Source organism: Dermochelys coriacea, chromosome 1 (genome assembly GCF_009764565.3).
Source record: "Dermochelys coriacea isolate rDerCor1 chromosome 1, rDerCor1.pri.v4, whole genome shotgun sequence".
Taxonomy (NCBI): domain Eukaryota; kingdom Metazoa; phylum Chordata; order Testudines; family Dermochelyidae; genus Dermochelys; species Dermochelys coriacea.
This window is the reverse complement of record NC_050068.2, coordinates 161,210,364-161,282,452: the sequence shown is the minus strand read 5'-3', so window position 1 is coordinate 161,282,452 and position 72,089 is coordinate 161,210,364. Positions and strand designations below refer to the sequence as shown.

Here is a 72,089-nt window from a genome sequence, read left to right as displayed (position 1 = left end):
CTTATGATAGTCAAAGAAAATTAACTCCCTGTCAGACACCTAGGGCAATTTGAAGTAATTTGATTAAGAATCATGGTTTGAAAGTAAGTGACATTCTCAGTGTAGCTGTACACGCTTGGTGAATAAAGTAATCAGAAGGATAAGCTGAGTCATAAGAAAAAGCAGTCATAAAAGAAAATTAAAAGCTAACTTTTCCCCAGAGCCTCTGAAAGAAGTTATCAAAATCATTTCTAGATGTCAACAAATCATTTCAGCGCTGTAGTTATTATTGTTACCACTAAACTGTAAAACAGAAAGCTGTAAGTTCTTTTAAAAGATTGGAATACCCAGAAAAATATACAGAAATGAAAGTTCATTAGATTCAAAATAATAGTTGTCTGCTTGATCCAAATTCTGTAAAAGATATCCCAACCAGCCATCTTATTCTCCTTAAAGAGAGAGGGAGACTTGTCCTGTGGTCTTAGCACAGGACCAAGAGCAAGGAATTCCTCAGTTTTAATCCAAACTCTGTCTCAGACTTGCTGTGTTATAAGGAAGGTCACATGAAGTCAGGGGAGTTATATCAGGAGTGAATTTGGCCCACTCTCTTTCAGTATGTTTCTGTTGCCCATCTGTTAAATGTGGATAATATGTACTTAAATACTGAATGTAGGTATTGAGAAGATGAATTACTTGAAGTTTATAAAGTCCATTATATAGTAAATGATTATTATCTAACACATTTATGAACGTGAATATAACTATAGTATCAGACAAAAGTTTTGTAACCTTTTTCCACTGGTCTTATTCCTGAATACACCAGCAGCTATCCTAAAGCAACAGTATTCTGCTTTTTCTTACGAACATTAACAGAGTACTTCGTTTTGGTTTGCCACTCTCCTGTAGAATGTTCCTATAATTCAAACTTGTGCAGCACTCTTCTTCTACAGTCACTTGTTCTCTGGCATCCCTTCTTTTGGTCATCTTTCCTATTTCCCAACCCTCATAACATTTGGCACCATTATTGAATCTGACCTGAAAGGTTAGCTCTGGTTTATCCTCAGACTTGTTCTCTGAACTATAACCTCATCTGGACCTGAACACAGCCTCCTTGGTGAACCTCTAATTTAAAACATTGACTAGATTTTTCTGTGTTACTTTAGAGTTGTACTGTTATGGCTTAATCCTGGGTCAGTTGACTGTATTTTAGACTTGGGTAAAATGCAAGAATTTACAGTTTACTATTCAGACATTAAAATAACATTATAGATAATTTATAGGGTACTGCTTGCCAAAGTGGTGAACATACTGTCCCTTATAGTTTGCAAGTTAACTGCTGTTCACCCATTAGACTCGTTTATTGTTATAGCTTGGTCAGCTGCCAGTAATTCTCATAATGAAGACTGAGCCTAAAGAGTAACCAACATTCAGCAGTTTCAAACACAGGAGTCAGATCAGCAAGGGAACTACACTGGGAGCTTGTTCTCAGGATATGTGTGTAGCCAAGGCAAGCAGCTGAAACCTCAATAGCTAAGGGGCAATAAAACATACTGTTCTCTTACAGCAATGGTTGTGGTGGCAAGGGACCTGTCAGAGGGGCTATTCAGAGCAGTGATGGTGTGAATTGATTCGAAAGTCCACTCGTAGAAAGTCCACTAGTAGGTCATGTTGATTGATGGTGAGGTAGAGGGAAGAAGGGGGCAATCAGGCCACAGAGGGAATGTGTGAGGGAGAGAGAGAGGAGTAGTTTTTACTGAACTTTCTCAAAGGTTTAAAAAAATTAAAAGAAATCGGATTTGATTCAATTTCAGGGATGCTCAAAGAATCAGGTTGGTATTTATTCTTAACAAAACCAACTTTTCTATCCATAGTATGCACTCTATGCCCTCCTGATGCAATTCTGAACTTAGGCCCTGTGATGCGGTGTTCACCCCACACAGGACTAGTTTAAGGTGGCCAGGGAGACCTATTAACTCCATAGGTTGTACCTGGAGAGAGAACCAGGGTACAGGGAATTGATTGCAAGCAGATTCAGCTGTGCAGGAATAGGTGGGGCCTATAAAGCAGGAAGCTGGCAATGAAAGGGACTGCTGCTGAGATACAGCAGTCACTCCCTGGGAAGTGGGAGGAGGGTTTGGAGCTAGGGCACCCAGAGAAGGAGGGGAATCAGGTAAGAAACAATCCAGGGAAGGAGAAGGGAGGGCTGGGAGAGTAAAACCCAGAACTGCTGGGTTGAGGGTCCCTGGACTGGAGCCTGGAGTAAAGGGTGTGCCCAGGTTCCCCTACTAGCCTCTGAAGGAGTGGCACCTGAGGTGGTGAATGGGAAGACTGCCTAGGACAGCTGAAGTAAAGACCTTGATATACCCCAGAAAGGGGGAACACTGAATGACCTGGCTGAAGGGACCATCCCATCACAGGCCCCAATTCAGGAAAACCCATAAGCACATGCTTAACATTAAACATGTATTTGCTATGTTGCTTTGACTTCAATGGGACTTGAGCATGCGCTTAAAGTTCAGAAGTTTAAGTTCACATCCCTATGTTTTCCTGAATTAGGACTTCTCTAGAAACAAAGAGCTCAATCCTGCCAGGCTGACTTCAGTGGGTCCTGACTGGACTCAGCAGTGCCCATCAAAAGCTCTCAGTATCTTGCAGGATCAAAGCCAGAAAGAGAGAGATGCCACAGCAGTTGTGGGTGTGCAGCGAAGGGGTGGAGGAAGTGTGAGTTAATCCAAAGGAGAAGCCTTTTATTTCTTAAACAGCCCTGGGAATAAACAGGTTAGGAACATTCTGTGATGCTGACCCCTCTAGTTTTCTTAAACTTTGGAAAAGTAATTCTGGAGCTTTTTAGAGCAGCATGTTAAAAGCACAATAGGATCTACTTCACAGTCTCTCTTTTGAAGCAATACATTATTCAGCCTTAGATTACAAAGAATTGCACTCTCAGAACAGTCAGTGGCCTGGAGATTTTTGGAACAGGCACCACAGGCAAGGTCACTGCTTTCACATCTTTACAACAAAGTTAGTTCTCAAATATCAGCCACCTTCTGTTGAAATCTTTTATTTTCCTTAACTAGAACTAGGAGAAGTGTCATGGATGCTCATAGAGTTCTCCTAAACTATCACACGTCTGTAAAGTTTGATTATTTTTTTCAGACTGTTAAATCCTGATTCAGCAAAGTGTGTGTTTGTATCCATCTCTGTTCACCAAAGCATTGGAGTTTATGGTTAAATGATATTGACCTTAATGAGAGTTCAGCATGTGCTTAAGGTTTTCCTGAACAGAGAAGGACTTAAGCGCATGTTGACGATCAAGATCATGCTCAAGTATTTTGCTGAAGTGAGATCTTAATCAATTGAACAAGACATATAACTCAGTTGTGCAGCCTTTTCTCATTTTGGAGAGCACTTACTCACCTCATAAGTCCCCATGTGAAGAAAGCTTGCCCAATTGGGCTTTTTGTGATCAGACAATATAAATATTCATCATATTTCTCTCATGTGGCAACTCAGAAGTCGGGAGGCCAGATTTTGCTCTGTTAAGCAAGTAAAAATCCAGAGTAACTCCGTTAAAATCAGGTGAGTTATAACCCTGAATTTACATTAGAGTAAATTGTTACTGAATGTGGTCCAAGCTCGGTGTTTTTGGGTAAGGAAACAACAAATGAAAAGCAAAGGAGAGAGGACCGTGAACATAAGCTGTAGACCACAAAGACAGGAAGAGGACTCATGGGGGATTTTAACCATCGAGAGAGCCGCTGGGTAGGAAATACAGGTAAACAGGCATAATCGGAGAGTTCTAAATTGCATAGAGTAGAGACAACTTCTTTTCCAGAAATTAGAGACTTCAGCCAGAGGAGAAGCCATCTTAGATCTGCTTCCTCCTGTCAGGGAGGCATTGACAGAGGCTAATAGGTGATCTTGGAATCAATGACCTCAAACTACTTGAATTCAACATAGTAAGGAATGGGAATCATAGAATGCAGAAGCACAAGGACATTCAGTTTCAGAAAAGTAAATTTGAGGGAATTAAGTCAGCTACAGATTAAGACGCAATGGGAGTAAAAATAAAAATCTACTAGTGTGGAGGAAGGATTGAGAATTCTGAGAGCTTTATGGCACAATATTTCAATAGTGCCACGAGTATATGTAGCATTGGACAGGTATAGGTCAATGCCAAACAGACAGGTACCTGCCGTCAAAGGCATTGTTTCAACTGGATAATGATATTTTTCACTTCTTGGATTCACCTGTTGTGTAGTGTTGCACTCTGAGGTTAAAAAGTCAGTGTGTTTCATCCTGCACATGGTGTTATTTTAGTGGGCGGTGAAACACTTTGGAATCCTTCTGGAGGAAAAATGCAGTCTAAATCTGTAGTAAGTTATTATGAAAGTCTGTCAGCTGCTATGCTCGGAAAAATGAATTTGACATGGCATAAGTAGAGAATTAGGAAAGAGATGGTGTACACACATGCACACTTGCTGAGAGTACATATCACTAACTTTGAGGAGAAGAAAAAAAAAGTTAGGAATGTTGCAATTACCAAAGAGCATTAGAAACCCATTAAATTCAGAATCAAAGTTAAAAGGATCCCAAACCTCTGAAAGTATGAAAATGCCCTTTTAAGGCATCCAGACAACCTTAACTTTACCCCAGTAGTGGTGCCCTGAGCAAAGAAACCAAAATCCGAGACAACCTTATCTACCCGTTACAAAGACGTTCATCCCACCAGTGACATCAGACTCTGTATAATGACCTTTGTAAAGCATTCCAGAATGTGTGGTCATATTCTTCGAAGGCTTTCTGACACCTGCTCTCAACCTTAACTCCTGCGTTATCTAAGAGGGGGCCGTGGGGTTGTTTGTTTTGTTTTTTGTTTGGAAACTTCCTTGTTTTTGTTTTGTTTTTAATATCATGTTACCAGGGCACTGGCAGGGAGAGTGAGAAGGGCAGAGACTTGCTGTATGGGTGCCGGAGAGCATCGGGATATAGCAAGATAGTTGGTGTAGAAGTGCTTTGTTGTCCAACATTTCCTGCCTGAGGCCAGGGGAGTATCATGATGAGGAGAGGGGAAATGGTTCTTCGCTCCCCAGAGCCCCTCCTCCTTCTTTCAACACAAGGGGCCTTACCTGGCAGTTCAGCCACTCAGCGAGCCTAACTGGCATCTTCAGCCACAGCAAACATAGGTGCTCCTTTCCAGCCCATCCTTTACATTCCACACCCTATGCTCCCCGCCCTGGTCTCCACCTTCTCTCACACCCCTCCAAGTTCCTCTCTCTCCATTTTCCACTTTCTCCCCATCAACCTCTTGGGATTCCATCTCTTTTTCTCCAGAATTGTAGACAATCCTAGCAAACAGGTGAGACACTTCCTGGGACAGTGAAACTAGTTTGTGTACCTTGATGCCTTCCTGTTCGATGAGGCTTCTGTCCATAAGGATCAAGACTCAAAAATACTCCTTTTCTTGGAAAAAATGCTCCATGATTTAAAACTGCCCTAAATAGTCATATTATACTATAACATCTGAGGTTCTGAAAACCTACCATTGATGAGCATATCCTCGAGGCCCCACAAAAAGCATAATGCTAGAGAAGAATTTAAAACCCAGGCAGTTTGTGATGAAACAGCAAAAAAAAAAAAAAAAGAAAAAAAGAAAACCACCTTTAATCAAGTTCATTCCAAATGTTTGGGAGGGATAAAAAAAAGCTTTATGCTTTATTTTTAAGTGTCCCCATTTGGAAACAAATCAACTTTTGCCTAAAGTATTGAAGCGGGGGGCTTGAAAATATAGGGCTTATAATGGGTGTCTAGACTCAACTTTAACTAAGGAATTACTCCCAACACCTGTGTATTGCTGCCCATATCCAGAAACAAGATGGCCATACCCAGCTCCATTCAGCAGCACATTCCACCATGTTTTCTGTTATTTGTTTTACTGCACCCAAAAGTGTGTTAGGCATATTACAGACATATAATTAGACAGTTCTCTGCCCTTGTATGTGTTTTATTGTGAGGCATCTCAAAAGAGCTAGGACTGAGGCATGGCTTTTATAGAAGAAAACACTGACCACAAAGAGTAAATTAAAGTAATAGTTTTAAAAATGAACTGCTAATTCAACCACATCTTCAATGGAAAAATCATATTACAGCAAAAACACAGCATATTTCTCTCTTTTGTGAGTTTAACTTGGAACACCACACAACTTTTATTTTGGACTGAAAGCAGAGAGTTCTGGAGTGAGGATTTCTCGCATCTGCTTTGCTGTGGCAGCTGTACAGTGAAAAAATGGCATTCTTGTTAAAAATTTGTCAGTTAGCTCAGATGTTTGGCTTGAATTTTCTGATCCTTGATCTTCATGTTGCAGCTGAAAAAATCTGATCAAAACTGACTTTTTTTTTTCTTGGAGCAATAATTACATTTACACTTTGTTTACTGCAATACTTGAAAGGTATTTCCAGGGCTCTATTATGATTTTTAGGTTTTTCCTCTTGCAAAAGATTACAAGATGTACTGTTTGAAATGTGATGAATTAAATAAAAAAGCACATCAAAATTTAATATAGCAACCACTTTCTTTTTTCTTACCTCCCAAGCATAATCCTCACACACTGTAAACTAAGGGCCTGATCCAGCAACCATTGCAGTCAATGGGAGCCTTACCAGTGACCTCCATGGCCACTGCATCAGCCACCATAAGAATGGACAGATTTCTAGTTGCTTGACTCATTTGAGTACTCTCATTCGTTTTAATGCGACTGTTCAGGTGAGCGGGATTTGTCCCTGTATTTCACTGTATTTCACATTGGCTAGACCCTCAGTTATTCTCTAGACTTTTAACCACTTGACTGAGGGTTAGTAAAACTAACTGAGCTAAAAGTTCACATCGATCATTTAACAACTTGCCTTGACATGCATTGTCAGAATTATGCTCATCAAGAGCAGTTAAAAAATAGCTAGGACATTGTTAATAAGTAAAAGTAGCCATACTGACAGGTTAAATATTAAAGAGGATGAAGGTGAATATTAAAGTTAAAATATTAAATATTAAGTTAAATATTAAATATTCTTCAGTGAGGGTGCTAATATCTGTTGTTTCCTTTCTGTAGTTCCAGGTAGAGGATTGTTCTTTGAACTCAAGTGTGTTTGAAGAACAAGGGTGAAATCCTGGATCCACTGATGTCAATGGGAGATTAGCCATCAACTGGAATAGAACCAAGATACATTATAGCTACATTTACTTTTCACCCTTATGTTTTATTGTTGGCGCAACCCCTCCCAAATAACATCTAATACAGTGTTTTTGTTACATACAGAATTAACACATCTTTATCAATAAAAGTACTGGAGAACTTCAGTAGATTATTTAAAACTTCTGATTTGTGACTTTCAGAGCTAACAGTGTCATGCTGGTATCATGCTGGGGGTTAATTTACAATAGCCAGTACAATTACTTTGCTAACAGAAGTCTTATTAATTTCAGTTTTAGCTGAAGCCAGTTTTTCAGCCACTACAAGGAGGATGCTAGTAAATAAAGGCCTCAGTGGACAAATAAGTGGAATAGGTAATCAAGTTCACAGTTTAACATATCCATGTGAAAAATGGAGCATGTTGTAATGAAAATGGAGAGTGATGTGCTGCTTTACTCTTGTGATTTGCATTGTGAGCTTCTTTGGGTAGGGAACTGGTTTCCATACTTTGTCAGAAGTGCCCAACAAGAAGGGAGCTAGCTCCTTGTTAAGACCTCACACAGATGGTCAGGGGGAAGTGATGAGATAGGGAGGAGGTAGTAAGTTCCATTTGGATTCTTAGGTTTTCTCAACAGCTATAAAAAACCTGTGGCACAGAGTCTCAGCTGATCAAGGCTTGCGCAATGGGATTAAAAATAGTGGTGTAGATGTTGAGGCTCAGGCTGGAGTCTGGGTTCTGAGACCCTCCCCCATCATGTGGTCTCAGGTTCCATCCCGAGCCCAAATGTCTACACTTCAATTTTATAACCCCCCAGCCCCGTGAGCCCAAGTCAGCTGACCTGGGCCAGTCACAGCTATGCCACAGGTCTTTCATCACAGTGTGAGACATATCCTTGAGCATGGGATACAGGAAACTTTATAAGAACATCTACTTGTGAGACATAATAGAAAGATGTGCTGGAAACTGGGAACTCTGCACACTTGTATTGAACATCTGGTGTGGTAACCTTGGCTGGGGATGTTTCTCTCTCTTTTTTCTAGTTATACATGATTGTTTTATTCCCCTCTCTTCTTATAACAAATACACTCTTAAACCCTCAAGAATAAAACCTTGATGGAGAAAATTCCCTCTGAATCACTTTATAAAAATGTCTAAGACACCTAATCCACACCAATAGCATATAGATGTTGGCACACTTTTGCTGCTATATACAATTATAATGCTCAGTGCTGAGGAGGAAACATTTGAGATTAATCAACAGACTTTCATGCGCCACACACAGGACAGGGCCACAGGAAAGCTGGTTTTAGGTATAATATCCATGATCAATAACAACTACTCTAACAAAACGTGTTCTTGAAATGGACACAGTACAGATAATTCACCTGGGTTCAGCAACAATCTCCAGTGTGCTGGAGTCTTCCAGTGGCTCCACAACCAGTTCCTACTTAGCATCAGTTGGTGTCTAGGGCTCTGGCAATCTCAACACCCAATCTTAGTCCTTGTTAGTAGGAAACCAAGTCTGGAACAGATTCCTGTGCATTGCTACAGCCTCTCTTACACTTCATGAATATGAGATTGTGACTTTAGTGAGCAGGTATAAATCCCATCAAGAAGCTATACTTATGACAATGAGCTGTCCATTTTTAGACATGTTCAAGTTTTGTATATGTCCTTGAGGGCTTATGATCTGTTCACGGTGGGAACAAGTAGCTACAGAAATCACAAATCCAGCCAAAGGCTAAGGCTTTATATTCTCTTCTGTTGCTTTATACTCTGTGATATATCACAGAGTGTGCGGGAGAGTGATGTAAGGACCTCATCCAAACCCACTGAAGTCAATAGCAAGTGTTGCATCAGCATTTTGGCTGTAAATAGAAAAACAGATGACTAAAAATAGTCAAATAAGGAAGAGTGCTTCAAACATGAAGATCCCCTTTTGAAATCATCTGTAAAGGAAAATGATACGGGGTAAGTTCTGCCTTGTCTTGCACTAGGAAGAAGAGAGTTTGGGAGACTCTTCTCTGCTTATCTGTTGCCCAACAGTTAATTTGTATTGCACAGGAAGCAGGTAGAATGGTGACTTAGTATTCTGAGAACTATGCTGGTGATCTAACTAATATGCCAGGGATGGTCATTTTCCCTAAATGTTTGTTGACTGGCATCTTGAGGTGTGGCCAAGACCCTAGCACCCTGAGACTCTGCTGGCACCATAAAGTAAGTGCTTGGAGTAGTGCACTCCTCTCTTTTCTGGACTGGCTGTAGGAAGGACTATCTGAAACCAATTAATTGATTGCACGTTTCCAAGGGAGAAATCACAAGTCTCAAGGGATATGGAGGATGATGGAAGTGTATATAACTATGGTCTGAGTACATAATGATATCTTTTGTGTTTATTTTAACCTTTAGTTCTCCTTGTGTCCCTTTGCAACCTCTCCATTTGCCTTACTCACTCTTGAAGGTGGCTGTATAGTCAAAATATCATTGCTATCTTTTTCATTTTCATTATGTATCATAGATAAACTTCATCACACATTGGCATACGTACTGTATATGCATTCATAAACACATTCTACTAAATTCTACTTAAGAGAAAAAACCTAAAGCTTAACTAAATTCCAAGTCTGTCTGCTTCTGAAATACTCTACTACTCATCAATCCTAAATGAAATTGTGAATTTACCCGGTGTAGAAGAAATTACATTCAGAATACTTTTCTCTCTCCATTTAATTCAACTTCTGAAATGCACCAATATTTTTCATGTGAGATTTCAAGGTTATAGTGCTCAGTACATTTTTTTATTTCCTTAGAACTGTAAACACTGATTAAATGTTTCCACCCCCCAAAAAATCAGTGTTATCTAATATATTGTAAGATCAGCTCGGGACATTGCATTAAAACAAAGGAAAGCAAGCAAGCATATCTAAGTGATAAAGTGTTTTTCTTTGTTCTACTGCTAAGATAGAATATACATATATTTATTGTAGAGCCAATGCGATCTGAGAAGTAGTGTGCTGGAACAAGTTGACTCCAGCACCTAGGTGGAAGAGTTCTCTCTCTCTCTCTCTCTCTCTCATATATATATATATATATATAATACAAGCTATAAAGTAGATAGAAGAAATGTAAATTGAAGAAAAATCTGGAATGTTCTGTATATTCCATTCTAATAAACTGAATGCTGATTTCTCCCTAATTTTTAATGATAAAATAACAGAAACTAACTACTGTGTTCATAACAAATACCAGTGGGATATTTCCCATAATCTAAAATGTTATGCCATACTTGGGATTTAAATATCAGTATATTAAGAGTGAAAACACTACAACATTACCAGAGAATCAAAATGGTACATAACAATCCTTTATCTGTGTAGCTGATTTATCTAGTTAGTGCAGAGGCAGCATGTGTTTTCAGTGAATTGCTGCTTTTTTCCCCCTCATGCAGCAACTGGGATAAATGAAGTCAAAGTCAAAGTCTGAATGAAGGTTCCTAGGGCCACAATTAAACTAAAAGAGGGCATGAAGAGGAGGCTTAGTGACAGTGGCCGGAGGCATTTTACCTGGAGAGATCAGGAGCAGATATACTAGCTCAATCTACTATGTACATCAAGCTCTACTAGTCCTTGTTGCACATTTGGAAAAAATATAGCATGGTTATGTTGCCATAACCAGGGCAGCTGGTTTCTTTGTCCTCTTCCCTCTCTTGTTGCTGCTCAGCAGATTAGGGAAGAAAAATGCAGGGCATTTTAACAAGAGGAACCTGTAGGCCCACAGCACATCACTGGCGCTGACAATTAAGAATTATGGGTTATCATGTTGGATAGGAGGAATAGACCTGTCAAACACTTGAGTTTGGCTGGAGCTTTCTGGCCTCAGGTCCAGTTCCTAGGCCTCTCCCCTGGGTTCTGCTATTTTTTGGCTGTGTTACAGGGTAGGCATGACCAACAGTACAGATTCCATCCCTTCTTCCCCTGCCAGCCATCCAGCTCACTGTGCTGGGCACCTCCACCTTGTCCAGTGAGAGAGAGAAAGGAAGTTGGGGGAATGGCTGAACAGAGGAGGAGGAGTGGGAGAAATTGGCAGGAGAACTGAGGGAGGGAGGATGGAAGTCTCAGTCACTAACCCAGCAGAATCAAGAGCAAGCTGCTCAGCCTGAATATCTGCAGAGGTGCTGCTGAAAAGAAGTGCCCTGGCTATTGAGGATGGCAAGAAGAATGGGTGGGGGTTGGAATTGATAAATTTTAGGGGAATAGTGTCATAAGGTCTTGACCACTTAACCTGTGGTAATTAAAGATGCCACAATATTTCTTCATCAGAATAAGGATGCATTAACCTTGTCGTCCTGGCTGCACTGCAGCTTACTTAACCATCCTGTGCAAACGTAAATTCTTCTTCTCCACCCCTCCCCTGCAGCCTCAATTAGGGTAAGCTCCCTTTGTGCTGCCAGAGAGATGAGAAGAGACCTTAGTGTACATGAGAATAAGGCTCTGAGCATTCTTCGGTTTGTGTTTTGGAACTGCAGTGCAGTGTTGCTGAGCACTTCCTGTGGTTTTTTGCCTCAGTGGGCTACACTTTAGAAATGGCAAATTAACTAGAAGCATGTGGGACAGGGTGGCCAACTCTCTAATGTCTGAAAACTGGACTCCCTTGCCCCTGTCCCGTCTCTTCTCCCAGGGCCCCGTCCCTGCCCCAGCCTCACCTCTTCCCTCAAGGCCGGGCCCCCCACTCACTCCTCCTCTCCACCCCCCTCACCCTGCTGTCACTCTCTGCTCTGCCCCCTCAACTGCAGAGTGAGCAGCCCTAGGAGACTTGAAAACCCCAGCTCCAGCAGTTCACCTAGCAGTGCAGGTGAGAGGAGTGCTGTGGCCGCATGAGAGCAGCCAGGCAGCCCTGCTGGTGCGCTAAAATGTGGCCTTCCTGCTCGGCAGCTCCCCCACCCCCCGCCACCTCTCTCTTCACTGCTTGCCCAGCAGCCCCCTTCCCACCCACTCGAGCCCTCCCCACCCTGGAGTTGCCTGAGAGCATGGCCAGGGGAAGCACTGGCTGGTGGGGCAGCTTGTGTTCCTTCCCTCCCGGGGAACGTTCCATGCCCACTGGGAGCCACTTACCCCTCTCGCCATGGACCCCCACGCTCTGTCCTCCGCTGCAGCCCTGCAAACCATGCTCCTCAAAGGAGCTGTCCACAGCCCAAGCCGGTGCCTGCATCCTGCCGTGGGAGCCGCTGCTTCAGGGCTGGGCAACAGGCTACCACTCCCTCCCTGGCCCCCTGTCTGTGGTAAGTGGACTTTTAGTGTCCAATCAGTAGATCTGACTGGACACTGCCAGTTCCCTTTTTGACCATACTTTCCAGTCGAAAACCAGACTCCTGGCAACCCTAAAGTGGGATGGCACAAGTGGGCTCAGGCTCCGCCCTCCCCCCACTTACTAGCACTCTGTACCACATACAGTGTGAGCTGGTCCCTACAGGGTACAATCTAGTCCATAGTTAGTAGCTCAGTGTGCAAAGCACTTTAGGGTCCTTTGAGATGAGAAGCACTATATCAATGTAAAGTGATACTACTATTATTATGCACCGCCTTGTATTTAGGCATTGCAGGGATCTCAGGCAAGTGAGAGACAATATATGCAGTGATATTTTGGCACAACAAGGCCTCTTAATGATGAATTGGCAGTTAATTCAAAAGAGCTTCAGATTTAATTTAGCTTTCTCCCCCTCTCTTTGATGGAAATAAGACACAACAGGATTAGATACACATTTTAGGTTTTTTAAAAACCAGGATATTTATCTAAAAGATTGTAATGGGTCCAAGATGATAAATACCCCATATTGTGCTTGGCTTGCACATCAATTTAGAAAGTAAATATTATTTACCAGCTATTTTGTAGATGCTCCTCTGGAATCTTCACAAGCTGCTATGGATTTTGTAGCACTATGTGAAAAAGCAAATTGTACTGATGCTTCTTAAAGGGTTTGTTGTATGACTATATCTACACCTATTTGGGGCTGTCAAACAATTTTTAAAAATTGCAATTAATCACGAGATTAAAAAATAGTCACAATTATTTGCAATTTTAATTGCACTATTAAACAATAATAGAATACCAATTTTAATTTATTATAAATATTTTGGATGTTTTTCTACATTTTCAAATATACTAATTTCAATTACAATGCAGAATCCAAACTGTACAGTACTCACTTTGTACTATGCCAGTGCCATGCAAACTCCTGTTCTCACTTTCAGGAGACATTGTAAATAAGAAGTGGGCAGCATTATCTCCTGTAAATGTAAACAAATTTGTTTGTCTGAGCAATTGGCTGAACAAGAAGTAGTACTGAGTGGACTTGAAGACTCTAAAGTTTTACATTGGTTTGTTTTTGAGTGCAGTTATGTAAAAAAAAAGTCTACATTTGTAAGTTGCACTTTCACAATAGAGAGTGCACTACAGTACTTGCCTGAGGTGAATTGAAAAATACTACTTCTTTTGTTTATCTTTTTACAGTGCAAATATTTGTAATACAAATAATAATATAAAGTGAGCACTGTGCACTTTGTATTCTGAGGTTGTAAATGAAACAAACATAGTTGTAACTGTAGAGAAACATCCAAAAATATTTATAATAAATGTAAATTGGTATTCTATCATTGTTTAACAGGGCGATTAAACCTGTGCTTAGGAAATAGCGAGCCTGTAGATGTGTCCAGGCACCCTCTGAAGGCTTAATGATTCACTCTTAATCAGCATGTATATAGTATCATACTTGATTATTTTGATTACTTTATTACTTTGTTTTTTGGCTTCAGAATTGCTGATAGAGAGTGCAATAGCCCTTCAGTCCTTAACAGCTTCCTAACAGTCAGCTGGTCTCTTCTTGGCTAGAGCTGTGTGAAATGTTTTGTTCACAGTGCAGGTGAAAGGCCATGCGAACAGTCACCTGCCTTAGAGAGTGAACCCAAACCCAGAGATAGCAAGGTACCTTGTGAACAAGAATTTGCCAGAATTAGAAGTGAAATGCCTTGCTCTGCCTGGAGTAATGTGAATTTCTAGCTGTTAAGTTTAATGGGTTCATTTCAGGTTGATTGCAAAAGATCCCTGGATGTAAATTATATAGCAGGTTCTCTGGAACTCTGGCTGAACCAACTGAACTTCATATATTCAAAGGGGCCACCATATTGCCGGCTGTGGTTGTGTGTTCATAAAGGGTAAAATTCATCCTTGTGCAGAGGGCTGGCACCATGGCACATAACCAGACTGTAAGTGGGATTTGACTGGTGCTTGCCTTCTGCAAATAGGCAAATTACACCCAAAGAGAAATTGTTTCACTGAGCTTTGCATACCTTTTTCCAGGAATAAAGACACTGTATATATTGCAGCTTTTAAAATAACCTGTCACACATAAAATCACTGTCTTGGTATCATCAATTAGCCAGGGAGGAATGAACACAATATAATTTTTTGCATTTGTAATAATGTATTTTTTATCGTGTAGCTCTGATTTTCTGTTCAGGGACCAGACTTGTGTAAACTTAGACCTAAGCTACTTTCCTTTCTTTGTCCAGCCAATAATTCTAGCTCTAAGGATATGTGTGCACTGCAATCAGGAGGTGTGATTGCTACATGTGTAGACATACATGCACTAGCTTTGATCCAGGTAGCACAAGCTAGCCTTGCTCACCCAGGACCCTGGAGACATACATGAGCAGCCAGCCCATGCTGCCTCAGCTTTGCTGAAATTATTACTCAAGCTCTTTTTGATCTTGCTCAGATATCATGACTACAGTGTTGACATACCCCAAGTGTCTTATAAGTATATTTTGCAGGCCCACATTCCCTGTTTGTTAGACCAAGATAAATATTTGTTTCATACCAACTGCAAAAAGAAACTGAAGATGGTCAGCAGTAGCAGTGCCAGAGCAGAAAAAGCCAGTGAAGCAACAGGCAGGAATCATAGAATCATAGGATATCAGGGTTGGAAGGGACCTCAGGAGGTCATCTAGTCCAACCCACAGCTCAAAGCAGGACCAATCCCCAACTAAATCATCCCAGCTGGGGCTTTGTCAAGCCTGACCTTAAAAACCTCAAAGGAAGGAGATTCCACCACCTCTCTAGGTAACCCAGTCCAGTGCTTTACCACCCTCCAAGTGAAAAAGTTTTTCCTAATATCCAACCTAAACCTCCCCCACTGCAACTTGAGACCATTACTCCTTGAGGCAGCTTTTTCAAGGGGCTGTAGTTGGGCTTTGGGTGATGGCAGTGCTGGGGCCAGGGTGGCATAACTTGATCATGATCAAAGTAGATCATTTAGTTTTACCTCAAAATGGCAGGTGCATTAAAATCTACGATGAAGTAGAAATCCCTGCAGGTACTCTGCCATTGGAGCAGAGCTGGGTGAGAAATCGTTTTCCAATCCTGGGAATTTCTGCAAGAGTTCCAATTTTTTTCCTTTCTCAAATCAAGAGGCAAATTTGAAATCTCAAAAATATTTGTAAACTGACAAACCAAAAATTTGTTTGTTTTGGGTCAATTGAAACATTTTATTTTTCTTTTGATCTTTTTTTCATTTTTCACTCTAATTAGCTGATGTTTTGAAACAACGTCATTTCGAAACTGAAAACCAGAATTTTTTGTTTTAAGATTGCCAAAATGAAACATTTTGATAATTTTAATTTTTTCGTGGCCTTTTTTTGAGTAAGGAAATTTGTTGAACATGCCCCTGTTTTGTGTTAAGTTTTGACTGAGACAAAAATGGCATTTTTTGACAAAAACGAGATTGGTCAAAAGTTCCCAACCAACTTTACATTGGAGATTCAGCATTAGTCAAATGGTAATGAACTAATGCCAACTTTCATCTGCTGCAACTTGGCATTGAATAACATGCAATATGCGTGAGATGAATCATCACAAATTAGTTCTAACAAAACAAATGTATTTGCAAAACAAATGTAAATGCAAACCGAGAAATCTTTGGCCAGCTCTAGTTTTTGCTATTGCCTCTAGGGAGATTTGTTTTTCCTGTCTGTACAGTGTCTTTCCAACATGTCTTATGTTGATGACATGTTCAGGAGTGTGGGCACATGAGGCTGCAGACTCCCTGGAGTGTTGTAGTTTAATGCTGTATCTTACTTTTGCTTTGGGTGTTGCTGCTCTTCTGGTTCCTTACTCATACTTTAATCCATGATTGCTACAGCAATGAATTATGAACATCGATATGTATTCTGTAGGGCCAACATTTGCAAACTTGGGTATCTGAAGTTAGGCACTGAATATTTTATTTAGAGTCCTAAATAAGCGGCCTGATTTCTCTGAGGTGCAAAGCACCCGCAGTTCCCATTGACATCAGTATAGGCTGTGAGCACAGCATGTCTGAAAATCAGGTCACTTACTTAGGCATCTACTGAATGCAGGTGTCTAACTAAGGGTGAAATCCTGGCCCCATTGAAGTCAATGACAAAACTCCCATTGACTTGAACAGAGTAAGAATTTCACACAATGACTTTGTCTCCTCCTGTGTAAGAGACTACCCGTAACTCCCCTGTCCCAGGAGCTCTGAGACTCACAGTTCCTTCACCAGTTCCCTCTTGCTCCAGAGAGGAACTAATCTGCTACTGGCTTATAACAGTAGCAGATGGCTTCCTACTCTGTGCCAGCTTAGGTGTTGCTGGGATGGGAATCAAAACTTCATCCATTCTCTGCTCACGTCTTTCCAGTCCCCTCTTGCCTGTGTGTAAGTGTCAGGGGGGATAGAGGAATGACCCCATGGAGCCTGTTCTCCCCAGCAATGCACAGAGACCATACAGGGGAGAAAGGCACTGCCTTACTCCTTGCTTAGCTGCACAGAGAAAGTTTGTGACATATTTTTCCTTTTTAGGCATCAAGTTTGAAAAACATATCCTTGTTTTCTGTAGACACCCACTAACCTGGCTGATTCCCTCTCGTTGCCGTCACCTTAAATAGAGAAAATACTTTCCCCCTGCTTTACTCATACCTTTCAGCATGTTTCAAATATCAGTGATCAGCACCATCAAACCAAGAGTTTGAGAGGAATATACTCTGCTAATATGAATTCTCTATGTAGTCTGCATTAAAGGAGACGCATATTGGGTGGGGGAGGGGAAAAAGGGATAAACATCCGTAAAATAACTTTTCCAATTAATTATTCCCTCTTTCTACCCCCAGCCACCTGAAAACTTAAAAAATTTCTTGCAGACCTTAAAATTCTGAAGTCCCTGATTATTTTTCATGCCTGTAATTTTCAGCTGCAGATGGTTTATGGCAGGTTTTACTTTACCTCAGAGGAACAAAACACTTACTGTACAAAGAACTGGAGTATTTGTGGCACCGTAGAGACTAATTTCAGAGTAGCAGCCATGTTAGTCTGTATCCACAAAAAGAACAGGAGTACTTGTGGCACCTTAGAGACTAACACATTTATTTGAGCATAAGCTTTCGTGGGCCACAGCCCATTTCATCGGATGCATTCAGTGGAAAATACAGTAGGACAATTTTATATACACAGAGAACATGAATCAATGGGTGTTACCATACATACCGTAATGAGAGTGATCAGTTAAGGTGAGCTATTACCAGCAGGAGAGAAAAAAAACTCTTTGTAGTGATAATCAAGATGGGCCATTTCCAGCAGCTGACAAGAACATGTGAGGAACAGTAGGGGGGAAAATAAACATGGGGAAATAGTTTTACTTTGCGTAATGACACATCCACTCCCAGTCTTTATTCAAGTCTAATTTAATGGTGTCCAGTTTGCAAATTAATTCCAATTCAGCAGTCTCTTGTTAGAGTCTGTTTTTGAAGTTTTTTGGTTGTAATATTGCAACTTTTAGGTCTGTAATTGAGTGACCAGAAAGACTGAAGTGTTCTCCGACTGGTTTTTGAATGTTATAATTCTTAACGTTTGATTTGTGTCCATTTATTCTTTTACGTAGAGACTGTCCGGTTTGGCCAATGTACATGGCAGAGGGGCATTGCTGGCACATGATGGCATATATCACATTGGTAGATGTGCAGGTGAATGAGCCTCTGATAGTGTGGATGATGTGATTAGGCCCCATGATGGTGTCCCTTGAATAGATATGTGGACAGAGTTGGCAACAGGCTTTGTTACAAGGATAGGTTCCTGGGTTAGTGTTTTTGTTGTGTAGTGTGTGGTTGCTGGTGAGTATTTGCTTCAGGTTGCAGGGCTGTCTGTAAGCAAGGACTGGCCTGTCTCCCAAGATCTGTGAGAGTGATGGGTCGTCCTTCAGGATAGGTTGTAGATCCTTGATGATGCGTTGGAGAGGTTTTAGTTGGGGGCTGAAGGTGATGGCTAGTGGCGTTCTGTTACTTTCTTTGTTGGGCCTGTCTTGTAGTAGGTGATTTCTGGGTACTCTTCTGACTCTGTCAATCTGTTTCTTCAGTTCAGCAAGTGGGTATTGTAGTTGTAAGAATGCCTGACAGAGATCTTGTAGGTGTTTGTCTCTTTCTGAGGGGTTGGAGCAAATGTGTTTGTATCGTAGAGCTTGGCTGTAGACAATGGATCGTGTGGTGTGGTCTGGATGAAAGCTGGAGACATATAGGTAGGAATAGCGGTCAGTAGGTTTTCGGTATAGGGTAGTGTTTATGTGACCATTGCTTATTAGCACTGTAGTGTCCAGGAAGTGGATAATCAAGATGGCCCATTTAGACAGTTGACAAGAACCTCTCTGGCCACGCAGTAAAAGATTTAAGGATGGCAATTTTGCAACAGAAAAGCTTCAAAAACAGACTCCAAGGAGAAACGGCTGAGCTTGAATTAATATGCAAACTAGATACCATTAACTTGGGTTTGAATAGAGACTGGGAGTGGCTGGGTCAGTACACGTATTGAATCTATTTCCCTAAGTTAAGTATCCTCACATCTTCTTGTCAACTATCTAAATGGGCCATCTTGATTATCACTGCAAAAGTTTTTTTCTCCTGCTGATAATAGCTCATCTTAACTAATTAGCATCATGAAAGCTTATGCTCAAATAAATTTGTTAGTCTCTAAGGTGCCACAAGTCCTCCTTTTCTTTTTGCAAATACAGACTAACACAGCTGCTACTCTGAAACAGTTTGTATGGCAACTTCCAACTTATCTGTATGTGTATATATATATATATATATATATATATATATATATCTTCTTACTATATGTTCCATTCTATGCATCCAATCAAGTGGGCTGTAGCCCACGAAAGCTTACGCTCTAATACATTTGTTAGTCTCTAAGGTGCCACAAGTACTCCTGTTCTTTTTGTGGATACAGACTAACATGGCTGCTACTCTGAAACTTACTGTACAATCTTCCTCAGGCAAATTGTCCCAGCGACTGCCTGAAAACAATAGCCTCTGTCTCTGAAAGGATTTTGTTCAAACTTTCTAAAAGAATTCACCTTCAGGATAGAGAGCAACTATGGAAAAATGAAGCCCCAAAGGTCAACGTTTTGCAATGTTTGAGCATGTGAAAACAGAGGGTTATAATGGAAACTATTTTGCAACTATAGTGATAACAGGTGTGGCCAGGAACTACTATCACATCTTCTTGTGAAGAAAAGCACTGTCTCTCAGTGTTTGCAATGTTTTTTTAGCCCTGTGGGTCCTAGGATATTAGCGAGACAAGATGGGCGAGGTAATGTCTTTTATTGGACCAACTTAATTAGAAGAAAGAATTTTTTTACCCCTTCTCAACCCTGAATTTAGCAGGATAAAGGATAATAGTTCTCTTTTCCATAGATTATTTCTTAAGATTGAGTAATTTTAGCTACATCTGGAAATAAATGTATTCTGTGACCTTCCAAGGGCATTTCTTAACTTTTTCCATGGTAGAAATAAAAAGATCTCTCTGAGATTGATAATCATTGTACCGGATTTGAGGTGCAGGATATGTGTACTCTTCTCTTTATTACCATCACTTCTTGGCCTTTTAATAAAATGTCATAGGCACTATCAACCTCAGTAGTTTTCTCAAGGCTCAGTTCTGAAGTGTTTCTTAGTAACGTATTTGCAAAAACACAGATTTCATTTCCTTTGATTACAGTCAGATGATGAAGAATTCTCAGATGTTTATTCAAGATGCTGTTTTCCAGGAATACACATTTGGAATGCAATGAGGCACTGGTTTGGTTTGGGTTTTTTTAGTTCTATTTACAGAGAATCAATCTAGTCTGTGGGCATTTGAAACTGATTGTACTAATTCCATGGTTTGATGCTCAAATCCCCATGGGCCTGACACAACTCTATTGAATTCAATGGGAGAATTTCCATTGGTTTCAATGGACGTTGGGTCAGGTCCCATATTGCTGGTCCATGGAAACCATTTTCTAATTCAATTAATCCATTGTTTGCACTAATTTTCCAAAGCAGGGCTCCTTTGAACATCCTTGGATTGCAAAAGTGATAAAGATATTTCTCAGTGTTTAAGATCATCAATCTGAAGCGATTTCCTTGTTTGAGAGGTAGATATCATGGCCTTGTGGGGAAGAAACCTTAATAGAGGTTTTTCATTTTCAGCCCCATTGCACAAAGTATTTGTGTAGTATAGACTCAGCCTGAGAGACCTGGATGAATCATTTGGATCTTTCTGTTCCTGATCTAAGAGGAGGGAAAGAAGGGGTGTACATGAAGCATCTGTGTAGGTTAGTATGTTACAAGCAGGTGGGCAATCTGTTCCCCTGAAGAGATATTGTGTGTGTAATCAGCGAAAGCTCACTTTGTCCTCCCACTTCACAATACAGCAGATGGACCAGTCAGCCACTAAACAGAAGAGTCTTGAGATGGGAAAGGGACATGTTTGAGTTTCAGGCAAGTGAGGTGAATTTTGGCTGCTTTGAAGTTGCATGAACATATCAGGCTGAAAAAAAATGCTTTCTTGAATCTGAGCCTTTTAAAATTTCCAATTTCAGTCTTGAAGGCTGTTTGTATTTGAATTCCTGCATGTAAATCTAGCCCTTCAGTCATGGTTCTGGGTCACAATCAAAACTAGAAGGGTTTAATTTAACTTATTTAATTAAACTGAAGCCACAAATTCATAGGAACAGCTATCATCATGAGATTACAGCCATCCTGCGAAATCTTTTGAGATTCCTGACATCATAAACTGAAATATATGAATATTTCTGTAATTTGGGACCAAAACTTCAGGATGTAGAAACCTAACTTCCAATGTCCATTTTTGAAAAGCTTGTCCTAAATCCAGTTTTTAAACTTGGTTTACAAAGGAAGTTTTCATGTAACTAACAAGAAGATATCACTTCTGTTGCTGCTCTGATAACATGACCAATCAGGTGGAAAAACAAACAAATTCCTTACCAGGCACTGATAAGAACCATCTCAGCAATAGCTCACTTGGTAAAATAAAATTACTTGATAAAAAGGAAGGAATTTTCAAAGGCATTAGTTGGTGGGGGTAACTCTCCTCCTACTAAGGTCAATGGAAAATTTACCATCTACTTCAATGGGAGCAGTTAAGCCAGTGGTGGATGCTTTTGAAAATCCCACCGAAATCTTTCAGTGTGAAGTTCTTCAAGTGGAAAAGAAGCCCATTCCAATTATGTACTCTTATAGGCATGTCATTGCCAACTGTCAACCAGCACCTGAGTTTCCCATCCCCATTCACTCAAAGAGACAGGCAAAGGAGGGCTTGTCTATATACACAAAGTGTATCACTTTAACTATACCATGGTACAATCCCCCTAGTGTGGACTTCGGTGACATCTTCAAAGATATGACAAAAGCAAGATGAAGACACAAAAGTGGAGAGCAGTGACAACCATGATGATACGTAAATGGGAGGGAGTGACACTGAAGAGGATGTCTTCTCGTTCAATACCTGATCCTGTACTATTGAATTCCATGGCAGCTTTACCACTGATTTCAGTGGAGCAGAAGTGGGACTTCATTTCCTTTCATGGTCACATTGCTCACAACTGCCCTAGAAACAGTGCATTCAGTTGAAACATATATCCTCGCTACCTCTTCATCTAATTTTATCAACAATTCAGTCATTAAGAAACAGATTTGCCAGTTTGATTCAAAATTAGATATAGTTACAAATAAAATTTCTAATCTCAGGAAAAGTATGCAAACAATACAAGGTTATTTAAAAATAATGAAGGAAAATATACTAAGGAGAGAGTACACAGTGGGGTTTTTTAAAAAGGGTAACTGACTTTTATAGTGGAAAAAGCAGTTCTGACAAATTTCTACTGATCTTTTGTAATCAAGCTTTATAGTTTGGAAAGCAATACATGAGTATTTGCAGAATAGAATGTCAGTAGGGATCTGGGTTTGTAGTCTTTTCTAATTAGCCCAGGAATCTAAAAGGAAGTTTCAAGTTAGCATCTTTGTTTTTGTTTTTTTAATTAAAATATCATTTATAGAGTGCAGTGTGTATTTTCTTATCATTTTTAAATGGGAATGGAAATCGGCTTTTTTATGTAAATTTTACATATTAAATAATCAGATCTCATTTAACTAGAGTGATTGATAAAAATGCATTTTGAGCTTAGTTCTTTGTGTGTGTGAAAAGTTGTTATGCTGAAAGGAATGGTTTTGGTTGTATTGGCTGTTCTCTCTACTAGGTACTTCATAACCAAATTACATTTTGAGGGATTTGCAATGAGCTTACATTTTTTTCCTTGACAATTCAGGGAAACTACTTGCCAATTTTTCAATCATTGTTTTATTGAGCTAATGTTTTGACATTACAAATGAAATGTTAAGAAGCCAATAATAATAACAGAAACAATTACGTTTTAGTGATTGAAGTGGAAACCTAACAGGTATTTTGTTTCTTTACATAAAGAAAACGTTAAAGATTCTGGAGTTTATTCTTTAGCTACAGATCCAATGCCTAAGACAAAAACCTGAAGTAACCACAGACCACAGAAAACCACAAGGACCAAACCTAGGATAGGCAGGACTCCCTGCCACTGAACCTCAACATTTTGTCAAAATTTTGTCAAGATATTGAAAAAATAATGTAATATTATGAGAGAGAGCTTTTCTGTCTCTTATGCATTTATATGGCCCCCATCACCAGAGTATCAGAGTGCCTCACACTCTTTGATGTAGTTATCCTCACAACACCCCTGTGAGGTAAAAAGTGCTATTATCGCCATTTTACAGATGGGGAATAAAGGCACAGGGAGACTAAGGGCCAGACTTGCAATGGTATTTAAGTGCCTAAAGATGCAGATAGGTGCCTACTGGAATTTTCAAACTCACCTGTGTGAGATGGGCACTTTACTATTGACTTTGAGTGGGGGTTAACATCTATCTTGCTCAGGAGCTATTGTAAATTCTACTAGGTACCCATCTGTATCTTTCAGCACCTATATAGCTTTGTAAATCTAGCCCTAAGTGACATTCTCAACGTCACACAAGAAGCCTGTGGTGGAACTGGGACTTGAACTCAAGCCTCCTAAGTCCAAGCTAGCCCCACAATTATACTCTTTCAAACCATCAAATGGCAGAGGACAACAATGGTAAAATCATATCAAAATGAGGTGGGTTTTTTTCCTAAAAATATATTTGATATTCCATGGCTAGGTTTCAGAGTGGTAGCCGTGTTAGTCTGTATCAGCAAAATCAATGAGGAGTCCTTGTGACACCTAAGGTACGACAAGGACTCCTACTTGTTTTTACATAGCTAGGATTTTTCCTCTAAGGTCCTCAGTAGTATCCCAAGAACTGTCCTCTTCAGCACAAGCAACTTTCAGGAGAGTGAACCATACTGTGAGATTAGCCTGACCAACTGGTCTCTGCCTACTTAGGTGGGTCTCTTAGGTGACATGTACGGGCTAAGTCAATGGTTTCAGTCTACCAGCTCACCAAAAATAGCTCTAGCATTTCCAAAAGAACATCTTGTCCCTTGGAAACAATGCCTTATGCTGCTCCAAGCTTTTGAGATGCACCATAAATTCATTTTTTCTTCTCCCCAAATCCTTCAATAATAATTAGATGTGGACCTCACTCAAACTCGTTGATTCAAATACCTCTGCAGGACATTTTGATCAGGATCCGAGCAGTGCATAGTTGCTCCTATTTCTGTAATGAGCTGGGCCAAAATCTTAGATCTGAATTCCCCCAAACTTTGGGAGAGTTTTGAATCCAGATTCAAATATAATTTCAGGTCTGAACTTCATGGCTCAAGCACATCTATCCTATTTAGGTGGAAGTAGCCTCTTCTTAGCCTCTTTTTTTCCATTGCTTAACCCACGCAGTGACACTGAAACTTCTAATTAATGCACATAATTAAAGATTTAAGAATTTTTTTATTTGTTAGGAAATAGAACTTAAAGATGCATTTTGGTCAAGATGTGTTTCTGCACTTGTTTATGATCAAAAATTGTAACACAACTTTTGCTACTTCCTATATATATATTTACCTAGAAAAATTGTGCAATGAAATGTGTATCTTTATTTTTGTTTCAGAGGGACAGTAAAACATTTTTCTGACATATTTGTGACAGGGAAAAGCTAAAATTCAAATGTTCATTATGACTTTTATTCCCCCTTTGGGATGCATGCAGACACATGTTGAACTGAACCTTGACTAAAACTTTTTTGCAAGTCTGAATCATTTTCTGCCTGAGATTTTTGTTTTCTTCTATCTCTTCCCTGCTTGACTCTTTCCAAAAACAGTGTAAGAGTTGGAAATACCATGAGAAACTCAATTATTATCATTAGATTTCCTGCCCAAATTTATAGATCCAAAAACTACAGATAAACAACTGAACTTCTGGGATGTTATACTCTTCCCTATCATTGTTCTAAATGTGAGCCATAGGACTGGGGTACAGTAGAAGACATTACATGCAGTGTAAGTGCTTTAAGACAGGGATCTTATATTGACAATTCTCTGTAAAGGGTCTTGCATTCTATGGGCACTGTGTATAATAAATTACGCAGAAAAAGCTACATTAAAAGAAAGGCATTTGAGTTGCAAAGTCAAGCACGCAAAAGTTGGGAAATGTCAGATTTATATTTACCTGTGGACCCTTAATTCTACCACTTTGTGCACTGAATGAGGTAGGCATCCTGTGGGAAAAATAGTAGTAGCTCATGTAATTAAAGACTGTATTATAGCACATATGTACAAAGGGTCTGAATAAATATTCACAGGCAACTATAAAACAGGCATTTCCTAATTTTCAAGTGCTTTAACTTTGCAACCTTAACATAACTTTTTGCAAGTAATTTTCTAGGTTTTTATAAAAAGGGAAAAGGTAGATATCTATCATCATGCATCGATAACAGGGTGTGAACGATGAACCTTCAGCACAGCAGTACAGACTACTGCATTTGAGATACGAGGCTAACTGTGTCAGTTAACAGCAGGAGAAGGCTCTTATCTCAGAGGAAATCTTTTGCTGGTGCATGTTCTGGGTCCAAGGTATGATTGGGGGGGAGCTCAGCCACCTCTTTCTCTCTCCCCACCATCTGGGAGTTGGAGGAACTGCTGCCCCATTTGATATCCACAGAGGGAGACTAGGATGCTGAAACCATGTGCAAGGGCTGATGAGGGCCCAGTCTGCCTCTCTTTCCACCCCCACTCCACCCCACCCACCATTATACTGGCTTTGGCAGCTACCAGGCTTTCCCAGTGCAGCGTGTGCTGCGTTGGTGGCAGTGTGGACCTGACACTTTAGAATATTCACATTCAGTTATTATGTTGGCAAGCTGCCACCATTTTCCTGAGGAACACAAGTCAGAGCCGGGAAATAGCAATTTTAATCATTCATAGCTCAGCTAACCCTGAATGGAATTTCTCTAGCTCAAGGGCTTTATCCCTGCCCAGTTCCAAAGGCCTGCTGCAAACAAAGGTAAAGTTACAGCATCTCAAAAAAAGGTCCCTGGACTCTTTTTATAATGCAAGGCACTAGACAACCTAAATACAGGGGTTGCTACCAGCTCCGTCTCTCATAATAATTAATAAAGGGACACTCAGTGCCACAGGTCTAAGAATTGGGGGAGGAGTGTATGTGTGAGTGGTGGGAAATTTGTTTGTCTTTGACAAAGAGATAAAATCACATCTTACTTATGTCCTTCTAAATTTAAAACAGCTGTTGCCTGCTGGCACTGCCTAAATGCCTACATACTTAACCACATGAAGGCAGAATTCCAGGCCTCTAGTTTCCTATGGTTGCATATCGATGACATGATTGTTTGTTTACCAACGCCACTGTGGAAAAAAGAGCTTTCGCTTCTGTTAGTACGTTTTCTTTGAAGTGAGATGGTTGTGATTTTGTTAGTAAAAACCCATACTTAAAACACCTCTCGCACCTCAACACTAAAGGGGGCAAGATCAATCTAGCATCAAGTGCACCCTCAGAAGTCTCTATGGTTGCTTGTCTCTATGATCTGTTGCATTGGACTGGCTTGCTGTGACATAATTCCGTGAAGCCATGCATCTGGGAGGATGTATGTCAGAGAACAATATCCCAGAGCCAGCAGCTCAGTGTTTCCAGTGCTGTAATGTCTTCCCTTGCATTTCTGCTTTTGGGATTTACTTCTGGGAATCCGATCAAACAAGAAAGTAGCACCTAAGGCACTTCAGAAAGGTTATGTATGGCAAAACACCTACACCACTCACTCTTCACATTCACATTCACATTCACATTCAGAGGCACACAATTTTCCCCAAATCAAATCTGTACCACCTTGCTTTATTTTCTGCATCTGGTAAATAACAGAAGAAATGGCACACAGGAAAGCTCAGAATAAGTCATCAAAAAGAAACATTGTCATGGCTAACCAGCTTGGAAACATTAGTGTTCAGGGATTTCAGCTATGACCATGATTGTTATGGTTCAGTGTGCTAAAATAGTCCTGGTATAAATTCATTTCAGATGGGTTTCAGTCTCCTTTTTGCCAGAAGGAAGGGGATCATCAATAATGTTGACTTTTTTTTTTTTGGTCTCTATTTTTTTTTTCACATGTGCAAAGCTTATTTGTTTCGGCAAGAAGGCCTTTGAGGGACTTTGCTCAGTGTGGCTAAAGTTTCTTCAAAGATTAACTGACATTCTTTAAAAGTACATCAGTTTCCTTTTAAGCAGGTATTTGCTTACCACGTAATTGGGTGTTGAGTGCTATTGTAGTTATAAAGTTTGCTGGGCTCAATTCTAGATTTCCTTAAGACATACTGCTGACATCACAGAATCTCCTCTCAGATTCCTTTCCCTCTCTCTCCGGTTTCCTCCTTCAGGTAATTCCAACTCAGACTCTTACCAACTTTTTTTTTGACTGACAGTGAATTAAGGAAGACTTTTTAGGGGAATAGAGGAGGAGTGTTTAAAACATACATATGTGCTGTACCTAAAGGAGACTCATTCTTTTATAAAGAGTTGTTTGACCTGTCATGACAATAACATCTAGTAAGGAATCTGAACATTGATCTTTCACAGGTAAGAAGTCATTGGTTTTAAAAAAAAATGCATATGTGCTTAAGAGAGGTTTGAAAACTTTGTGTTTCAAGTAAAGTTTAATGAGTCCATTCTTGTCCTATTTTAACTATTTTAATAATGTATTGTTCCAGAAACTATCTGCAAAAGAAAATCTGCTTATTAGATCATGTCTGCATGTGAAAAATAGAACTACATAGCAGTTTAGTGATGGTGCAGCAAAAGCTGTTATGTTTTATTCTTCCTATTGATGCAGTATTCCAAACATTATGTTTACAATGTGTGTGTGTGGGGGGGGTATTTTGGTCTGTTAGGGGATAATACAAGAGTTATCTTTGCAAGACTTTTCCTGTTATGGTGTTTTTCTGAAGACATTTTTAATTATTTTTGTTCTGTTAAAAATCTGCTTTTGTTAATTTTCAGTCAGTTATTTCTCCTTTTTCAGTGGAGAAATCAGTTTTTGTTTCCACAGTGGGAAACTAGACCAAAACATTTAAAAACCTTTGGTGCATATCTGAATAAGGGTTTGTAAGTTTTCTGTGGTAGGTATAAGGAATGTAAACAATTCTGACTTGGAGAGCATGATGCACTTTCCCCCAGCTCCTGGATGGTATCTTTATATTTCTTCCTTAAGTGTGTAACGAGTATGACTTACTGTCAACAATCAGAATCTCCCATCTGAGTTGCAAATTCCCCATTACTTCTGTTTAGTTTACTGGTACCTTCCCACTATTATTTTTCCTGTAGAATTTCTGTTTTGAACATATTTGTAGTTAAATTACTTTTCCCATGTCATGTAGGGTGTGAAAATGCAACAAAACTAGCTTTTCTACATGAACAATGGAAAATAATATGATCTTTATAACTAACATTGTTTCTCCACTTTACTTTGCTTATATTTATAGGCATTTCTAGAGTCCTCTTCATCTTAGTATCTGAGTGCCCACCTTAAACCTCAACATTTTTTGTTTTTTAATTCTGATTTGATATCATCACTCATGATTTCTTCTTTCAAAGCAGGGAGGCAGCAGGGGCATTTTCGAAACAGAGAGCTGCTACAGAAATGGCTTTATTTTTCTCTGTTGTAAAATGTTGCTCTGGGCTCTCTGCACTATCTGGTAACCAGCTTATGTGGGGAAGAAAGGTTCAAAATATAACTTAGTGCAGTTGGTCGTACATTACAAACTGGCATCACTTTTGCAAACTGGAGCATTGAGGAGACCAAAACTTCCAAAAGAATTCCATGTGGGTAAATTAGGCATGGACTAGAGACAAAAAATGCAGCAGATGACTTGGGCTTCACTCTTTCAACACTTCAGTCCTGTTACTTTTGATAGCTTTTCAAGTAAAAAGAAATAGTGCTTTTTACCCCGGTTGCTCATGCAAAGAAAAAAACAACCAAGTCATCAACTCGCAGTACTGATTGGAGCTGAAATTCGGGTTTGCCCAGATTTTACAAAAAGTGCTCTGACCCCTATTTTCTCTCCTGACACACACAAGTAGCAGAGACCAGCTGTATTCTTTGGGTACAGGTAGAGACCAAAAAATCAAACTTAATAGTTTTGCACACTGAACCTCAGGACATTTTGAAATAAACTTCGATTCTTTTAGCTTCTAGAAAAACTGGAGTGAATTGTGGGTTGATGGGTTTGTATTTAGTTTGTCGGGAGGTTGCGGTCAGGCAATCTTTATCTTATTGCCTGCAAAATATTCATGTAACTAGGGAAAACATTGACTGGACCCTCAAACAGTTAAATTCAAAATCTCTAATCTGAGTTGAATCCATTAAATGTCAAGTATTTGAAAACTGCCTTCCTGCTGTGATGTATGTTAAAAGGCTTGGAACTAAGACAAGAGTGTGCACTATCGGAGTAAATGGCACAGCTGAAAAAGACAGCACTCTTATAACTGTTGCATATGAGTTTAAAGTGAAAGGCCAAATCATTCTCTTGGTATCTAGACATGCATGGGATTCAATGCATACCAGCCCAAACCAGCTGATAAATTCTTCATATGGGAGGGGGAAGGAATATCAGCAGCATTGTTCCTTGCCCAGGAACATGTGAAAGTCCATTGCATGGACAGCACATATTTTGAGGCTCACTAAGTTGTAAGACATGGCTAGGTGGAAAGGGAGCAAAACTAGAAAGGGTGGCTCTATGTATCATAATTCCCCTAGTGGCCAATGGAAGCTCTTGTGCAATTGCAGGGTCAGAGTTCGTTTCTGAAAAACTCAGCTCCGCTCTTATTTGCCCACCTCAGGGAGTGTAGTTATGGTCCAGGGTGAAATCCTGACTCCAGGAAATCAATGGCAAAACTCCCATTGATTTCAGTGGGACCATGATTACACCTCAGGTGTAGAGTGGAGCAATGCTGGGGCCAGGGAATACCATGAAGGGGCAGGTGCTCCATTCGGATTTACTGAGTTCTGCAAGATGATAACCTGAGATGTTCCAGGGTCCACCAGGCTGAGTGATGAGGTAAAGCCCATCCTCCCACCTGCGTGAAACTATGGAAATTCTGTGATTGTAAAGTCACCAGGCCATGGTCTACACTATGGCGTTAGGTCGAATTTAGCCGAGTTAGGTCGATTTTAAAATGAATGCGTCTACACAACCAACCCCGTTCCATCAACCTAAAGGGCTCTTAAAATTGACGTCTATACTCCTCCCCGGCGAGGGGAGTAGCACTGAAATTGACCTTGCTGGGTCTAATTTGGGGTAATGCAGATGCAATTTGATGGTATTGGTCTCCGGGAGCTATCGCAGAGTGCTCCAGTGTGACTGCACTGGACAACACTTTCAACTCCAATGCACTAGCCAGGTACACAGGAAAAGCCCCAGGAAATTTTGAATTTCATTTCCTGTTTGGTCAGGGTGACGAGCTCAGCAGCACAGGTGACCATGCAGTCCCCCCAGAATTGCAAACGAGCTCCACAATGGACCGAAAGGGAAACACTGGATCTGATTGCTGTATGTGGAGTAGAATCTGTGCAGGCCAAACTCCAATCAAAAAGAAGAAATGCTAATATATTTGCCAAAATCGCACAGGGCATGGTGGATAGAGGCTACAGCAGGGACACACAGCAGTGTTGCATGAAAGTTAAGGAGCTCAGGCAAGCCTTCCAAAAGACAAAGGAGGCAAATGGTCGCTCCAGGTCAGACCCCATACATGCCACTTCTATGATCAGCTGCATGGCATTCTAGGGGGGAACCCTACTACTACCCTATCACTGTCCGTGGACACCTGAAATGGAGGAGTCTCATGCAACAAGAAGGAGGATTTTGTGGATGAGGAAGAGGAGGAAGAGAAGGAGAATGTGCAGTAGGCAAGCAGTGAATCCGTTCTCCCCAGCAGCCAGGACCTTTTCATCACCCTGGAGCCAATACCCTCCCAAGGCAGGATCCTCAGCCCTGAAGCAAGAGAAGGCAGCTCTGGTGAGTGCACATTTGTAACTACAGTACGGGGTTTAAAAGCAATAGTGTTTAATGTTTGATTTGCCCTGAAGAATTGGGATGCATTCGCAGCCAGTACAGCTATTGGAAAAGTCTGTTAACGTGTCTGGGAATGGAGCGGGAATCTTCCAGGGACATCTCCATGAAGCTTTCCTGGAGGTACTCTGAAAGCCTTTGTAGAAGGTTTCTGGGGAGGGCTGCCTTATTTCGTCCTCTATGGTAGGACACTTTCCCATGCCAGTAGCAAGTAGTCTGGAATCATTGCAGCACAAAGCATGAAAACAAATGGTCCTGGGTTTTGGTAGCATTCAAGCAACATTCAGTCTTTATCTTTCTGTGTCAGCCTCAGGAGAGCGATATCATTCCTGGTCACCTGGTTGAAATAGGGGAATCTTTGCAAGGGAACAGTAAAAGGATCTGTTTGCGCTTGGCTAAAAGGGATCATCCTGGAGAATAGCCACGTGGTGGGGGGAAGGATGCACTGCACATCCACTCCAAAACCACAGCGCTTCCTTTTAAATGGCAAATCCAGCCATCATTGCTTGCTATGGGAAAGCAGGGTGCTGCAGTTTGAAACCATTCCCACATGTTATGAAGGCGTAAGAAGCCAATCCTGCGTACCCTTTGGCTTACCATGGCTGCCTGGAAACCAAATTCTGTTGCCCAGCCATGTGTGATGTGTCACCATACTGGCAGGTGCTCAATATAAAAGGCAAAATGTGACCTTGTACCTAAAGCACATGTGCTGTCTGCTGCAAATTGCTTGATTCACTGTGAAAGAGTCTCCCTTTTGTTCTCAGAAATGTATCATCTTAAATTTTACTCTCCCTTTTTATCTCCCCCCAGGTGCAAATGTTTCTATGCTCCCCCATCATCTCCATCCCTGAGGTTATCGCAGATTAGAAGGCGAAAAAAATGCACTAACAATGACATATTTTCCGAGCTCATACAGTCCTCCCGCACTGATTGGGCACAACTTAATGCATGGAAGCATTCAGTGGCAGAGGCCAGGAAAGCATTAAGTGAGCTCAAAGAGCAGAGGCAGGAGGCGATGCTGAGGCTAATGGGGAAGTAAACGGACATGATGAAACATCTGTTGGAGCTGCAGGAAAGCCAACAAGAGCACAGACCCCCGCTGCATCCATTGTATAACCACCTGCCCTCCTCCCCAAGTTCCATATCCTCCTCAGCCAGATGCCCAAGAACGCAGGGGGAGAGAGGCTCTGGGCACCCAGCCACTCCACTCCAGAGAATGCCCAAGCAACAGAAGACTGTCATTCAAACAATTTTGATTTGTAGTATGGCTACAATAAGCAATGTGGCCTTGTTCTTCCCTCCTCCCGCACCCCACCCCACCCAGGCTATCTTGTCAGTTATCTCACTTTTTTTTAATTAATAAAGAAAGAATGCTTGGTTTCAAAACAATAGTTACTTTATTTTCTTTGCCAGCTGTGATCGAAGGGGGAAGGGTGGTTGGCTTACAGGGAATTAAAATCAACAAAGGGGGTGGGTTTGCAGCAAGGAGAAAAAAACACTACTGTCACACCGTAGCCTGGCCAGTCATGAAACTGGTTTTCAAAGCCTCTCTGATGCGCAGCATGCCTAGCTATGCTCTTCTAATCGCCCTGGTGTCTGGCTGCTCAAAATGGGCCACCAGGTGATTTGCCTCAACCTCCCACCCCGCCATAAATGTCTCCCTCTTATCTCACAGCTATTATGGCGCACACAGCAAGCAGCAATAACAATGGAAATGTTGGTTGTGCTGAGGTCTGACCTAGTCAGCAAACAGTGCCAGCGAGCTTTTAAATGTCCAAAGGCACATTCTACCACCATTCTGCACTTGCTCAGCCTACAGTTGAACTGCTCCTTACTGTCCAGGCTGCCTGTGTATGGCTTCATGAGCCATGGGAGTTAGGAGTAGGCTGCGTCCCCAAGGATAACTATTGGTATTTCAGCATCGCCAACGGTAATTGTCTAGTCTGGGAAGTAAGTCCCTTCTTGCAGCTGCTCAAACAGCCCGGAGTTCCTAAAGATGCGAGCGTCATGTACCTTTCCCGGACATCCCATGTTGATGTCAGTGAAATGTCCCTTGTGAGCCACCAGTGCTTGCAGAACCATTGAGAAGTAGCCCTAGAGTTTACGTACTGGTTGGCAAGGTGGTCTGGTGCCAAGATAAGGATATGCATTCCATCTATTGTCCCACCACAGTTAGGGAAACCCATAGCAAAGCTATCCACTATGACATGCACATTTCCCAGAGCCATTACCTGTGATAACAGAACGTCAGTGATTGCATTGGCTACTTGGATCACAGCAGTCCCCACAGTAGACTTGCCCACTCCAAATTGATTCCTGACTGACCGGTAGCAGTCAGGCATTGCAAGCTTCCACAGGGCTATCACCACTTGCTTCTCAACTGTCAGGGCAGCTGTCATCTTGGTATTCCTTCAGGGCAGGAAAGCAGCTCACTAAGTTCAAGGAAAGTGGCCTTATACATGCGAAAGTTTTGCAGCCACTGTGAATCATCCCATAACTGCAATACTGTTCGGTCCCACCAGTCTGTGCTTGTATGCTGGGCCCAGAATCGGCGTTCCACTGTATCAACCAGCCCCACTGCCACCATGATATCCCAATTGCCACATCCTGTGCTTTCAGAATGTCTGTGTCCATGTCCTCCTCACAATTGTCCTCGTGCTGGCGTCTCTTAGTTTGGTTCTGCACATACTCCAGAATAATGAACAAGGTGTTTACAATGCTCACAACAGCAGCAGTGAGCTGAGCAGGCTCCATGCTTGCCATGGTATGGCGTCTGCACAGGTAATCCAGGGAAAAAGGTGTGAAACGATTGTCTGCCATTGCTTTCACGGAGGGAGGGAAGGAGGGAGGGAGGGAGTGGCGACTGACAATATGTACCTAAAATCACCTACTTCCTAGATGCTAAATCTATTAACAATCCGTCCCTCCCCCCCCAAAAAAAAAACATGACACAAAACTACAAAAGCAGCCAGTGTAGGAAAAAAATACGAGAAATAATGGAAGAAAAGCCAATGTAATTTCTGTGATTTTCATGGAAATGTGAGTCAGATTGTCCCTCATATAAATAAGGCTTTGGCCCTGGTGTACATGTGGTGATGCTTAGATGTTCTAGCACATGTGTAATTGTCATTCATTTTCTTAGGAAGAAATTAACTGAGGCACCATTTGCATAACATTTCACTGAGTGAATACAGGGGACTGGGTGATTCAAGAAATAAGTATTTGATCAGGAAACTTTTGATTTCCATCTGGCCACTGTTTAGTGTCCCATCTGGAACATGTCCTTGGCCTCAGCCCCGTTCCTGGTATACCGATGTTACATCATAAAAACCACTGCCACCACACTGGTCCTCTTTGGCAGTCTCACAAGAGAGTCAAAGACTGAAATGGCCCAGCATGTGAAGTGCTGCTTCACCAGTAAAAGTGGAAGAACATAGAGCAGGCAGTGAGGGAAAACTTGCACTGCCATCATTATCAGTACACTATGGATAAACAATTTTCTTCAGCCTGTTTTTTTTCATTCACACTAAGGTCCCTTTACCCTGCCAGAGTGGTGTAAAGAGCTCTTGGTGCAAGTGAGAATCAGGCCTTTGCCTCCAGTGAGATCAATCGGCTAGAATTCATGAGCACTAAACTCAACTTCAGATAAATTAAAAGGCAAACACAATAGTGCAGTTATGCTTACTTTCCCCCCAACAGTTTCTTATTTTTCTTCATATCCTTGCTCTTCTTGAACTAACTCTACCAACATACTTAAACATACTTAAAGCTACATACTTCTCTTCCCTTGTGCATCTCCCGTACACAATAGTGTGAGTGCGACTACAGGATTCGAGGGTATGTGGCCCTTTGAGTTCATCCCTTTTCAGGAGTGTTGTTGCAATTGAAGAATGTACTGCACAGTAAATTTGGATTTTCTGAAACAGAAAATGTCCTTTGGTCTTGATTTATTTATTTCCAATATAAATAAACAAATTGCGACTTGAGTTTCAAGGCTTCAAAATAATGTTTGCATCAATTTTACAACATCATATTCAGAGCTCCCGTGTAATGGAGAACTTGAAAATACTACCCTGATGCCATTTGTCCTTGTTTGCCCTTTAGTGGAGTGCAGAAACCAGTTCAATGGAGCAGTCCCAATGATATATCTCCCTAGAATATCCTGTAAAGGAGTTTTGTTTTTGCTGAGTGTAATCATGATTTTGTAGACTTACATTTCTAAGAGTAGGAGTACTTGTGACACCTTAGAGACTAACAAATTTATTAGAGCATAAGCTTTCATGAGCTACAGCTCACTTCATCGGATAGCTTATGCTCTAATAAATTTGTTAGTCTCTAAGGTGCCACAAGTACTCCTTTTCTTTTTGCGAATACAGACTAACACGGCTGCTACTCTGAAACATTTCTAAGAGTGGTTCTCTGTAGATTTTATAGAACCCGTTTCTCTTGGAAAGCTTCTGAATAATGGCTAGAAAACAAAAACAAAACAACCCATTTACTTCTAGATACTTTAGACAGTCTTATGAAAATAGTTAATCATTTTAAGCTGTTACAGTAACTTTCACTGTTCAAGGGTGAAAGTGCCACAGAGGGCAATAACCTCTGAAAACATCAGTTAAAGTACATTGCTTAAAAACACAGGCTGAAGGAGCTGAAAGGTTAAAATGGGAATATATAAAAAAGGCCTGAACAACAGACAGACTATTGTTTCTCAGCCTTAGAAAATGATGGACCTGATTTTCAGAATCTGCTGAGCATCCAGACCTCAGGTTGAAATCAGTGGGATTTGTGGGTGATCAGTAACTTTGAAAATGTTAAGATGAAAGGCAAAGACAGACAATGCAGAGCAGCATCTGTCAGAGGCTTGTGGTAACAGTGCATGGCTTTAATTTTGTCTCTTTTTCTATTGGTTATTGGCTAATTCTCAGGGAATGCAAGTGTCACAAGAAACAATGGTAGAATTAAGAAACATATACCATTCTGGAAGATCAAAGTGATGTTACAAAAGATGTAGGGTTGACAGTGGACAGAGAATTGGATGCGTTTACAATGAAATGTGCTATTAAAAACAGCCAGTACCATTTTTGGAGTTGCATACATGTAGAATCATAGAAATGAGAGCTGGAAGGGATCTTGAGAAGTCATTAAGTCCACCTGCTCTGTGCAGAAGGAGGGCAAAGTAAATCTAGGCCATCCCTGACAGGTATTTGTCCAACCTTTCTTTAAAAACCTCCATTGATGGGGATTCTATCTTGGAAGCCTCTTCCAGAGTATAACTATCCTCATATTGAGAAAGTTTTTTCCGAATACTAACCTAAATCTCCCTTGTTGAAGATTAAGCCCATTGCTTCATGTCCTATCTTCAGTGGCCACAGAGAAAAAATTGATCACAGTCCTTTTCTAAGAGCTCTTAACATATTTAAAACTATCAGCTCCCGCCCTCCTTTTCTCAAGCTAGAACGTGCCCAGTTTTTTTAACCCTTCCCCATAATCAGTTTTTTTAAAAGTTTTATCATTTTAGTTGCTCTTCCCTGGACTGTCTCCAATTTGTCCACATCTTTCCTAAAGTGTGGTGCCCAGAATTGGACACAGTACTCCAGCTGAGGCCTCACCAGTGCAAGGCGAGCCTCTGTCTTACATACAACCCGTCTGTTAATACACCCCAGAATATTAGCCTTTTTTGCAACTGCATCATATTGTTGACTCAGATTCAATTTGTGATCCACTATAACTCCCAGATCTTTTACAGCAGAATTACCACCTACCCCGTTATTCCCAATTTTTGTAGTGGTGCACTTGATTTTTCTCTCCTAAGTGCAGTACTTTACACTTGTCGTTATTGAATGTTATTTTGTTGATTTCAGACCAATTCTCCAGTTTATCAAGGTCACTTTGAGTTCTAATGCCATCCTCCAAAGTGCTTGCAACCCCTCTCAGCTTGGTGTCATCTGCAAATTTTGTAAGCCTACTCTGCACTCCATTATCCAAGTCATTAATGAAAATATTGAGTAGTATTAGACCCAAGACTCTCCCCTGCTGGACCCCACTAGATACACTTTCCCTGTTTGACAGCAAACCATTGATTACAACACTCTGAGTATAGTCTTTCAACAGCTGTGCACTCACCTTAAAAGTAAATTCATCTGGGGCATGGCTACACTTGCAGATGTAGAGCGCTGGGAGTTAAACCAGCCTTCGGAGAGCGCAGCAGGGAAAGCGCTGTCGTGTGTTTACACTGTCAGATTCAAGCGCAGTGGCGCGGCCACATTAGCAGCTCTTATAACGCCACAGAGAGCAGTGCATTGTGGTAGCTATCCCAGCGTGCAAGTGTGCTTTTCAAATGGGGGAGGGGTGGAGTGTGACAGGGAGTGTGTTGTGTGTATGTGGGGGGAGAGACAGTGTGTTTTGAGGTGCTGAGAGTGTGTCAGCAGACCCCCTGCCTCTCTCTCTCACAGCAGCGGCATTCCACACTAATGGTTGCTTTGTCCCAGAGCAGATAAGCATGCTGGCTGCCAGAAACAGAGCTTTGAAAGGGGATATCCGCATTCCTATAGCTGATTCCAAAACAATGACAAGAGTGGCCGCTTGACTTCAGGGATTATGGGATGTTTCTGGAGGCCAATCACAGTGCAGTAATGCAACACATTCACATTCACACTGACACCCAGGTGTTTCAGCCAGGACGCAGCAAGCGTTATGCTTCTTGTGGAGGTGGATTACCAGGCGTGCTCCAGCTGCAGAGTCCAGGCGCTCTATGTGCCTCGCCAGTGTGGATGCATTGGGAGTTAGGGTGCCAGGGGGCTGATTTAATGCATTCTAATTTGCAAGTATAACCAAGCCCTAGATCTCATCATGGATTAGGGAGCTGTGAGTCCTATACAGCATTAGATTAGTGAGACTTCGGTAGGGGATGGAGCTAGATGGTTTAACAGGTCTTTTTCATCCCTTATTTCTATGACTCTTGGTCCTGAAAGTCCATCTGAATTATTTAGGCAGGGCTTGCTGTCTGTTACTCTGTCTAAATGCCAGCAGTGGTTTGCTTTTTTTGCATTCTTCCTAGTGATGTAAATTATGCATCAGTAAGTCAGTACAAGAGAGTCTAAGGTGGTACAGTTTACATGAAGAGGAGATGGAAGAGGGGGTGAACTGGGGCAGGAAAAGCACCAAAAGGATAAGATACATCCCCACACCTTATCTTATATTTTCAGTTAGTAGTTTTCCTTGCCCTCTCTTCTGCCTCCTCTGTGTATAACTTACACCTACTTACAGATATATAACTTAAACTCATAGATGTGAAGGTCAGAAGAAACTTTTAGCTCATCTAGGCTGAAGTTTTATAGGAGCCCTATCTCTATCCACCAGATGGGGCTTCTGTGGAATTTGGAGGTAGGTCCTTTGTCTTCATGAGCAATACACATAGCTCCAAGCTACTAAGCCACTTGTAATCTACATCAGCTCTAAATGTGGTCCATAATTTGAATGTATTATTTGTACAGTGCTGCTGTCAAAGACCAGAATCCCTGCCCTGAAGAACTTCAGATCTAACAGCACAAGTGGAGCATGATACAGCACAAACAACAGATATGGGTACTCTATAGGCAAACATAGGGTGGCATGTAGCTACTATAGCTGGAATACTTCATCAAACCAGATGTGTTTTGAGAAGTTGTTCTGAAAGCAGCCAGAGATGGGATTTTATATATGTTAATTGGGAGGCTGTTCCAGGCACATGAAGTGGTAGGAGAAAAATCTCAGGGTGATATATCAGCAAAGGAGACAAAAGAAGCAGTCAGAAGTGAATCGGAAGAAGTGGGAGGCCAGGTAGGAGTGGATGAAGGCAGAATTATGGAAAACTTTGAAGGGGAGCTATGCTTTTGTGCAGTAATGGAAGGGAAGGCTATGCAAGTACTGAGGAAAGAGGAAGTCATGGTCAGAATAATGGGAGAGAAAAATTATCTTTGCAGCAGCACTTTGGATGGCTAGGTACATAAGGTACAGGAGAAGGGCTGAGAACACGCGGTTGCAGTAGGCAAATTAGAAAACACCTAGCTAACGAACCAGAGTTTGGCAGTGGGTTCACAGAGGAAGGGATGGATTTTGGCTATATTGTAGTGTCTAGCTGCCAACAGAAAGAGAGGAGTTTTACTCATTTAATGAATGAAGCAAAAGATGCTATATCCCACAGAAAATGTTCTTTTGTAAATTATGAGTTTCCCAGGGGTCCCACTTTGTTAACACGGGGACAAATGAAGGCTTCTGGATTGATGTTATATTTGCATCAAGATGACACAATATTGTATCATTTGCATAATCCATAATGGAAATACAGTGGCCTGTGCCCCTTTGGAGTGTGAGGCCTGGATCTGTCTTTAATCCATCACTGAGGTTACAAACAGATTCCACTGAAATATACTACTGCAAATTAATGCTCCTGGGTCTTTTTTAGTTATTTTTTTTATTATCTATCACCAAGAGTAGGTGACTCATAGTGTGCTATGTAGTAAAAACAAGAAAAAATTTCCTTACATTTATTGATTTGTAATAGTATGTAGTATTTTAGCCTACAGTACCTTTAAACTCACGCTTCAGAACTCCTTGTTAGATTCACTTCTCTTTAACAACTGATGATAGAATAAGAGCTACCTTTATATAGGATTATCACTCAATGAGACTACATATGGCTGTTTACTAGGGCTGATCAAAAAAATTGGGATGTCAATTAAACAAAATCTTTCATTAAAAGTGTCTGATTTTGATGGAAAATTTACATTTTACATCCAAAAACAGACAGCTGAAAACCAAAGAGTTTTCAGTTGAAATCTGAAACAATTTGATTCAGGAAATGCTGCTGAGTGTCTCATGGTGGGGATGTGCTTTGGTTTTCTCATGACCCCATTCTTCTCTATGGACCAGGACTCCTATGATGCGCTACTTCCCCTCCCCAAGAAGGGCGACCAAAGAGCCCAGCCTATACAAGAGAACAGAAACATGAGACATTCAAACTACAACTCCTCTGAGTCACTGCAGTAGCATTTCTGACTAGAAATATTTTGGTTTTCGGCAGCATAGTTTAGTTTTCAATTTTTATCTGAAAAGTTATAATTTGTTTTCACTGAAAATTTCAGCAGAAAAAAATGCCACTTTCCAACCAGCTCTCATGTTTAAATTTAAATGTTTCTCAGTTCTCTTCTGTGATACACATTATGAAGCCATTAAAAGCCTGATAAGTTATCCTTGTCAACCAAACACCTAGTATCACATAATAAGGTAGTTGGGGAAGGGTCATATTTGCTATTCTGGTAAAGCAGATGACTTGGAAAACATCAAAGTAACTTCTGACCTTTTTGGCATCTGGAAAAGTTAAGACAAAAATAATTTAATATAATTACTCAAGTTGTTGAATTTTGTAGAGTTTTAAGAATAAATTTGGGGAGCTCTGAAAAAAGAACAAACCTATTTCTCAACAGAGCATGAAAGAAATATCCAGTTTAATTCTTAATGATCAAAGCTAGACTTTCTCAAGTTCCCTAGTGCATAAGATCACTGAACTTTTGAGCTGAGACAGGACCATAAAGAAACAATAATAAAAATAAGATGGAGTGTAAATAAACAAGCAATACAACCTCCCTTCAGTGAAGTTATATATATGTTGACTTTGAAAAACAGGTTGGTATTTATCTTGTTGGGAATGTACCATTGTTCTCTGAAGTATGTTGCAGGGCAGCATAGCCACAGGTTTTACAAGGGTTTCCTAAGGAGCCATAAAGTGAAGAGAAAATAAACTAGGATGGAATACCACAAAGTTATCCCCCCAAATAAAGACCTTAGGCATGGATTCTGCTACCTTTACCTAGGATGAGTAGTAACTTGTTCCACAAATAGTTCCATTGGCTCAGAGAGTGCCCTTGAGATGACCCATGCAGAAGTGGTGCTCACAGTCCCTTTCCCTATCTGCACTTACCCACAGTACACTTTCCCTTTCTGGAATCTATGATGATCTCTCTGAAGGTCTGGGGAGGAGGGGCGTCTCTGCTGTGGGATGGGGCAGAGACTGCAGTGGGAAAGTGGGTAAAGGACCAAGGGGACATACACATTCTCTTCCATTCCCCTGGAGTTTATCTGGAAAACAAGAAGCCTGGGGCTTTATTATCTCTTCCACAGAGCACCACACCATATGGGATCCCAGTGGCCACAGCAGCCCAGTTCAATGAAGCCATACTGCCCAGGAGCTCTGTGTGGATGGCCCTGACCTCCAGCAGATAGCCTGGGAATTATCAAGTTCAGGTTGGAGGGAAGCTGACAAAAACCCCTCCCACCCCCATGAGGAAATGCCCTCAGAGCCTGTCCTGAGGGCCTTACCACCATGGGGATGAGCTGGGGCACTGGCTTCAGTGGAGCCACTTGTGGAGTAAGCTACTATGCAGTGTGAGTAAAGGTAACAGAAGCAGGCCTTGCTGAACACTACAGGCATTCCAGTTAGCTTTGGAGATAGTGTGGGGCTCGAAAAGAAGTGCAGCCAGTGGACCCCTTCAGCACTAAAAGTGGTTCCCTCTAAAGCAGCAACTGGGGCAGTGTGGGGAAGCCTGAAGTGCTGCAGCCTTTCTCCTCTCTGCACTGTGGATAAGGAGAGGACTGCAATGCTGTCAGTCCAGCACCTTTCACAAAGCCTCTCCAATCCGCTGCCATATTGGATTAAAGGGAGTCTCTGAGGTTACAGCTGCAAGCTACCATTTCCTTATAAAGTTCCCTAATATTTCTCCCCATTGAGCTTTGATTTTTGTTTACCCTCCCTCATAAAACATCAATGCATTCAAGAGTGTTATAGGAATACTTTGTATAAATAGACAGGGAGCCGCACAATCTAGTAGTTTATATTATTTTCACTTTATAATTATTTTTTTAAAAAGTCTTTGTAGCACTCTACATTTATGGCTTAAAAACACAATCAAATAGTTTGGGATTCCAACACCATAAACTTCCTTCCACAGGCAGCACTAGAATGTTCTCATTAACAGTGGAACTCTCATGTTTCTGCTCTGAAACAGCAGGTATAACCAAAATCCTCTGGAGGCCTTTCCTTCCTCTCCCCAAAAATGTGCAGAAGTGGTGGGGGGGGGAAAGGCATTTTTTCCGTTCAGTGCATGGAGAGTATGAAAGCTTGGCACACAAGTGAGTTATGTACTGGAATTTGGGTGGGTCTAGGAAAAAGCACAGACTTCAGTGGAAAACATATATGGGTGTGTATGAGAGAAAGCCTTTTAAATCATAAATTGATCACATGCATGGACTGGTGAGGAAAGAAACAGAAATTTGCCCTGAAATAATACACTCAGCTGGTACTGAAAACGAGCACCATTGCCCCAATTTGAAAGTGCCATTGGCATTTTAAATAGCATTCCATTAGTTTCATAGTGGCAGGTGAAAGATTCCCCTTTTGCCCAAGCATTTTAATTGCTTACAAGAACCATGTAATTATTTTAGTGCTCATTATAAATTCAGACTGTAGCTTTAAACCATTATCCACGTGGGTGATGGTGAGGGCTCAGTGGCATATGCACCACCAGCTGCTGCTGGAGTAAAGCAGTAGGCCTAGATCCTCAAAGGTGTTTAGACATGGAACTCCCATTGGGAGTTAGGTGCTTCAGTACCTTTGACAGTCTGGGCTTAGGGCCCAATTCTCCATTCTGCTGTAGCCCTTTTGCACTGCTTCAGTTAGCAGCCAGTCATAGGTTAGAGGGGCTTCTTTGAGGACATGAACTGCATGTTTGTATGGCCCGTTGGCAAAACTCAGTGGGCATTTTGATGAAGAACTTCAAGATTTAGCTCAAAGAGAATACTCCGAGCCCTGTATTTGTTGGACATTAGTGATATGGCTAAGGTATCACAAAGGGTCAGTTCAGAAGTTCCATTTGTGTCACGATCCAAAGACTTTTCCTAATTGAACCTAGCAATTCTGTAGGCAAGAAGTGCAAAGGAACGTGTATTCAAAACCAGATGTTTCCAAACTGAGCCTAGATCCAGCAGTACCTCACAAATTAACACTTGGTTAATAGGCAAACCTGCTCATACTTGCAACTGCTCATTCTCAATCCACTACTCAACAAAGATGCAGCCAATGAGTATTGCACTGATAGATCATGTTACCAATGACATGTCTACATGGTGGGTAATGCACATTCCAGGGATGTAATTTCTAAAGCACATTACCGTGCTGCACATTAATAGATCTGTGTAGACCCTGCTGCTGCACCAAAAGTTACTTTTACAAAATATACTACTGGTCATTTAAGAGAGTACTATCCTCTGAAGTGCCATTATACATAGTGAAAGCTAACCTGAGGTGGTCAGAATAAATGAACAAAGTATAGGTACTGATGAATCATCTGTAAGGTGACTCCATGTCCTGATTTTCCCAGTCAGTACCAGTTTTTCATTTCATCAGTTCACTTTGGCTGTTTAAGAGCTAAAGAGTGTTTGTTCAAGCCTGAGTGGAATTTGCTCTGTGTTTACTAGAAACAAACAGTCCAAGGGAATAAGTGGTTGTGTGCTTTACAACATTTGGCATTTAAAGTGAAAACTCAAATGAGAGTGACCATTCTAGAAGCTGTTCTTTGACTCTGAGTGAGTGTTCAACATGCTTATTCAGTAATACATGACCAGCTCATTCAAAACCCGAAGTAGCTGCAGGAAAATCCTCCACTCTGAGTAACATGCATGTGTCACTGCTGTTTCAGAAGCTGGCAATATGACACCAGCACACATTTTCAAAATAAAGGGGGCCAGGATTTCACCCTTTAGGACAGTGGGAGTTTTGCCATTGACTTCAGCGCAGCCACATTTTTACCCACCGTGTATTTTTATCTTTTGAATGGCTATGTTGTAGCCTTATAAAGAATGTCTACACAAGTGACCCAGGTTTTCATTTTGAAAATATAAATAGTTTTACATCCTGGCTGTTTACTGATTAACAAAGGATGGAATTAGTGCTTGTGCAAAGGATCAGCATGAAATCTAAGGCACCATTTACTTCCCACTTTCGCCTCTGTAGCTTAAGTGGCACATAGACCTTGTACTGGCCAGCTATACAGGAGTGAATTTCACCCAGACTGTAGTGTGTTTCCTAGCTGCTCGTGCAAATTAGTGAAGTTCTGCTGTAATTGGGTTTTTTTAGTTGCTGAGCTTAGAGCAGAATGCTATCATGTGTTATATGAGGGCAGGTCTACACTACAAACAATGTGGTGCTCCACTGTAGCGCTTCTGATGAAGGCGCTCTAAGCCAATAGAAGAGAGTTCTCCTGTCGGCTTAGTAACTACACCTTTGAGAGAGGTGGTAGCTAGATCAGCAGGAGAAGCTCTGCCACCGATCGAACACTGTCTACATGGGGAAGGGAGGAGTTAGGTCGGTATATCTACCTCGCTGAGGGATGTGAATTTTCCACATTCGTGAGTAAGGTAGTTATACCAAAGCAAGTATATAGAGTAGACCTGGCCTGAGTTAGTGTTTAGCAGAATGAAATTAAAGCTTTGCTTTAAAAACTAATAGACTTAGAAAAAAAGATGCTTTCTCTTATCATCTGCCCTTCCACAGCATGAACTTGTTCACACAGGCAATGGAATTCTTCTGCATAGCACAAGCACTTCCTGAGAAAACCAGCGTATAACAAGTTTTGAGATGAAACCTTGATAAGAGGAGTCATCCTTTCTTGTTTCAGAGTAGCAGCCGTGTTAGTCTGTATTCGCAAAAAGAAAAGGAGTATTTGTGGCACCTTAGAGACTAACACATTTATTTGAGCATAAGCTTTCGTGAGCTACAGCTCACTTTGTAATATTGTAAGATCATCAGACCAGAGTCACTGGTATGCTCTGGTCATGCAAATCTGATGCAACTAGCAGGTTATGGTAGATTTATTGCTACTTTGCATAGCAGCTGAAGTGTACAGGTGAATCTGGCCCATAGCTCTCAGAGATGGAAAACTCTAGCAGTGTGATTGGGTCTCTCCCATTTCTGGGAACGAATATGCTATATTCCCCCAGCTAGATTAGAGTCTTTCTACATTAGATCAGAGCTGACCAAAAGACCCAATAATATACTGACCTTTTACTACAGGACTTTGTACGCCTTGCCCCTTTACTTCCCTTATGAAGCTGTAGTGTGGTTTTAAATAGCATGCTGTGTGTCCTGTATACCAGAAGAATTTTATTTTACGAAGATGTTTCCAGGTTGATGCAATGCTTTTGTTTCATCATAAACGTTCTACTAAGCCCTCTTCAGAGCTATGCTTGGTATTTTCATTACAGTGTGTAAAATAAAATTATTTTGGAGCGAGAGAGAGTGTTTGGGGAGTATGGGCGGGGGGAGGGGGTTCTCTGATTATTACTCCTACCCACCCTTTGTTCGTGATGCTTCTAGGTGCTGACTAAAGGAGTGAGTTTGTTACAAAATCTGCCATAGCAAAATTTTGACACGCTCCAGTGAGCCACACCTTGCTGCCATACCTACCCTCTGCAATGAAAGCAACAGTGTATTGAGACTAATTAAAAAACAAACCCAACTTGACTGTAATAGAGCACATGCAGGCAGCAGTGAAATTAATTAGCAAATAGTTTACTGCAACTACCTAAAAGAAAGAGCTCTTCAGCGCATGTATGAGTGATGCAATATATGGAAGCATAGCCAACCCTCCTATAGCATGGCAATATGTAACTGATTTACTGCGTTAGTTCCTAAGGGCAGATTGTGCCTGGTCAAGCCAGGCATTACTCCTTCTGCCTCCTTCCCCAAGCACATGGAGAGCAAACTCAGGAGTGAATTAACCCTGTGGAGAGTAAAGCCCAGCCCAGGCTGTGGAATCCTCTTTAAGGAGGGTTTAAAGGGTAGTGCATGGTCCCGACTTCCACTGACGCCCTAAGATCCTCAGTTGTGGGGACCAAGCCCCTCTTTCCTCAGTGTTGCGGGGACTCCCTGACCAACTGACAGGAGGATCCATGAGGGGAACTTTGTGTAGGCCCCAGCGCCCTTGTGGGATTTTCCATGGAGGGTTATGATCTGGGCCACATATAGTAACCTCCACTGGAGAGCAAGTAAGCTTGAGAGGTGTAGCAGTGGGAAGGTCTGGTCTGTTAAAAGAGAGAAAGAAAAACTGAAATCGGTGACAGAGGGGACACGGCAGCCTTCCCTGGGCAAAATCCTGCAATGAAAGATCAATTATTCTGGGACCTAAACAAGTTATCAGCCAGATGCTCAGCTGTTATAAACTGTCCAAGTTCTAGTGAAGTAAATGGACATACCCCGAATTACACCTGCTAGGTTCCAGTCTTATATAGTTCCTAGAAAGCCAAACAGATTGTAACTCATTAGTCACTACTAGTGCCTGTGCGCCAGTACTGAACCTATGACCTAGCAAAGCTCTGGTACCCCATAGGAATTCTCTGAGTCATCCAGGTTGTTGTTTATTCCTAATTTATTTACAGTGAAGAAACCTTGCCCATTTAAAAGCGATACCTATAGGTGCGACCGTACTCTCCATTTCACTAAGTATCGCTGGTGCCTAAGACAGACTCTGATCTGCTTCCTCATCTACTTGCTGAACTCCTGACTAGGAAAAGCCCAGAGTAAGTTAATACTGTTGTGAGTTACCGAGTTGTCAATTTTGTCAACAATTATGCTCCCAGCAGAGAGCGGCACACTTTAAAATATATTTTCTCAACTCTGCAACAATGCTGCATTGGGAAAGCTGGTTTAGGTTGAAATCATTGAGAAGTTAAATGGAAACATGTGAAAAACTAGTGTAATCTAGTTAATTTTAGATGCATTGTTAGCCAGTAACTTGAACACTCATCTGCAGGCCAGGAGACCTGTTTTCTCTTTCTGACTATGCCATGACCTGTTCTGGGACTTTGGGCAAGTCACTTTTTCCCTTGCTGTGCCTCTATTTTTCTTCTCAATCTGTATCTCCCTTGTCTATTTGGCTTCTGAGGAGTTTGGAGCAGGAAGTGTCTCTTACTATGTGGTTGTGCGGAGGGAGAATGGTGCTAAGTAGAAAATGGCTGAAGTAAACATTGAAGAGCCTGTTCCTATTAACATTAATAAATTGGTTTGGGGAGAAGAAAGATGGTCCAGTGGTTAGAGCGCTGGCTTGAGAGCCCTGGGTTCTGTCACAGACTCCCTGTGTGACTTTGAACAAGTCACTTAGTCTCTCTCGCTCTCTGCCTCAGTTTCCCCATCTGTAAAAGGGGGATAATAAATACAGTACTCAGATAATGTGGTAATGGGGGCAGTACAGATATGGCAGATGGATAGAGGTGGGGGTGCAACCAGAATTTTCCTAAGGAGGGGCCCAGGACTCTCCCTCCCCAGCCCTGCACCTCACCCCCAAGCTCTCTCCTTCTGCACCAAGACCTGTGCTCATCCCCCTGCACTCAGCTCCACCTGCAGTCCCTTCTTGTGGCCCCAGACTCACTCAGCCCCATGCGCCCTGCACCCAGGCCCGCAGTCTCTCTGCCCCCACACCCAGCTCCATGCTGTTACCCAGTGAGGCAGTAAGGCTGAAGAGCACCATCCCCACTAGAGTCTAGGCAGCTCTGGGAGCCCCAGATCCCTTTTGCATCTCCACTTCCCCAGAAAGCACTGAAAGCCCTCTCACCATGCTGGGAATTCCAGGTACCTCCTGCTCCACTTCTCCCCAGGAGCTGGGAGGCCCCTATGCCCATGGGCACCAGAAAGACTACAAAAGTTGGGGGGCCAAGCAGGCACATGGGGTTGCAATGCTATTCCAATGTGGCCCTGCTGTCCAGGGAGTGGAGTTGCAACCTGGTGCATGGGGGGCACAATGCCACTCAAATTTCCTGCTCTGGTTAAGGTCCAAAGGGGGTAGGGAGGCCATTGATGCAGCCCCAGAATACAGGACATCCAGCTTGGTTGCATGAACTTCCGGAATGGTGTGGGCCCACCCCTGCTGTCATGATCCTGCTGCTGCTCAGTCACACCACACAGAGGATGCCATTTTGCAGAGCTTGCTGCCTCGCCCCCAGCAGCGTGACCTCACATGCACAGTCACACCACAGGGTGACCCTGACTTGTTGTTTGTTAAGTGCTGGTGATCAGTTTTGCTAAATGGATGACAATGTTTAATTCTGGAGCTCAGCGACCGTGTAATAGATAACGTGGTATAAACCAAATGGAAATATCACTGATAAAAGTCTCCATCCAGGGGCGCAATGGTGAGGCCATGCTGGCAGCATGCCCTGTAAAATGACATTCTCCGTACATCCACATCACGATGATGCTGGACAAAACAATGCCTGGTTTTATATCAGTCCTGGACAGGGTGACAAACTTTACAAAGACAGGAGTGTCCAGCCTACAACTGGATGAATGATCTGCCTGCAGTTGAAGGCCACTGTCTCACTCCGCTTCGCCCCCGAGGTTGTTGAGCCCCTGGATAGAGGTTTTGACCAGTGATAGTTCTGCTTACACAGAGGCTGAGATCCAGAATTAACAATGCTGAGCAATTTAGCAAAATTGAGCATCAGCATTTAACAAAAATCAAGACTGACTTACCAGCTGCCCCAGTTTGCCTGGGAGAGTCCTGATTTGCCCCATTTCTGGTTCCTAGGCAACTGAGACTGAGGGCTCGTCTACACTGCCGCTTCAGTTGATATAAGTTACGTCTCTCAGTGGTGTGAAAGAACCACCCCCGCGATGTTACTTACATCGACTTGAAGCGCTATCTACATTGTGCTGCGTTGGTGGGAGATGCTCTCCTGCCAACTTAGCTTCTGCCTCTCATTTAGGTGAAGTAATTAAGTCACCAGGAGAACACTTGATGCAGTGGCACCGAATTAGCATGGCAGTGAAGACAAGCCCTGTGTGAGGTTTTAGTGCTGCTGCTCCCCAGGTGCCAGCAGGGGGGTCCCGTTGTGCAGGAGCTGTCTAAGAAGCAACTGTTGCCTTGCTTTCTGCTTCATCAACTGTCTGGCTATTTGCACTGTATGCCTCCACCTCCCATCGGGACTGGTCCCCTAGTTTTGTCTCTGATTCTGCAGCATACAGCAGGGGAGGCAGATACCAGTTCTAGTCCTCATCAGTAGCAACAGTGTGAGTGTCTCTTAAGGTATATACATAGGTAATCCTTCTGCCAGGAAGTTAACAGCAGCAATAAGGGCCAGGTTCAATACAAGTAGGGTCCCTCTCGCCAAATAACTAAACTAATGTCTCGAGCCCCCTCCCAGAAACCTGGGAAAGTTAAATGCATTCTAGCCATTAACAGACTGAACTTCCTTGTGCACAAGCTCTCTCCAACTGCGTATGCAGAAGAAAATCTTTAGTAGGGGAAAGAGAACCCAGTGCTAAAGTTGGGGAAACGCAGCACCAGAATGTATATGCAAATAAACCCAACCCGTTTCAGTAATTTTGGCGGTAGTCTGCCTGCCTAACTTCCATCCCCCCTGGTATGGGTGTCCCCTGACTGTACTGCCTCACCCATCCACCAAGACCCACTCATTGTTGGAATCAGTAGTCCAAGTGTCCCTTTGCAGGTCTCCTCCAGTTCCAAAGGAGCAGCTTGCCTGGTCCTGGCTGGAGGTACCACCACCTAACCTATTTTGATAATTCAGGTTTACTAAGGGGAGTCCATTCAATGAACTGTTGTCCCCTTCACTGTCCTGCACCGTAAAGTCCTCTGCATTGTCTGTTGCAGCAAAGTCCTTGGTATGCATTGTTTCTCACAGTGAAGTGAGCTAAGAGTGCTAAGCACCTTGAGTATAGAATCATAGACTTTAAGGTCAGAAGGGCATTATGATCGTCCAGTCTGACCTCCTGCACAACGCAGGCCATAGAATCTCACCCACTACTGTAACAAACCCCTAACCCATGTCTTAGCTATTGAAGTCCTCAGATTGTGGTTTAAAGACTTCAAGATGCAGAGAATCCTCCAGCAAGTGACCCGTGCCCCACGCTATAGAGGAAGGCGAAAAACCCCCAGGGCCTCTGCCAATCTGCCTTGGAGGAAAATTCCTTCCCGACCCCAAATATGGTGATCAGCTGAACCCTGAGCATGTGGGCAAGACTCACCAGCTAGACACCCAGGAAAGAACTGTAGTAACTCAGATCCCACCCCATCTAACATCCCATCACAGGCCATTGGGCACATTTACTACTAATAGTCAAAGATCAATTAATTGCTGCTGGCTGTTAAGAAATTAGCTCTTTGTTAGCGATGGCCTAAACTGAGAATTTTTAGTTCACAAGAAATTTTGACATTTTAAAATTTTTCATTCTGTCTTGGACCAAAACCATTTTTTGACATTTTTCTGTAAACCTGAAACTCCAGAAATGGTTTGTTTTGAAAATGCTGACTCAGAGTGTTTCTGAAATGAAAAAGGCTCCTCGAGGCTGCATGAAATTGATAGGATTCTTGTCTTGACAGGAATCTTGACAGGATTCAGGAGTGAGCAGCAGTAAATCTGACAAAAATCCTGTCAGTTTCACCACAAGCTGCCAGGGAAGGGCTTACAGGATTTGTGGCTAGGCGCGGCCCTGCTGCATGGACTACCTGAGCTGGGGATGGCAGGACTTCCAGATAGAAGGCTCCCAAGGAGCCAGCTGGCCTGGGAGTCTGGAAGCCCTGGGTTCCACATCCCAGGACAGTCTGTAGGATGGGGCTGCCCAGGAGCTGCATTTGGCAAATCCATCCCAGGACTTCCTGGCTCCATGGCAGGGAACCAGGAAGTCCTGTGAATCCCACAGAGTTTCCAGGTTATGGATCCACAGTTTGAGCCTAGAAGCCCTGGGAAAACCTCAAGGTTTCCAGGCTCCTTGCTATGGAGACTGGAGCCAAGCCATAATTAGAGTAGGGGATCCCAGAGTTTCCAGGCTCCTGGCTCCATGCCAGAGAGGAGGTGCCCTGAAACCATGGACCCTGGAAGCTCTGAGGTCTCTATCCCCAAAGCCAGCCACACAACGGGGCTGCCCCAGAACTGTGGACACTTGACACTACATAATACAATATATTTTCCCTATCCTCATTCTTGGAAATGGTTGAACCATTTTGGCGGAAACTCCCATAAATAATTCACCCTGCAGCAGACACAGAGCATGGAAATTTTGAGCCCAAATGGTTAAAGTTTGGCAGTTATAACTGAAAACAGGGTGTGATAATGGGAAGTGTTGGACCACCTTCACTGTAGGTGGTGTTATCAGCCTTGCCTAACACAAGATATTTGTAAAGCAATAAATAAAACTTGTAGGATACCAAGATACTCGTGGTGGTGAATGTGGTAACACACATGTAAATAGGCAGAGCCCCTTTAATTCAAAGAGCTAAGGAGGGCAGGACAGGAAGGGGATACCTCCCAGGACCAGGGAAAACAGGACACCAAGGAATACCTCACAGGGAAAAGACACACTCCAGAGGGAAGGGGGAGAGGACATGGGAATGGAGGACCCCAGAAGGGTACACTAACAAGGTAAGGAGAAAAGAAATGGGGAACCTCATACAGCAATGCCTACTGGACAAGAAAATGGGTAGGCTCTAGGATCTCCAGAGTTCTAATCCTGGCTTGGCTACTGTCTTGTTATGCAGCTTTGGATAAGACATTGGCCTCTCTCTCTGCTCCTTTCTGCCTCCATAAAGTGGGCTAGGGATGCTTGCCAGCTTCACAGCAGTGTGGTGAGCATTTGCACAGCACTTTGAAGCTGTAAGTGATACAGTGGGGAAGTGAAAAAGAAAAGGAGGACTTGTGGCACCTTAGAGACTAACAAATTTATTTGAGCATAAGCTTTCGTGAGCTACAGCTCACTTCAAGTGCTAAGTATTATTATGATAAGCATGTTCAGCTGATAATGGCTCTTTGTAACCTGCAGTTTAATTCTAGCACTCCGAGCCTTAGAAATGGAAAGTGTGACTTCATAATGAACTAGTGTCTGTTTAGACTTGCCCTCCTAAAGAGACAGGTAAGGTTTGCACAGAAAGAACTGAGGGAAGGGTGATGGGAGGGCAGAGCACCACTCAGGAATTAGGAGTCAGAATGCCTGGCTATGCTAATAAAGAGTAAAGATGAAAGTGCTTTGAATTTAAGGAATTTGAAAAAATAATACCTCAGCAAGAGCCACATAAAAAAATATTGAACATTTTGTTACTGAGGAAAAGTGATTCATAAAAAAGTTTGAATATAACAGGTTTCCGGTGACGCTTCACATAAATGTTTGTCTCTGTTCCAGCAGCATTTTATAACTTGTTTCATACAACAGAAAAACAAACTTTAGTAACAGTTTAGTTTGTTTTAAAAAAATGGTGCTCATGAAGGATTCCAGATTGATAGCTCTGTGAACAGCAAAACCCTCTGTTTATCTTCTGAACATGGGCACTGGCAGTGAAAGCTTCTCCATACTGCAGGGACTATGTTCCTCAATCCTGTTTGGGGATCTGATCTAAAGCCCATTGAAAACAACAGAATCTCTCCACTGACTTGGATGGATTTTCTTTCTTTCTTTCTTTCTCTCTTTCTTCTGCCTGTCATTGTGGTTCCTGAGCATCTTACACATAAAATCAATAGCAATGGCCCTGATCAGGCCCTTGGAGAGATATGAATCTCTGCTGGACACAGTGGAACACCCAGACTTCTTTGGTTTGACCTAATCCTTGACTAACCAAATATCAGTCAGGCAGAGAAAAACTTATGAAGACCTATGACTGGATTTGGATGTTTTACTCCCTTTGCTGAGAGATGCATGTCTAAGATCAGTCAGAGAGAGCTATTCATATCATCCATTGGACTCTGTTTTATGTGCCTTAGTATCAACTGGTGGTTGGGGAGAGGCAAATGGACAGGCTAGCTTTAGGAACTGATCTATCAGCCACAGGCAGATATATTTATAGGCATGAGAGTCCAGCCCTTTTCCAAATAAAAAGCAATTTATTAAAAAAACATATTGGCACTGTTGATCAGATGGGCTACCAGCCTGTCCTTCCCTGTTCCCAGCTGTAGAGAAGACATTTACTCCAGCCTGGAGCCTAGAAGTAACAGTCGCTGGAAGAGTTCAGGGTTTCAGGTGACAAGGCTCTATTACTGGATGCTGCAGCCTGGGGAAGATGAGGAGCTCATTTTCAGGTACTGCCCACTTTTCTGATTCCATGTGTTGGAACATGGAGGAGGGTCTAGCTGGTCGACTGTCACACAGCAGAACCTGCCACCGTCCAGCACTTGTGTAGCCCAGAGGGATGGTGGACAAAGTTGTGAGAATTTCTGAGACACGTGTACAACCCTCTGAACTTTGTGTGACTAGGGCTACCAACTTTCTAATCACACAAAACCGAGCACCCTTGCCCTGCACCCTACCCTCAGTTCTCTGAGGCCTTGCCCATGCCCCCCCCAAGGCCCTGTCTCCACTCACTCCATCCTCCCTCCCTCCCTCCCTTGCTCTCCCCCACCCTCATTCACTTTCATCAGGCTGGGGCAGGGGATTGGGGTGCGGAAGGGAGTATGGGCTCTGGGCTGGGAGTGCAGGCTTTTGAGTGGGGCTGGGGATGAGGGGTTTGGGGTGAAGGAAGGGGCTCCAGGATGGGGCTAAGGGGTTTGGAGTTTAGCAGGGGGTGTGGGCTCCAGCTGGGGGTGTAGACTCTGGGGTGGGGCCAGGGATGAGGGATTTGGGGTGTGGGAGGGGACTCCAGGCTGGGGCAGAGGGTTGGGGTGTGGGAGTGGGGGTGAGGGCTCTGGCTGGGAGTGGGGCCAGGGATGAGGAGTTTGGGTGCAGAAGGGGGTGCCAGGCTGGGGCTGGGGGTGTGGGCTCTGAGGTGGGGCAGGGAATGCGGGGTTTGGGGTGTGGGCAGGGTTACGGGGTCCCGGTGTCACTTACCTTGGCTCTGAGGAAGCGGCCGCCAGATCCCTGCGGCCTCTAGTCGCACGGGTGGCCAGACAGGTGTCCACGGTGCCTTTGTGCCTACAGGTGCTGCCCGCTCCCAGTTCAAATTGGTTGCGGTTCCCAGCCAGTGGGAGCTGCGGAGCCAGCAATTGGGGCAGGGGCAGCACATGGAGCCTCCCAGTCCCTGTCCGACACAGCGCCTAGGGGCTGCAGGGACCTGGCAGCCACTTCCAGGAGCAATAAGGAACTAGAACAGGTAGGGAGCCTGCCTTAGCCCCAGGCCCCCACTGCGCTGCCGAACGGACTTTTAATGGCTTGGTTGGCAGTGCCAACCAGAGTCGCCAGGGTCCCTTTTCGACTGGGCATTCTGGTCAAAGACCGGACACCAGGCAACCCTATGTGTGACCTACCAAAGATCTCAAGATGAAAAAGGTTTGTTTTCTTTTCTTCAAATGCTGTTAGCTTACAATGGCTAAAAGTGCAAAGTAAGTTTTAGCCATTTATATTAAAGAGGAGGGTGGGGGAGGCTCCATTGGCAAAGCATATCTGATGGATAAGAAAGGAGGCATTTGAGGCCATTTGATCAAATAATGCTTTTGTACTTCTTTAATCGATTTGTGCAGGCCCAAGCAGGGCCTAAACAAGCATATCTAGTTGCACTGTGAGGACATTTTTGTGTGTATGCAAGTGGGTCTCAGCTCTTTGATAATGTGGCCCTTGGAGTCAGTGTTTTGGTACATAACTCTAAGTCCTGGTCTACACTACGGGGTTAGGTTGAATGTAGCCGTGTTGGTCAATTTTATAATGAATGTGTCGACATAAGCAACCCTGTTCCATCAACCTAAAGGGCTCTTAAAATCGACTTTGGTACATCTCCCGGTAGGTGTCCCGTGGACACCTGCAACGGGGGAGTCTCACGCAACACGGACGAGGATTTTGTGGATGAGGACGAGGAGGAGGAGAACGCGCAGCAGGCAAGGGTTGAATCCATTCTCCCCAGCAGCCAGGACCTTTTCATCACCCTGGAGGCAATACCCTCCCAAGACAGGATCCTCGGCCCTGAAGCCAGAGAAGGCAGCTCTGGTGAGTGCACATTTGTAACTACAGTACGGGGTTTAAAAGCAATAGTGTTTAATGTTTGATTTGCCCTGAAGAATTGGGACGCATTCGCGGCCAGTACAGCTACTGGGAAAGTCTGTTAACATATCTGGGGATGGAGTGGGAATCCTCTAGGGACATCTCCATGAAGCTCTCCTGAAGGTACTCTAAAAGCCTTTGCAGAAGGTTTATGGGGAGGGCTGCCATATTTCGTCCTCCACGATAGGACACTTTACCACACCAAGCCAGTAGCAAGTAGTCTGGAATCATTGCAGCACAAAGCATGACAACAAATGGTCCTGGGTTTTGGTTGCATTCAAGCAACATTTGGTCTATATCTTTCTGTGTCAGCCTCAGGAGAGTGATATCATTCCTGGTCACCTGGTTGAAATAGGGGAATCTTTGCAAGGGAACAATAAAAGGACCCCGTTCATGCTGGGCTGTTTGCGCTTGGCTAAAAGGGATCATCCCGGAGAATAGCCACGTGGTGGGGGGAGGGGTGAAGGGATTATCCCAGAGAACAGCCACACAGTAGGGTTGGGGGGAGGTGTATGCTGCACATCCACCCGAAAACTGCAGCCCGTCCTTTTAAATGTGAAATTAAGCCATCATTGCTTGCTATGGGAAAGGAGGGTGCTGCAGTTTGAAACCATTCTCACATGTTATGAAGGCGTAAGAAGCCAACCCTGCGTACCCTTTGGCTTACCATGGCTGCCTGGAAACCAAATTCTGTTGCCCAGCCATGTGTGATGTGTCACCATACTGGCAGGTGCTCAATATAAAAGGCAAAATGAGACCTTGTACTTAAAGCACATGTGCTGTCTGCTGCAAATTGCTTGATTCACTGTGAAAGAGTCTCCCTTTTGTTCTAAGAAATGTATCATCTTAAATTTTACTCTCCCTTTTTATCTTCCCCCAGGTGCAAATGTTTCTATGCTCCCCCATCATCTCCATCCCTGAGGTTATCACAGATTAGAAGGAGAAAAAAAACGCACTCGCAATGACATATTTTCCGAGCTCATGCAGTCTTCCCACACTGATAGGGCACAGCTTAATGGATGGAGGCATTCAGTGGCAGATGCCATAAAAGCATTAAGTCAGTGCGAAGAGCAGAGGTAGGAGGTGATGCTGAGGCTAATAGGGGAGCAAACAGATATGATGAAGCATCTGTTGGAGCTGCAGGAAAGCCAACAAGAGCACAGACCCCCGCTGCATCCACTGTATAACCACCTGCCCTCCTCCCCAAGTTCCATATCCTCCTCAGCCTGATACCCAAGAACGCAGGGGGGGGGGGGAGGGAGGCTCCGGGCATCCAGCCACTCCACTCCAGGGGATGGCCCAAGCAACAGAAGGCTGTCATTCAAACAGTTTTGATTTGTAGTGTGACTACAATAAGCCATGTGGCCTTGTTCTTCCCTCCTCCCACACCCCACCTCACCTGGGCTACCTTGTTAGTTATCTCACCTTTTTTTAATTAATAAAGAAAGAATGCTTGGTTTCAAAACAATAGTTACTTTATTTCCTTTGCCAGCTGTGATCGAAGGGGAGAGGGTGGTTGGCTTACAGGGAATTAAAATCAACAACTGTCACACTGAAGCCTGGCCAGTCATGAAACTGGTTTTCAAAGCCACTCTGATGTGCAGCACGCCTAGCTATGCTTTTCTAATTGCCCTGGTGTCTGGCTGCTCAAAATGGGCCACCAGATGATTTGCCTCAACCTCCCACCCCACCATAATCGTTTCCCCCTTATTCTCACAGATATTATGGAGGACACAGCAAGCATCAATAACCATGGGAATATTGGTTGTGCTGAGGTCTGACCTAGCCAGCAAACAGTGCCAGCGAGCTTTTAAATGTCCAAAGGCACATTTTACCACCATTCTGCACTTGCTCAGCCTACAGTTGAACTGCTCCTTACTACTGTCCAGGCTGGCTGTGTACGGCTTCATGAGCCATGGGAGCTAGGAGTAAGCTGGGTCCCCGAGCATAACTATTGGCATTTCAACATCGCCAATGGTAATTGTCTGGTCTGGGAAGTAATTCCCTTCTTGCAACTGCTCAAACAGCCCGGAGTTCCTAAAGATGCGAGCGTCATGCACCTTTTCCAGACATCCCATGTTGATGTTAGTGAAATGTCCCTTGTGATCCACCAGTGCCTGCAGAACCACTGAGAAGTAGCCCTAGAGTTTATGTACTGGTTGGCAAGGTGGTCTGGTGCCAAGATAGGGATATGGGTTCCGTCTATTGCCCCACCACAGTTAGGGAAAACCATTGCTGCAAAGCCATCCACTATGACCTGCACGTTCCCCAGAGTCACTACCCTTGATAGCAGAAAGTCATTGATTGCACTGGCTACTTGGATCACAGCAGTCCCCACAGTAGACTTGCCCACTCCAAATTGATTCCCAGCTGACCGGTAGCGGTCAGGTATTGCAAGCTTCCACAGGGCTATCGCCACTCGCTTCTCAAGTTTCGGGGCTGCTCTCATCTTCGTATTCCTGCGCTTCTGGGCAGGGAAAAGCAACTCATAAAGTTCAAGGAAAGAGGACTTACATATGTGAAAGTTTCGCAGCCACTGTGAATCATCCCATACTTGCCACACTATGCGGTCCCACCAGTCTGTGCTTGTTTGCCGGGCCCAGAATCAGCGTTCTACTCTATCAACCAGCCTCACTGCCGCCATGATGTCCCAAATGCCACATCCCGTGCTTTCAGGAATGTCTGTGTCCATGTCCTCATCACAATCGTCCTCGTGCTGGCGTCTCTTATCCCGATTCTGCACATACTCCAAGATAATGCACGAGGTGTTTACAATGCTCACAACAGCAGCGGTGAGCTGAGCGAGCCCCATGCTTGCCGTGCTATGGCGTCTGCACAGGAAAAAAGGCGTGAAACGATTGTCTGCCATTGCTTTCACAGAGGGAGGGCAACTGACGACATGTACCCAAAACCACCCGTGACAATGTTTTTGCCCCATCAGGCATTGGGAGCTTAACTCAGAACTCCAATGGGCAGCAGAGACTGCGGGAACTGTGGGATAGCTTCCCACAGTGCACCACTCCATGAGTCGATGCTAGCCACAGTATTGAGGACACACTCCGCCGACTTAATGTGCTTAGTGGGGACATACATAATCGACTGTATAAAATCGATTTCTAAAAATCAACTTCTATAAAATTGATCTAATTTCGTAGTGTAGACATACCCTAAGCTTTCTTGATCTTGTGTGCACTAAAGTCCTTTACCAGTACACACTCTGGGGGGGGAAATCTCTCTTTTGGTGGTTCCAAAGTTCTGACCAGAAATCTGGAGGGGCTAACTGTTGGGCATTACAATACAAAATAAATCTGAGACTACTTTTTCCCTGCCCTTATTATGCTACTGTTTCTTTAAGCTATCAATGAATTCAATAGTTAGGGTTGGGGCGGGTTTGGTTTCTTTTTTAAACAAGTTATTTTGGCTAAGTAACCTGATAGTTTTCACTTCAGTATAAATCAAGTAGTTTGCTCCCTTACAACTAGCAAATGTCATTGTTTTTGGGAATGTTTCTTTGAAAAATGTAAATTTGTTGTTTTAGGAATGTTTGCTGATTTAGGAAAAAATTAAAAGGAAAAGAAGTATAATAAAAGCTGGGCAGGGAATCAAGACAGAACTAAAAACTTCCAGATGTAAGGAAGTCCCCCTGTAGAAATATTTTAAGGTGCCTGTATATAAAATGCATACAGAATGAGATGTAGAATATTAAGGAAAATATTATAATAACATTGTATAACTCAATGACTTGCCCTCATTTGGGATACTGTACAGGTTAGAAAGGTTCTGTCCCATCTCAGAAAGGACATTTCTGAATTAGAGGAGGTTCAGAGACCAGTGATGAAAACTATTAAGGGCATGGAAAAGCTCTTATATGAAGAGAGATTGAAAAGATTGGGACTGTTAACCTTAGAGGGAACTGACTAAGAGGGGATCAGGTAAAAGTATACGAAATAATGAATGATTTAGGGAAGGTTGATTGGCATCTTCTGTTCAGTCTTTCTCTCTAATCTCCACAAGAACAAGGGGACATTCAATGACATTGGAAAGTGGCAAATACAAAAAGGAAATGCTTGTCCAGCCAGCTTACTGTGAGCCTGTGGAACTCATTGCCACAAGATATCAGAGGCCAAGAGTTTAGCAGGTTTAAAAAGGGATTAGATATTTATCTGAGTAACAAGACTATCCTGTTAAAATAGAAAATATTTTTAAAACCAAGAGCTTTGGAAGGGATAAAATCCCTCAAGCTTCAGGGAATAAGCCAATCGCTAACTATTTGGGTTTGGAGAAAATTTACCTTGGGTGCAGGTTATCCCATAACTGGTTACTAAAGGGTTCATTCCTCTAAAGCATCTGACACTGGATTAGATGGGCTGCTGGTCTTGTACAGTATTGCAATGCCTCTGTCATGCAGCAAGGATGACACCAAACAAAGTACTTTTACAGTAAGAAAAAAACAACATGAATTTTCCATGAGAGGAATAAATATAATAAAAAAATTCAAAATTGTGCAAGAATAGATGATGTAACAGGGAAAACGAAGGAAGTCAGAAAAAAGTCCAGGATCAGATGGGATCCATTCCAGAATACCAAAGGAAGTATCTGAAGAGCTGAGAGCCTTGAGACAATATAGAAATAAAAATCAAGAGAGGAGCCTAGCAAAGACCAGAATGAAGCCATTATAATTCGTATATAAGCTAAGGGAGATCCAGCAATCTACAGATCAATAAGTCCCCACCACAGAAGTGGAGAAAAGACTGGGGATGTCAGGGACAGAGTGTCAGATCGCTTGAGTAAAGGGGTGAATGAGAGGTTACCTGGAACATTCTGTAGGTCACTTACAGCTAAACTGAAATCTGATGTCTTTGGAAGAGGCCACACATGTTGTACTGTTCCATGCTACGAGCAACCCTGAGAAAGAATCACGCCTTAGAATCTCATTGCCTTCCCTGGCTACTCCCTGCTGTCTTGGAGGAGACTGTTTTGCTATAGCGCATTAGGGTATGTTTACACTGGGCTCCCGGGGCTTAGGCAAAGGGGATGTTTAATTGCAGTGTAGATGCCCGAGCTCTGGGACCCTCCCACCTCACAGGCCCATCATTCGCGATCCCCCCACAGCTCAACTCCACGAACTGGTGCACTGAGGGGAAAGGGCAGGTCCTTGGCTCTTTCCACCCACGCCTCACACAACTGCACAACTGGGAGGATGTAGCAGCTCTGGGGAACCTGGTCTGCCCCCTGCACACAAAGCAGCAATGCTGGTAGGCTGCACAGGGGAGTGGGGCTGGCCCTTACTACACTGCATGGCCTCAAACTCCAGGTACAATTTGGCCTTTAGAAGATTAAAGCTACTTGCGGCAGAGAACTGATTGTAACCCATCACTTCTCATGAATAGAAGCAGAGACTACGGAGAAGTGAGCTTTAGAGGAGATAGGATTGATATCAGGACAGATTTTAGGCACTTTTTATATCAATATCTTATCATGGTAATGCTTGATGAGGGCAATGGAGCTTCTTGACTGTATGGCATGCATTTTTTCCTCATGAGTTTTGCATTGCATGTTGCATATACTTACATAAGCTGTATTTTCTCCAGCAGCACCATTTGAGTTCTGGGCTTGTCTAAATAGCAGTTGCTCATATGCTGCTCTGTTTTGTTTTGCTTTTTCTGCTTCCTCCTGTAGTTCTTTTTAAGATCACTTGGTCTTTTTTTTTTTTCTTCTTTTTTTCTATTTATCTGGACACGCTGCGCAGTCTGTGTGGTAGTTTGATTGTCACATAAAAGGTCTCCTGCTGGGATCATCATCATTTAAAACTGAGCCTAAAATGAGTTTTAATGATTAATACAAAATCTGAGTGAATTACAGTGTGACAATACAAATAAAATTGCAATTACTTTCCCCCTGAAAAACCATAATGTGGTTATCAGTGTATTTAGTAAACAAAACTCTCTTTTATTGACATAACAGGAAAGTTACAACACTGAACAATTATGTTGTTGTCCTGGGCAGGCACCCCTCCCCCTTCCCCAATAGGTCTTGAGTTTCCTGCAAGTTTCTTTTAAGTAGTTACAAGGGAGAACTTTTTTTTCCTATGGTTCATAAAAAAGAAACACTTATTAAAGCTTCTTTTTAAGCAAAACAATGGAACAAACCGATGTTTGTTGTATGAACTGCCAAAAGCACAAAGGATGCATGGGGGCTTTTTTTAGAGCAGGAAGTTTTGTTATTGGAAACTACTACTGTAACATCCCCTGTCCTTGCACTACGCAACCACTGTCTTGTCCTGGAAGCAGTGTTTCTTTATTTGCCTCATCAAACTGGCACAGGCAAACTTCTCCTGCACTTTGTGGGCTTTGTTCCGTCCTGAATGTACTCCCACTTAATCTCCATCTGCACTGAACTTGGTTCACAGTAAACAAACTTTTTCAGTCTTGTGCTCCATTGAGTCCTGTGTTTGCACAAGTCAGGGCCTAATGCTAGAATGCTGAATTTGTGAATTGTCTCCTGTTTTCCACTGACTGTTTGAAATTGGAGTGCTATATGTTACAAAGAGCCTTGAAGAGTTTCAGGTGCAAATATTTATTTCCAAAAACTCTCCTTTATGTGTTCACAGGACTATGCTGTTTCCCTGTAGCTTAGTTATATGTTTAGGGAAGAGCTAGAAATGATTGATTAAATCACTTATGGAAGTTAATTAGCCATGAACAAAATTTGTTTTGCTTATTTTGACTGTGTTGTTTTGTGAGACAAAGGTGGTCCGGCATTCTAAATCGAGCATCAAAATGTGTTTAATTTTAATGAAATCCCTCTCCTGAGTGAATGAGTGGGAATAAATGTAGTAATCAAAACAAGTCTCTCCTGCTTTCTCGCCAATATATGAGAAGAATTTTACCTTATGCCTTTTTAAAAAACACAGTCCTAACATAGGATTTTAGCTTGGTCAAATTTCTTTTCCAAGCTACCATAAGATAGTCCATTTCTCCTTATATGGCAGTCACTAAAGTCAAAGTATTACTTTAAAAAAAAAAAAGTCAACTAGCTTTAATATCAGACGCTATATGATGGTAGCTTTTTGTTCCAGGGGCATTCCTTTACTATACATATGTAATACGGTCATGATTGTGTACCGTCTGTCCTTCTGTGTTTTTCACATGATTTTTAAGGCTCATGCACTTTGACTTTGTTAAATAACAAAATTCTTTTTTTCTCTTCTTAGAACTGAGGAACTGAAAATGGGCACCACTCAAATCAATACATCGAGTACCCCACTTGTTAACAGTATCATCAGTGCTGACCTCAAGACACACAGACCCCGGGTGATGTCCAAAAGTGGTCACAGCAATGTGAGGATTGACAAAGTAGATGGTATATACCTGCTTTACCTTCAAGATTTGTGGACAACGGTTATAGACATGAAGTGGAGATACAAACTTACCCTGTTTGCTGCTACTTTTGTGATGACCTGGTTCCTCTTTGGAGTTATCTATTATGCCATTGCATTTCTTCATGGAGATTTAGAAAGGGATCCTTTCCCCCCCAAACATATGCCTTGTGTCAAGGAAGTCAATTCACTAACTGGGGCATTTCTCTTTTCTTTGGAGTCACAGACAACTATTGGTTATGGCTTCCGTTTCATCACAGAGGAGTGCCCTCATGCCATATTCCTCCTGGTTGCTCAGCTGGTCATCACAACTTTGATTGAAATCTTCATCACTGGTACCTTCTTGGCCAAAATTGCAAGACCCAAAAAACGGGCTGAGACTATTAAGTTCAGTCATTGTGCTGTAATTACCAAACACAATAGAGAGCTTTGCCTTGTGATCAGAGTGGCAAATATGAGGAAGAGCCTTCTGATTCAGTGTCAGCTGTCTGGGAAGCTTCTTCAAACCTATGAAACCAAAGAAGGGGAGAGGATCCTGCTCAACCAAGCCAGTGTCAAATTCCATGTTGACTCCTCTTCAGAAAGTCCTTTTCTGATTTTACCTTTAACCTTTTATCATATATTGGATGAAAGTAGCCCTTTAAGAGATCTCACACCCCAAAACCTAAAAGAAAAGGATTTTGAACTGGTTGTCCTCTTGAATGCCACAGTAGAATCCACTAGTGCTGTCTGCCAAAGCAGAACTTCTTATATCCCAGAGGAGATCCACTGGGGTTATGAATTTGTACCTGTGGTTTCTCTCTCTCAAAATGGTAAATATGTTGCTGATTTTAGTCAGTTTGAGCAAATCAGAAGAAGTGTAGACACTACTTTTTATAGCATGGACTCTGAAAAACAGAAACTAGAAGAGAGATACAGACAGGAAGATGAAAGAGAGAGAGGACTGAGAACAATGTTGTTACAGCAAAGCAATGTTTGATTGTATTAGCAAACTTTAAAATTAGTAACGCCTATTTACAAACTGAAACAAAAACATACATTATATACTGTATGGCTCTTAAGAAAATGCGTCAGAGACCTCTTAAGCAAGTGCCTTGGTATAGAGTAAATCCGTCCTTTTGTCAAGTCAAGTTGTTAATCGAGTATTTGTTTTAATTAGGTGGGATTTAACAGAGTTGGATTTATTTTGAGAATCTGCCTTGTTCCAACTGTCAGATCAGACATACTACTTTCCATTTGGTAAGTGGACTTTGATACCATGAGAAGATTTCTTCACATAGATATTTTCCATGGTTTAATTATAACAGTGGGATCTCAAAGTTAGCACACAGTGCTTCCAGAAAGAAACAGGCTCCTTTAAAGTGTTTATTTTCATACCAGTGCTTTATTTTCTTTAAGTGGTCTTAACTAAGTTAATGTGAGAGTAGTGTGGTCCAATCAATGCAGACATACTATAGCTGATAAAAAGAACAGGAGTACTTGTGGCACCTTAGAAACTAAACAAATTTATTTGAGCATAAGCTTTTGTGAGCTACAGCTCACTTCATCGGATGCATGCCGTGGAAAGTACAGTGGGGAGATTTTGAACTGGTTGTCCTCTTGAATGCTACAGTAGAATCCACTATTGCCATCTGCCAAAGAAGAACTTCTTATATCCCGGAGGAGATCCGATAAAGTGAGCTGTAGCTCACGAAAGCTTATGCTCAAATAAATTTGTTAGTCTCTAAGGTGCCACAAGTACTCCTGTTCTTTTTGCGGATACAGACTAACACGGCTGCTACTCTGAAACCTATAGCCGGTAAACGCATTCTTTTATCTTGAGAGAGAGAAAATGACTTGTACACTAATAGCCCCGCAGGGCTTTGTTAAAAGGGTGTTCTCTGCTCAATTAGGGACCTTAGTTTCTTGAACACTCATTTGTTTTTTTTACCATGTTAATGGCAGGCTTGTATAGAACATCTAGGGAGAGAGCTGAGGGCAGTTAACGCCGAATCAAAACAGTAATTAACCGAGTTAAAACTGGCTTTGCCAAGACTTTTGTTTTCATAAAGTGTAAATCATTTCTACTAGCAGCCTAACAATGCATTTCTGAAGGTTGCTTGTTTTGCCATGGGCTATATTTAATTTTTGTTAAATGAAATCTTGATGACATCTGTAGCCAATATTTACTGTTTCTGGCCACTTTAATGGACAAACATTCCTTTGATCCATTTCGGTTTTGGTCTATTAAACCACTCTATTAATAAAGGAATGTAATTTGAACAATTGCTGATTTCTTTGTGGTGCAGTCAAAAGGTGTGGTAGTTAGGATATGCTTGGCATATTCATTTACATACAGCAAAAGCAAAGATTACAGATTGACTCACTTTAAATAGTCAGGGAATTGGGAGAAACCAGTGGTGAATTGGAAACATACTTCTGCATGAAGAACAGCTGTCCGATATAATTTAGAAATGAGTTTCCTTTCAGCCCCAGGTGTGCTTTTGACAGTGGCAGTAGTGAGCTCCAGAGGCCCTGATCTGGCAAACCTGGTACATAGAAATGTGCCTGTTTACCTGAGTGTGAGCTTTGGGTGTGTCGTGTATGTAGGCTGGGCAGCACTGGGTCCTGCCATTAAGGTAAATCATTTTCGAGTTCCCTTCCAGCCCTACATTTCTATGATTTTATGCCAAGAACAATGTTAGCTCACTTGCACTTGACTAGAATTAGAGCTGTGCAAACTCTAAAGGATATGCTCTAGCTGAACTACAAGTCACTAGGCTAGATGCAGATATCACTGGGTGCAATGCTGTGACCCGTATTACACAGGAGGTCAGACTAGATGATTATAATAGCCCAGTCTGTCCTTAAACTCTGTGAATCTACTTGTACCAAATAATAGTAGAAAGTTAGCCCTTTTTTCTCCTGCTCATAAATTAGCTTTGAGTAGACTTTGATTTTGAAAATGTGTTAAGGATTTGAAACTGTACAACCCATGAACAAATATGAAGAAATTTCAGCCTATGGTTTGTTTATGAACTATTTGCTTCATCAATGTCTTCAACTCCTCATTACTAGTTTTTCCATGATGTTAAGTGGCTAAAGTCACTTGGGCTATCTTCCGCTACTTCCCTGGGTATCTTAGAAACAGGAAAAAAGAAATTAAAGATATTTTGAGATGGCCTTGAACACTTACGGTGGGATCCAAAAGGTACTTAAGTGCCTAAACCCCAGACCTAGACACCTAAGTCTAAGGGTTAGGTGCCAAAATCCCAGTTTTTGCTCCACTCTGATCCACAAAACTCCTGCCAAGCCCCGAAGGTGCTAAACTTGCTTGGCACCAAAGTTTTCAGGGTAGAAGTTCCTTAGGTGACTACATTACTGCCTCTGAGCACAAGCACCATTGCCTCACCTTAGGTGTCTGGAATCTGCATGTCTATTCCTCACCTAAGCCCCAGAGTGAATCACAAACTGGGAGAGGATAAGCATTCAGTTGCCTATCTCATGTGCAGGGCCCAATCTGACAGGCAGCCTCAGAGCATGTCTACTGGATCGGGTTCCATTGGTCTCTCTAGCCCAATAACTATTTAAGGATTTATCTACAGTGAAAAAGTCCTTGGGCTAGACAGAAAGAATGACTCCATAGCCTGGTGGTTAGGGCACGCTTCCGGGACATGGGAGAACGGGGATTCAGTCCCCCTGCTCTGATCACTCTTTCATTATTTATCCCCAGTGGAACAGCTTCAACAGAAGTAGCCCAATGTCAGAATATTCCATATCTCATGCTTAGAGCACCCTCCTAAGAGGTGGGAGATCCCTGTTCAAATTGTTTCTCCCCTCTGGAAGAGAGGGAGGAATTAAACCTGGGTCTCCCACATCCCAGGTGAGTGCTCTAACTACTGGGTTAAAGGTTATAAGGTGGGTTGCACCACCACTACTTCCTCCTCCAGCCATTTTGTGTGGAGGCAGCTACCTAACTCATTCCTGCAAGAAATGCCTTAGCCACCTACGCTGCCTGACCCCAAGGGTGGGTTCCTGTTTGTGAATTGCTGAGTAGATCTAGATGCCTGTCTCTGAGAGCGGAGACGTGCTTAGCACACACTCCTCTGATCGGCGTCTCCCATTGCCTAGCTTAGGCGGCTCCCTGCCTCGCACTGGTGGCTTTTGTGGATTCCATTGTAAAGTGCCTGTCTCTCTCCATTCATTGTATAGGGAGCTTAGGCACCTAACTCAGCTTCGTTGTTCCTGTGATTTTTCTAAGCATCTAAAAGTTAAGCACCATGATGCTCAGTTTTGCAAAGCCCAAGTCCCTTCGTGGATCCCACCCTTAGTGTATAGCACTGTGCAAATGCATTTGCACAAGTATTTGTGAGTAGAGGTAAGTGAATAATTGATTTTTTAGTTCAGTCTCTAAACCGAAAAATCTGGAAAAAAAAGTTAGTTAGTTTCAAACTGAAAGTGAATTCTCACTGAACCAAAACAAAACAAAAAACATTGTGTTTGGATTGAACAAAATACTTAGACTGTCATTTCATTTTGCAAATGTTGTTCTGAAGCAAAATGTCAAAAGGGTTCATTTAAAAAAAAATTTTTCAGGGTCCTTTCAGCCAAACCTATTCATCAAATTCAAACAAGTAATTTTGAATTTGTGAATAGTTTCAGTGCCCCTCAACATGCATTTTTGGGCAAATTTACTATTCACTGAATTTTTTTCCCCCCGTTCTACTTGGAAGGCCTTTGCTTTCTAAACAAGTGCAAAACTTCTTGCAAAAATGGCTCTCATGGTTTATAGACAAATAAAACAGGTCGTCAGCACTGAAGTGAATTCATGATCTTATATCGAACAAATCTCCACCGTTACATTTGATAGTATTTGCCCAGCTCCAGTGAGAACACTTCCTATGACAGACTGCTCTCAATTCAAAACAGGTATGATGACTATGCATTGATTGTGTCTGATCCATAATGTAAAGCAGCACAAAAGAAGGTATCGTGTAGATTGTAGCACTTGCATATTTGATATTAAAATTCTGCCTGGCTGGAATATAAACTATTTATCTCTTACACTTATGTACGTTATTACATGAATAATGGAATGTTATGCTCTTACTAGGCTGGTCTGCCATCAGCCTATTCTATGAAAATATTAGATTACCAGTTCTGGGTCTTCTTAATGGAGAAGATTTCTGCTGAACATCCTGTACCCACCTGGCTTGGAAAAACATTTGAAACATTTCCAGTGCTTTATATAGTCTGTCAGCAGAGGCTACTCAGAATTGTCCTGTTCTGAGTCACCACATAGTAAACAGAAACCAAATAATGTAATCCACAAATAGTACAGCAACTGTATTTTGTATATATTGTATATATTTTAATAATAAACTTTTTGATGATTATTGCACATCTCAACAGATTGTGTGAGCTGTATTAAATTAATTCAATTTTACCTTCTTTGATTATCAGCCTGAACAAGATGTGATATGTGTCTGACATCATTAGAATTGATAGGAGCTAAGTGCTGTATATAGACGTAGGTATCTGCTAGAAGTTTGGAGCAGACACAACAACCTCAGATGAATATTTTCATAAACAAGATACTATAGGCCTGATTCTGTACTCCATTAAATCTAGTGTCCTGTAGAGGAGACTTAGACCGGGAACTTTAAAGGACCGTATATATTTTCAATATTTGTGCATAGCTTTTCTACTACGAAGTGTTAGCCTCCTGTTGTTCCATTCCAAAGTCTCTCCTCCTGTACTGTACATGTTAAGGATTGAATTGTTTGATTTCAGATAGGGTCACAACTCACTTACTTTCCTCTGCTAAGATGATATACCCTTAAGTCACTGAGAAGAGTAAGATTTCACTTAACAGCTGTGGTCAAACAATAATTTTCAAGTTATGCGATTGTTGCTTATCCTTTAATCCAATAAACTGGTAAAATTGTGTGTGAAAATGTACCCGTTGCAGTGCTCCAGATTAAGAAATGACTCAGAATAAATATGAAAATCCACAAACTGGAATAAAGTATGCAATGCCTGCTAAACTGCTAACCTTGCTATTTATGGCAAGAAAAGGGAGGGCTATTTTCACAGAGATCACTAACAATTCTCTGGGAACATTGCATTAAGTAGGAGAGGTCTTTAAGTACAGGTCTTTATGTTATCCTACACTAGGGCAAATCTTGGAAGGAATAATACATATTATAGCAATGGTTTCACCTAACCAGTAAAGGATGCCTGTTGTGTGCCATGAAGCTATTGTCATTGAGCATGACTCTGTAGACGACTGCCTTCCTCTTGAGAAAACTGAAATGAACAAGTTTCAGAGGGGTAGCCGTGTTAGTCTGTATCAGCAAAAACAACAAGGAGTCCTTGTGGCACCTTAGAGACTAACAAATTTATTTGGGCATAAGCTTTTGTGGGCTAAAACTCACTTCATCAGATGCATGGAGTGAAAAATACAGTAAGCAGTATATATATTATAGCACACGAAAAGATTGGAGTTGCCTTACCAAGTGAGGGGAGGGGAGGGATCAGTGCTAACAAGCCAATTCAATTAAGGTGGAAGTAGTACAGACAGTTTACAGACAGCCCCCAAACCTGAAGCAAATACTCACCAGCAACCACACACCACACAACAAAAACACTAATCCAGGAACCAATCTCTGCAACAAAGCCCGTTGCCAACTGTGTCCACATATCTATTTAAGGAACGCTGTCATAGGACCTAACCACATCAGCCACACCATCAGGGGCTTGTTCACCTGCACATCTACCAATGTGATACATGTCATCATGTGCCAGCAATGGACCTCTGCCATGTACATTGGCCAGACCGGACAGTCTCTACTCAAAAGAATAAATGGACACAAATCAGACATCAAGAATTGTAACATTCAAAAAGCAGTAGGAGAACACTTCAATCTCCCTGAAAAAAGAACAGGAGTATTTGTGGCACCTTAGAGACTAACAAATTTATTTGAGCATAAGCTTTCGTGAGCTACAGCTCACTTCATCGGATGCATGCAGTGGAAAATACAGTAGGATGATTTTCTATACACAGAGAACATGAAATAATGGGTGTTACCATATACACTATAATGAGAGTGATCAGTTAAGGTGAGCTATTGCCAGTAGGAGAGGAAAAAAAACCTTTTGTAGTGATAATCAAGATGGGCCATTTCCAGCAGTTGACAAGAACATGTGAGGAACAGTGGCAGGGGGAAAAATAAACATGGGGAAATAGTTTTACTTTGTGTAATGACACATGTACTTCCAGTCTCTATTCAAGCCTAATTTAATGGTGTCCAGTTTGCAAATTAATTCCAATTCAGCAGTCTCTTGTTGGAGTCTTTTTTTGAATTTTTTTGGTTGTAATATTGCGACCAGTCAAAGAACACTTCAATCTCTCCGGTCACTCAATTACAGACCTAAAAGTCGCAATATTATAACCAAAAACTTAAAAAACAGACTCCAACGAGAAACTGCAGAACTGGAATTAATTTGCAAACTGGACACCATCAAATTAGGCCTGAATAAAGATTGGGGGTGGCTGGGTCAATACAAAAAGTAATTTTCCCTCTGCAGATACTCACACCTTCTTGTCAACTGTCGGAAATGGGCCCCCCTGATTGCATTGGTCTCATTAGCATTACAAAAGTAATTTTCCCTCTCTTGGTATTCACCCCTTCTTGTCAACTGTTGAGAATAGGCCACTTCCACCTTAATTGAATCGGCTCCTTAGCACTGACCCCCCACCCCACTTGGTAAGACAACTCCCATCTTTTCATGTGCTATGATATAAGCGCAGTAGAGCCCTCACAGCCTAATCCCAAGAGAAGATTTGCAGTTGAGAATCCCAAGCAGAGGAAGACACCTCCCTGGAGCCTGGATTTAGGACCCTCATTCCCTGAGAAGGGTCGGGTTTAGGACTCGTCCCCTGCCTCGGCATCTCCCATTGGCTAGTTTAGCCAGGGAGCCACTTAATATGCTGATTTTTGTGATTCCTGTTCTGAGGTGCTTCTCTCTTTTCATTCAGTGTATATGACCTGAGGCACCTATACCAGACTTTGTGAATCTCAGTGACTTTCTAGGCACCTAAAAGTTGAGTGTGGTGATGCTCAGCATCGCCAGACCTAAATTCCTTTGTAAATCTAGCCCTTCAAGCTCAGGAACCTATTGGCTTGATTTCCCTTGCTTACCTCTATAAATAAATCAGAGAGAGACACCAAGTTGATTTTTCCTCCTCTCCACAGCACTTGAGAGACAAAAGCAGAGGCACAAAATTTGGCCAGAGCAATACAATATTTACAAACAGCCCAGCCAAAAAATAACTGAATCTGCTTGCTGGCGATTTTAAAAAAGGCTCTGATTTCCAAAATGGCTCTCTTCTGAAGCATTGATTTCTCTGTTCACTTACAGTACTGAACCCACTGACCTGGACAAATGAGCTAAATTTGGGGAGGAACCAAACAGAACTTGCTTCCGGTGTGATTTCCCAATTCCCCCAGTTATAGATAACACTTGAGTTCCCCAGGCTTTTTCAGATTGTTGGTAATGGTTGTAGTTCCATTTATTGAAATGTTCCTTCACAGGAAAGATGCACTATTACTACATGATATTGTGAACAATGGTTCCTTATCCCCTGCCTGTGAGGATTAATTAAATTGACATATGCTCAACATACCGAGTCAAATTTCCTGGGTGTAATGCCACTGAAGTCAATAGGCCAGAATCTTGGGCTCACAATGGTCCTTTTGCACTGCTCTGATGGTGCAAAGCCGTCATAACAGTCCAGCTGAGACTTTCCCTGGCATAGATCGAAATAGCATGAAGACTATTCTGGGTCCACTGAAAAATGGGCCTCATTTTGATTAAAAAAAATATGCCTCAATTAAATCCTATGCAAAAAATGAGTCCACAATTGAGATCATAACTAAATATGAAATACACATCAGATAGTTTTGAATTTAATAACAAATATTTTGCCTAACTCTAATTCTGCCCTATGATGATAAATTGATCACAGATAAAGGTTTATCTAAATTCTCTTTCTTATGCCTTAAATGTAGATGTTTAGCTGGAATTTGAATTCAGATCTTTTCAGTGCTAATATTTAGCAGATGAGTAAACAAGAGTTGCTGTAGTCTGATAGTAGCCAGAAATGAAATGCAAGTGATATTTTCAAACCTGACCATCTGCTATCAGCATCCAGTTGTCCAAGTACCATTGTGAGCCCAAGAAGCTTGTCCAAGTACCCAGCTGATACCTGAATGCAGTTGCTAGTTAATAACAATGCCTATTTCTTACATATCACTTTTCATCAGTAGATCTCCCTGAAAAAGCACAAGAACAAATCTGCACAGACATCCCTGGAACCCCAACCTGGGGTATTCTATCTGCTACCCATGATCCATAAACCTGAAAATCCTGGACGCCCCATCATCTCAGGCATTGGCACCCTGACAGCAGGATTGTCTGGCTATGTAGACTCCCTCCTCAGGCCCTACCTACCAGCATTCCCAACTATCTTCGAGACACCACTGACTTCCTGAGGAAACTACAATCCATCGACGATCTTCCTGAAAACAGCATCCTGGCCACTATGGATGCAGAAGCCCTCTACACCAACAGTCCACACAAAGATG

The 72,089-nt window shown here is 42.2% G+C and overlaps 1 protein-coding gene across 1 annotated transcript; it reads left to right on the top strand.

Moving 5' to 3' along the window:
- The first annotated feature begins 26,467 nt into the window (after positions 1-26,467).
- KCNJ15 (potassium inwardly rectifying channel subfamily J member 15) lies at positions 26,468-67,848 on the top strand. Its single transcript, XM_043507380.1, has 2 exons — positions 26,468-27,596; positions 62,296-67,848. Exon 2 carries the CDS (start codon positions 62,312-62,314, stop codon positions 63,437-63,439), a length of 1,128 nt encoding a protein of 375 aa, XP_043363315.1. The 5' UTR covers positions 26,468-27,596; positions 62,296-62,311; the 3' UTR covers positions 63,440-67,848.
- Positions 67,849-72,089: the final 4,241 nt, after the last annotated feature.

What these genes read in the sequence shown, in the direction of transcription:
- KCNJ15 (XM_043507380.1), top strand. Translation starts at nt 62,312, where the DNA reads ATGGGCACCACTCAAATCAATACATCGAGTACCCCACTTGTTAACAGT.